Source organism: Hoplias malabaricus, chromosome 16 (genome assembly GCF_029633855.1).
Source record: "Hoplias malabaricus isolate fHopMal1 chromosome 16, fHopMal1.hap1, whole genome shotgun sequence".
In the NCBI taxonomy this organism is placed as follows: Eukaryota; Metazoa; Chordata; class Actinopteri; order Characiformes; family Erythrinidae; genus Hoplias; species Hoplias malabaricus.
Window position 1 is genome coordinate 26170127 of NC_089815.1, and position 72089 is coordinate 26242215.

The following is a 72089-nucleotide window of genomic DNA, read 5'->3' on the forward strand; positions in this document are numbered from 1 at the left end:
CAGGTATACAGATAACCAGAAAACAAGCCCAAGCTGAGGACCAACCACGTGGAATGTGCTTCAGCTCTTTTTCCTGTTCGACAGGATTGACATTGTGCCATTTTTCTGGCCAAACTGAAAAATTCTGCTTACCCCCTGACCTTTTGCACCTTTTGCAGGCCTATACTGAAAGTCAAATTTAAAATGGGCATTTAGTTTTCAAAAATCATACAATTATTCAGTTTCAACATTAGAAATATTATCATTGTAATGTACTAAAGTAAACTCAGGGTTTGACTGATCTGCACATCATCTAAATGATGTTTAAAGAAGACGAGTCAAATTAAACCACTACCATTAAACATAAAGCAGGCATAGAGTTTTTCTTCATTTCAGAACACTTGGTTTGAAAAAGCTTAACTTGAATGAATGTATGCTAGGTTTAATCAATGTTTTGGTTTAGTTAAGTTTTAGTACACCATTGTGACAGCTGTGTGTAGTCGTATGTATTGACATGCATGTCTCTTACTCTGATACGGCTGCTGGCAGATGTTCTCAGATGTTCCACCTCTGATCCAAGAATCGGGTGCATCTCGTTTAGCAGATACAGTGTCGTTGGTGGCGCTCAGTCTCATTTGATAGATGGTAAAAATTGATCCTTCAAAGCAGTTCCATTCTGTCATGGATCCTATAGAGCAGCTTGTGAGGGACAGTGCTTTAGTGGGAATGTCCATGGCCAGACATGCAGATGTTCCCGTGTGTAAAAGACGATGTCCTGCGCCCCACTTCCACAAAGGGGCCGGGGCTGCAGAACAGTTCACCAGAATCAGAGACTTCTGTTGGGCCTGCAAACATTTGCCTGTGCTCTCATGCACAATGGTGAAGGCTTCTTTACCTGTGGAAAAAAAAAGAGATAGTTCTTCAGCGCATTGCAGGATAGCTGCACTGTTTATGGTTCCAAGTAAACAATTTGACATTATGAGAAGCAAGATTTGAAAGGCTCATTACTAACATTCACTATTATTTCTAGCATACACTGGTCAGTATATAAATGTTCGAAAAAATAAGCTAAACTATTCCTGTAATTTCAGTAAATGTAACCTCAAAACGACACTGCAAAGCTGATTCAATTAACGAAAAATCTAATTACACAGCTGCCCTGAATACCTCAGAATGACATGCTCCATAGTTAACACAGTAACACACAAGGACATTTCTTTCTGTCATTGTGAACTCCTTCATTCTGAAACTGGAGGTACAGTTTTGTTTGCACACATTAGAAGTGAGAATTACAGGCCTGTAGTTTTTTTGGGTGGAGCCCAAGAACGATTCCGAGCACAGTTTAAAACAGGGAAGGAGAATTTAAGGATTATATTTCTTCTTTATTTTCTGAGACTTACTTCAGAAAACTTTAAAACCTTTTAATCACGCAATGTACGATCAGTTAAAGTTGTGCAAATATATTTTCGTGATATTTTTACAACGTTGTGCTTGACATTAAAGGTTCAAATGCATATATAGACATAATGCCACAAGTTGAACTTAGAAAATGTTATTATATAATAAACAAAAGACAATAATGTTTACTATGGGGCTCTGGCAATGGATTAATATGAAATCTATTATTAAAGGCCTTCAAAACAAATGTTGACTTAATGTGTGATACCATTTAAAATTCCTTCCTTGGAACATATTGGTCCTTGATAAGTTAAAAATGTGGCACTTAAGGAACAGCTTATTTGAGGATATAAAAATGTGTAGTTCACATTTCGTATTTAAAATTGTTTTTAAAAATAATAACGGTTTGATAACCGTGTGCTTGAAATATTTGAAATCTCCTATTTTGCTTTTGTATGTAATAATTTACGAAAACTGTCAATAAGGACTGTCAAAAACAAACAAACAAACAAACCAATAAACAAAAAGCATCCATTACTAAACTACAAGTACGAAAAGAGGCCAGAGTGTGCTCTCGAGTACAACACCACACACGGAGCTAACGCACACTGCTGCGACGGTTATTGTTGCTGTAATATTACTTTAAACACAGTAAACGAGCGACAGGTAAAGACTTGGACCCTGAGTTTAAAGAGCACAGGAAACAAACGCTACGTGTCTCCAGAGGCAGACTTCTGCCAGTTATAGGTTCAATATGGACTTATAAAAGGCTCCATGAACAAAAAACATAGTCACAAAGTGAGAAGTTCTGGTTAGTTTAGTGAGTAACAGAAATGCGACCTTACCTGTGATCACAGTCGACGCGCAACCTCCAAAAAGCACCTCCAAAAGTAGGCACAGCAAAGGGCATAGCGTCTTCCCGAACCAATCCATGGCTTCGAAACTTAAAACAATTCTGACTTAAGTCATTCGTCTTTTCAAACGACCTCAAAATAGAAAGTAAAGTCGGTAAAGTCCCGTCACTCACGCGAAGACGTTGAGAACCCTCCCAGTGACTTGCAGCTCCTGAACCATTTTCCGTTTCTGTTATTGCTCTCGCAAATAAGCGTTCCTGATTGGTCAGCTGTCAAATACGTAACCGCAATGAAGCCACGCCCTGATCTGACATGGCCTGTCGATTATTCTCGGGCCAGTGTGGGAGACGTTGACTGACGTTCCATGAAACAGAATGGACTTCATAATTTAAATATTTTTGTAATAATTTTATAATTTGTAGATGCTAGTAACGGAGTGTTTGCTGTGAGTTCTCTGGGAAGCCAGAGAAGACTGCACTCAGCCATTACTCAGCTAACATTTGACGTTTGGCATTTTGACCTTAAGTCACTCTAGAACATTCCATTTCTTTCTAAATAGATTACATGCACTTTAAATAACATTTTAGAGACCCTTTTTAACGTTTTTAGAACTCATTATTTGTTAATATTTAAAACATAAATTCTCAAGGAACCACATATACAACATGTTTTAGTAAGGCAAAGAGACTAATCTTGAGTAGTTAGGTATCTTATATTATACATTTTATATATATATATATATATTCACTGTCCAATATATGAGTGGAAATGGTCCACTCAACTAAACATTTTCAGATGTCTTGTGGCAAGGAACAGAGTGAACACTAGTGCAGGACCAAAAGATTACCAAAACCAACTCTGTGGCAAAAGGTGGATCAATAAAGTGTGTCTTGGAAAATAGAAGAGTGGATAATAAGTGGACACAAGACTATAAGCACTGCCTTTTAAGTAGCACAATCCTGTGGGGGTCCGGACCACAAATTATTGGGTAAAGTAATAAATTATTCAGAGGGACAGATGGACTTCAATCTGTGATTACAGCACTATTTATATTGATAGAACTACGAAGAATGGGCCTAAAATGGAAATTAGGGGTGGGGGGTTGATGAGCTCTCGCCCTTCGCTGCCGTTGTATTCTTAGCTGAACCTATGTGTGCTTTTAGGTCCTTTACACCTTTATTTGCTAAACATGGGAATTTTCTTTTTTAATTCATCCGAGGACTTATATTTACGTTTCGGCATAGCTGCTCGAGATGAGAGAGGGTACATGAGCTTTGCCTGACGTAAACAAGGACTACTGACGTGCAGACTGACCAATTAAATGTTTACAGAGAAGGTTGTCGGCCAATAACGGTAGCTCTACAGTCAGACCGTCCAATCAGAAGATTTGAGGCTACTTCACCACGCCCCCTTCTCATTCAGGCGAACCAATCGGAGTAGGGGAGGGCGGGACTAGTTTGTGAACGAAACTTCTCGAAGTTCTATGTAAGCTCTAGAAAAACAAAATCCCGGACGTTTGTGAAACTCCGGCCGGACATTTTTTTAAGTCTAAAAAAGAGGACATATCCGGGTAAAAGAGGACGTCTGGTCACCCTAACTAATAAAAGTTTGAAATGCTCCAAGAAATATGACTTGTCTTATCCTAGTTCAATACGACAGAGCAGCTTTCTACAACTTCCTGATGACTGGGAATTGTACACTGTTTTTTTCCTTCTAAAAGCATACTGTTTTGGACAGTGACAATATAAATTGTGTATATTTTTTTCAGAATTACATGAACAAATACAAGTTACCGAACTAGTGAAGATTAGTCTCTTTGCCTTACTAAAACATTTTTATATGTGGTTCCTGGAGAATTTATGTTTTTGCCTAAAAAATGGGGTCAGAGCAGAAAGAGACCAATTAAGCACATTTACTTTATTTCAGCACATAGTGTATAAGTGGTGTAAATAAAAAAAGATACAAGGATCACACATGGGCTTGGCTTGATCACATATAAAGTGATATCCAAACATCCTATTTAATATAAATGACTCCCCTGAACATGTTTTTCTGGTAAAAAAAAAATACATGAATAATTATATCAAAGCTCCCCTTTATAACATCAACTTGTTCTTCTGAGTTCATTATGTTATGTGTTTTTTTTATTATGTTAGTCTTCACCACTACATGAACAAAAATGCAAAATAAAAGCTATACACTGTAAACGGTTTTACAATACTATACAGAGTTTTCATACCATGTTGCAGGCAAAAATAAGTCACACTTAATACAGAAACACATACAAGAAACACACCGAGGCTTGAGTCTGTTAACACTTTCAGTATATACAGTGCACGCACATTATGGAATGAAAACCATGACTGTCTTGTGCTGGAGGCCAAGGCAAACTTGAGAAAAAGTCTTTAGAACAAAGTGATTTTACCTGCATATCTTGACACAAAAATAAATTTCTTTTCAATCTGTCAACTTCAAAAGACTCTGAACAACAAGTAAAAGCTGAGGATTAAAAAAAAAGTTGATCCAGATCTCAGCACAGCTGAACGTTTCCCTGGAAAATTATTTCAGAAAAACATATCTTTAAAATGTTACCTAGTACAAAACATTCCAAAATAAAGTGCACCCTACCAAGGTCAATTAAACTGATGGAGATGATGTAAATACCCTTCAATATCTTTGTTACTTTATAATGTAAACAGGCTGGTTTTAAACAGCAGTGTTTGTAAATTTGGAACTCATCAGAATCTAGGGCATGGGGCCTAAAGTTGGATTTGGACAGCATCCATGGCTTTTATTCCACTAATGTTGAAACACAATACAGAAGGGTGAAGGGAGATAAAGTGCTGGTCAAATAACAAACATATAATCCCATAATATTACTTCCGATAAAACAGGATTCAGAAAAAAAAAGGAACAAGCTCTCACTGGCAGAGTGTTTAAATACTGATAACGAAAGGCCATGCTCTTTCTCCAAACTGCCTCGACACAGCCTTTACACTGCTTTGGTGTGCTGCAGAAAAGTTTAAAGCTATCATAATGCTGTGAAGTATTTGTTGTTTATTGTTCTAACCTCCGCTAGAGAAACTTCCTGTCAGACAAGACCAGCAAGAAAAAGACGCTCTGAAGGCCTGAAAGCATTGTGCGACCGATCTTCAGACAGACAAAGGACTTCAAAGATATATAAATATCCTTCACCAAGCACATTTTTTTTACAAGTTTTCCCTGTGTTACTTTTCGAGTTTAATTGAGGTGTGTATAATATCTCCCTGAAAAAACATGAAATTATTGATATTCATGACATCCCTTTTTAATTTCCATTATTAAATTCTTGCGACTCATTTAAAACTCGGTAAACCTGTATGTGCACAAACCCAAATGGACCACAGCAAAAAGTGTCATAGCGATGTTACTCACATACAAGAAATATTAAATTCAAACTTAATGCAGTATCCTTGACTGACACACCCATACACACCCACACCCCACACACACACCCACACCCCACACACACACCCACACACACACACACACACACACACAAACACATATATATTTTAGTCCCCTGTTTCCAGGTGTGTGAGTAGAACATTTCCATCCGAGTCTGTAGCCTGGGAGCTGCTCTGTCTGTAGTAGGCACTTCCAAGTGTTGGAAGCCTATGGAAGCGTAACGTGTTTCTCCTGTAAACAATCCACAGACCCCCGACCAGCAATGCAAAGAACAATATGGCCACTAAGATGGCCACAGGAACAATCCCACTGTGTAAAACTGTAAAGGAAATAGGACAACACAGAACAGTTATGGCCTTGCAAATTATGCATTTAATTTTTATCCATTGTGTGTGTTTTTTTTTAAATATGGTTTCCATACTCTCAATAAATAAATAAATAAATAAAAATGTTGTCCTCAGTCAGTCTAAGTACTGTACACTGTACTTAATAGTAGTATTTAGTACTTCCCAGTAAACAAGGAACATCCCTGGACGTTCAAAATGGGTCTAAAAGTAGTCTGTCCGCCAAGGACATATTTTAAACGTCAATAGACGTACAAAATCCATCTTAATAAGTTAGTTAAGTGGTGACCGATCGATAACGTGAGTGGACGTCCAAAACTCGTTTTATACAAGTAATTTATTTCGGGACCAATTAGTAACGCCAATGGACGTCCAAAATACATCTAATAGTCGTATTTTCAACGTCTGTGTTTGGACGTCTTTTCAACTTTCATTTTCAACCTTAAGAGAACGTTGATTATACGGCAGTCATTACGTTATTTCAATGTTGAATCAATGGCTAAATGTTTACTGGATTAGTAGCAACTGTTGCAGTTAAAGGGTGGTCTCTGAGTTTTGCTAAGTACTGCATTTATTTATCCAGCATCACATACAATTTGAGTATTAATATGAAAAAGATTACAGTGTAATCAGTGAAATTACAGAATGAAATGTGACTAATTCCTTTACATAACCAATGTACTATAAATTTACTATAGCACCTACAAACTATACATTTGAGCTGTGTCTAGTTCTAGCCTGGAACAGCTGAATGTAGAGTAGTCTACATTAGGCTTAATCTATAACCAAATAACAGCAATGTCCCACAAACTATTCTTCCAGCATTTTCAGCAAGCATAGAGAGATGTCCCCACAAGAGATCGTATAAAACAAAAATTTATTACCATTTACTGGCTCTACCTTCACCTCCTGGACAACCTCTGTTAAACAACACAGAAAAAGTCATATATTATAAAAAAAGAAACCCAGAAAATGCAACAGAGATTGACTTGCAATGATAAGAACCTCTTGATATTAGCTATTTCATATTCTACATTAATGGAAAAGTATTGGCTTCAGTTAGTCTTGGCTGGATTTTCCAGAAGCAACTTAGCACAGAAATGTTGCTATTATTTGGCTGCAGTAGTCAGTCTATGCTTCCTTCTCTGGATTAAAGAAGAACTTTAAGATATAAACTCTGCCCAGTCTTGTATTGCCAGACACTCTAGGGAGAGTCTGGTGCCTTTCACCACTTAACGTGGCCAAGAGCTGCAAGAAAAAGAAATCTGACTGAGACGCAAAATGACCAATCACAAGTCTGTTATTTTGGCAGGACGTGTAGGAGGCAATCTTTATGATTCACATTGGGCCGGTAAAAGCCAGTACTCGGATGTAGAGAGCCAATCAGGATGCAACTGGCAGAAACCTGAAAGTGAGGCCTAGTTAGTGCTCTGCAAGTATCAGACTCTCTGTCAACGTGTGACTAAGATTAACTCTGCTGTACAAAACCTTTATTAATGATCCAAACAGCATCTTAATATTAAGATCATCACAACCATTCATTCATTATCTGTAAGCGCTTATCCAGTTCAGGGTCGCGGTGGGTCCAGAGCCTACCTGGAATCATTGGGCGCAAGGCGGGAATACACCCTGGAGGGGGCGCCAGTCCTTCACAGGGCAACACACACACACAAACAAATTTGAGTCGCCAATCCACCTACCGACATGTGTTTTTGGACTGTGGGAGCACCCGGAGGAAAGCCACGCAGAACACACCAACTCCTCACGGAGGGTCACCCGGAGCGGGAATCAAACCCACAACCTCCAGGTCCCTGGAGCTGTGTGACTGCGACACTACCTGCTGCACCACCGTGCCACCCACATCACAACCAGCAGAGTTTAAATACTCATTCCACTCATAAAATATTTGTGCTAAGCTGCTTTAGAAACCTGGTTTAGCCTTGCTCTGAACAACTGAGGCAGGTTCTAGACTGCCCTGCACTAAATAGCTATTGATGAGAATGTGAATATTAGAAGATTACAGTGCATACCTGAGCGTGTTTTACATATAAAGCCCAGCCTGGCTGTACAGTTAGTCAGAAACCACTCAGTGTTTGACACCTGCATCGACACACACGTATCCGTCCTCAACACACTCCCATCAGGTGCTTTAAAACGCCAGTTTGTATAACTCAGAGCCGTCCCGTCCATCCAGGTTAAAGCATTCTCTGCACGACACATATGACAGAATATTCAAGTGACCTTCTGTATCCTAATATTATCTGTATATATAACATTTACTCCATGTTTTAGACATGACTCGGCTCGTTATGACTATGTTAAAGGAAACCATAGGAAAATGAACTCAACAATTACAAGAAATATCAAGAAAACAAATGTAGATTTAACTGTTGTCATTGAAGTATATGTCCAGCCAGATCTTCTGAGATGCTTTATAAAAAGTCTTCATCTGCTCCAAGAAGAAGTGGTTCTCCTCCTCGTCTCGGATTGTCAAAACATCCGAGGAATTATCTTAAAAGATACAGACAAAAAACGATTACCAGTATCCGCAAACGTGCAGTGAAGCTGTGACACCTTCCACAGACACTAGAGGGCGCGCTTGTGCTTTACAACATGCAGTGTCGCCGTACCTTTTTTCCTGCAATGTTCTCTGGCCTCCTTTAGCGACAAACTCAGCCCAACAGAGTCAAAATTATAGCAGCTCCCACGAAACTTCAGCCATGTTTTTGGACACACCACGTCATTGGAGAACGCACTGATCTCTGAGGGAGAAGGAGAGAAGATTTTGTAATTATGAGGACTGGATGTGTGTTTGTTTCTGAAGAGAAGAATAAAGGGCAGGGGAGAGGTAGAGAAGAAAAGCAAACGGAAAAGAAGAGAAAGAAAAGAACAATGGGACTCCTACTATTTGTAGGTAGATAGCACAGTGCTCCTTGTAGAGGCCTGTCACAGTTGGCTCTTCTCCAGCCTCCTGTGACGTCCATATACACACAGTTACCCAACACAAAGCCTTCGTCACCATCATCCTCGGCCCAGTGTGTGAACACAGTGTCACTGCTGTCTGACCACTGGTAATTTATCCCATCCTGTAGACACAGGGCTTATTCAGTGATAGACAGTTGTATGTTAAAGTCTTATTATAAAAGAGAGAAGACAGTGAAATATACATATTTATAAATACAAGCTGTTAAATACTGAATAATAATCAATGGCATGAGATCAGACCACACTTTTGAAGTATGAGGATATCTGTATATATTTTATTATACTTTAATCCTATATTATATATCTTCAACTAAAATTAAATAATAACTTAACATAACAAACTTACAAGAACAATTTTACATGTTGGTCTGCAGCAGTTCCACTGCCATAGCCTTAAAAACTCATTCACAATTTTTGAATAGTGACAGAAATATTCTGGTCTGCAGTCTGCTTACGTCTTCACTGTAGAGGCCGATCCAGTGGGGAGCTCCCAGTCTGTTGACCAGCACAGTGAGGTAGGCCTGATGGTAGGGATCTGTAATGCTCACCAGCTCGGCCATCTTCTCCACACAGTGATTCTGAGCCTCATACCAGCTCATGTTGCCGTGAACAACACGATAGTTCTGGTTTCTGTACTGAGAAGAGTCTAGAGACGCAGGGTCATGGTATGTGTGTGATGGACGTTTAGATTTATCTGAGCAATTGATATAAAGAAAGAGAGAGAGAGAGAGAAATGAAAAAGCATTCAGACACATTCACACTTCAATTTATGTCATTTAGTAAATTATCTATTTATCTATCTATCTATATATATATATATATAAATAAAAGGGCGGCACGGTGGTGCAGCAGGTAGGTGTCGCAGTCACACGGCTCCAGGGGCTTGGAGGTTGTGGGTTCAGTTACCGCTCCGGGTGACTGTCTGTGAGGAGTGTGGTGTGTTCTCCCTGTGTCTGCGTGGGTTTTCTCCAGGTGACTGTCTGTGAGGAGTGTGGTGTGTTCTCCCTGTGTCTGCGTGGGTTTCCTCCGGGTGCTCCGGTTTCCTCCCACAGTACAAAAACACACGTTGGTAGGTGGATTGGCGACTCAAAAGTGTCTGTAGGTGTGAATGTGTGTGTGTGTGTTGCCCTGTGAAGGACTGGCGCCCACTCCAGGGTGAATTCCCGCCTTGCACCCAGTGATTTCAGTTAGGCTCTGGACCCACCGCGACCCTGAACTGGATAAGGGTTACAGATAATGAATGAATGAATGAATGAATATATATATATATATATATATATATATATATATATATATATATATATATATATAGAGAGAGAGAGAGAGAGAGAGAGAGAGAGAGAGAGAGTGAGAGAGATACATGCAGTAAATTTAACACTACAAAAAACGATTAGACATGTTTTTGTTCCAACTGTGGAAATTTTCCAAGCAAGGTCTTATACTACAAAACCCTCTGAAACTCCACTTGATGCTATATGAAATCCTGGATTAGGTGTTATCCATTTCTTTGAATCTGATTCCTTTTCTTAGAGTAGTAAGCTAATGAGTCAGACAGATCAAGAGACAATATAAGTACATTTATGTCCCCTCACTGCTTTCTGTGTCTGGTTACTGTAAACACATGAATGAAAAGCACAGACAGACAGGCAGAGAGCCAGGTACGTGGACAGACACACTGCCAGAGAGTCAGCTGAGCTCACCTTGAGGTTTTTGACAAACAAAGCCATAGCCACTCTGTGAGCACTTCTCATCGTACCATTTCCCTGTGAAATGAAAGTTGTGATTGTTGGATAGAACAGTGCAGAGTGGCTCAGCACCAACACTTGCTGTGTCCATCCAGTCATCCTGATGTTGACACACACACATACACACACACACACACACATACACACGGTTAAATTTCAGCAAGTCAAATCCCTGAGACTCTCACATTAACAAATACAAAATGTTGACTCCTAGTAAACACATCTCCACCTACACTCAGTGAGCTCTTGGGCTCTACAGGTGACCAGTTGGTGTATGTGACTGGTTTTCCACTCGTCCACTTCATGGTGTCCGCATCCCTCAACCCAATCCAAACTCCCAGAGACTGGCCATGGAGCAGCATGGTGATGTAAGCTTAACAATGTCAAAATATAATGTCACAACAACTGCAGTGCATGATATGTATCGGCTGAAGGAAAGCTGTAAACCGGTGAACAGGACGGTGCCCTCACCTTGTTCAATCTCATTCTCAATGGCAACGAGTGTTCCGTGAAAGTTGGTGCAGATGGACTGAGCGTCTGTCCAGCTCTTCCCTTCTTCTGGATGAGCAGGAAGGTGCAGCAACAGACACTGGCCAATCAAAAATATTATTTTTAGGAATGGATATGAATAGTGACAACTGCATTAACATGAAAAGATAGATGAAGCAGAAATATTGGTAATAACCAACAGCCTTCACAATGCCTTCACAGGGCAACATTCACTCACACCTACGGACACTTTTGAGTCGCCAATCCACCTACCAGCGTGCGTTTTTGGACTGTGGGAGGAAACCGGAGCACCCGGAGGAAACCCACGCGGACACAGGGAAAACACACCAACATAAATTATAAGCCCTTATATGAAGTTTGTAAGTCAAAAAACATGGGTTAGTTTTATATTTAGGGCCTTTCTTGATGGTGTGGACTGGACTGTGGTGAGTGATGTGATTTTTTTTTTATTATTCTTGTGTTATATATAAAAGTGTTCACCTTGTGACCAAAGTAGAACCAGTTCTCTGGACAGGCGCCGATAAAATAAGGCTCCCGTGGAATCTCCATCACAGAAACAGTTCTACGTTTACACACATAGCCATGCAGATCCGCACAGTGAGCTGTTGACCACTCCCCTGTAGAGACACAGTGGTAAACAGAGTATCATATTTTTTTTTCGACCAGGATTTGATTGTCAATGTTACTTTTTTGAATAAGTGAGAAAACTACAAAAAAAGCATTTATTTACGCAAAACAGCAAAAATTCGACATCACACATGATATATTTATTAAAATATTCCTAGGTGTATGTGTGAGGGGTTCAAAAATAATACTTGCTCACCTGTCAGAGTAGACATTGTGATGCAGTCTTTTCCTGCTCCTCTAAGAGGTCTTCCATTTCTCCAGTTCTCATAGTCTAGAGCAGTTCCATCAGTCCAGCTGTACCAGACAAACACGTAAATGCAGAGGCCACAGTTGAGCAAAGGTGGTGTCAAACTGATTATTTGTGCATTAAAATCAGTTAACTACTGGGCCAACTGACTTTATATGAAATAATTCCTTTATCGCAGGATACACTCTTTATCTTTTTCAAAATGAGCATTTTCAATCTTCAATCATGTTCTTTATTTATCAGTGAAATGAGATTTATCAAATAAACAGAACAGCATGAATCAGCCTTTAAAACATGAATGCACCTAAAGCCCTCGTGCCCACTGACAGATGAGAGACCAATCCACCATTCAGCAGAGATATGAGAAACCTGAAAGTAGAGAGAGTGGGAGAAAAATAGTGAGATGTCACTTTATTGCTCAGCTAGAGTTTTGACAGTTCCTACTTAGAGCAAGCACTGTGCCTGTGTGTGTGGTTCCCTGACTACTGTTTCAGTATGTAAATATCTGACTGTATTTTGTAAATGCTCTATTAGCATCAATATTCATTCATTATCTGTAACCCTTATCCAGTTCAGGGTCGCAGTGGGTCCAGAGCCTACCTGGAATCATTGGGCGCAAGGTGGGAACACACAGGGCAACACACACTCACACATTCACACTTACGGACACTTTTGAGTCGCCAATCCACCTACCAACGTGTGTTTTTAGACTGTGGGAGGAAACCCGTGCGGACACGAGGAGAACACACCAACTCCTCACAGACAGTCACCTGGAGGAAACCCACGCGGACACAGGGAGAACACACCACACTCCTCACAGACAGTTACCCGGAGCAGGAATCGAACCCACAACCTCCAGGCCCCTGGAGCTGTGTGACAGCGACACCTACCTGCTGTGCCACCGTGCCGCCCTATTAGCATCAATAGCACCTTCAAAATGTGGATCAGTTGGTGTCTGAACATTTTCAGTTCACCGGCAACAAGTATATTGTAACATTCTTTGTCTCTGTGTGTGTGTGTGTCTGTATGTCATTCTTTACTCACCTTGTTCATGCGTTCTTTGACAAAATTTAACTCATCTTTGGAATGTAAAGATAGAAGGTCTGCACCCATCATTTTACATGCAAACGACACAGAGTGCCACGGGAAGGTCTGGCTGGCAAAGATGTATTCTGCTCCACGGTAGAACACCCATGGCTCTACACACAAACACACACACACAGGTTTATAAGTATAAATGTACCATTCTAGTTCAAAAACACAAGTAAATCTAATATAAGCCAGAGGTTTACTTACGATCATTATACCAATATGGCTTTGTTAACTCCACACCTGAGGAAAATGGCAGAGTCATTAGCTGAGACAGCTTATCTCTAATAAAGGCTATGAAATCAAAACAATAAAACTCTGATTTTGTTTGTGTGAACACATTACCCCTGGGCACTTTGCAAATCCATTCAAATTTGGCATCACAGGGTTGAGGTGTGAGTGTGTTGGTCTGGTCGCTGTATGCTGCACACTCATGATCAGTTGCCTCATCATTTCTGTCCTCTATGAAAGATGTCACCACCTGCAGACAACCAAAAAAATACATTCAGCACCAAATACCAGCAACAACCAAAATATGGTGAAACATATAAAGCAAAATATGTAATTATCTTTGAGGTTGGTGAATTGACAATTTTATCCTCTGCAAATATTTTTGCTTAAATTTTGTAAGCCTTTAATGCTGAGGGAAAAGAAAACACTTTCTGCATCACATCTTATTAACTGTAATCTTACCACAGATGTGATAGATTATAGTTTCTGTGCTCAGACTTGTAGCTTGGAGTTTAAAAGCCTGTTGTTGACTTAACTCAGTTGAGTGTGTCTTTTGCTTGACTAATGATAAATGGGGAATTCTTAATATTTTAAATATCCTAGGGGGCATTTGTTGTTGTTGTCGTTATTTATGTGTGAGGTGTTGATAATAAGGCGGCACGGTGGCGCAGCAGGTAGTGTCACAGTCTCCCGCTCTGGGTGACTGTCTGTGAGGAGTGTGGAGTGTTCTCCCTGTGTCTGCGTGGGTTTCCTCTGGGTGACTGTCTGTGTGGTGTGTTCTCCCTGTGTCTGCGTGGGTTTCCTCTGGGTGACTGTCTGTGAGGAGTGTGGTGTGTTCTCTCTGTGTCTGCGTGGGTTTCCTCCGGGTGACTGTCTGTGTGGTGTGTTCTCCCTGTGTCTGCGTGGGTTTCCTCTGGGTGACTGTCTGTGAGGAGTGTGATGTGTTCTCCCTGTGTCTGCGTGGGTTTCCTCTGGGTGACTGTCTGTGAGGAGTGTGGTGTGTTCTCTCTGTGTCTGCGTGGGTTTTCTCTGGGTGCTCCCACAGTCCAAAAACACACGTTGGTAGGTGGATTGGCGACTCAAAAGTGTCCGTGAATGTGTGTGTCTGTGTTGCCCTGTGAAGGACTGGCGCCCCCTCCAGGGTGTATTCCTGCCTTGCGCCCAATGATTCCAGGTAGGCTCTGGGCCCACCGTGACCCTGAACTGGATAAGGGTTACAGATAATGAATGATATTGATAATAAATGTAAATCTGAACTATGGTTTTAAAAAGCTAATATAGAAGTTGCAGTGGTAGATCTGTCAAATCTGTCATTGTCCGTACCGGCGTGCCATCTGACCACTCCCAGGCTCCTGCAGACTGGGGGTCTCTCTTGGTAAAGCCAACCCAGAACCAACGTCCCTCTGTACTGGAAGAGTAGAAGAGAGTGAGAAATGATAGAACGAGTGAGAAATTCAACGTGATGGTGGTTGGTTCTAATTTTAAAGCACTGCTGAAATGCTTTGTTATTACTGACTTTGAAAACCCTACAGATCAGACATTTATTTACATTTACATCTATAACTTTAGTGAAGTTTGAAAGCACTGCAGTCATTTTATGACCAACCTGTCGAACATCTTAGTGAGGATCTCTTTGACAAAGACCTGGTCCCTGTAGTGATGGAAGCTGGCCAAGTCAGCACCCAAAGCCCGGCAGAAAAACTCTGCCTCTGACCACGAGCGACTCATCAGGATCTTCTCACTGTGAAACACCTTATTAGACCAAAAACCAAAACACACAGCGAGCGATTAATGTCTCTCATCTTAATCAATCAAAATAAAGTAAACCTTAATGGCACATGTAAGCTAGCAAACTTCAGCTAATCACATTGGACATAGGTGTAAACATAATTACAGTAAGTGATATCTCACTGATTATATATTTAACTATTTAATTTAATTCCACAAAGCCTTTTGGAAACCTAGCCCTGGACCTTATGGACAGAGGTCCTTCATCAGCGGAGGCCATTTGCTTGCACAACTGATGAAGGAGCTTGTTCTGTGTTTTTGAAACTTTGTGTGCTACCTCTACAACTACAACTACATATGAATAAATCACCTTGTAGCAGTGAAGCAGTCCAGTGCTACTCTCCCAGCCATCTTTACAGGGCATTAAGATATCTATGTGAAACCCAGGCGTCAGAACGTCGTGGTAACTGCTCACGCTCTGTTTACACACTGCCAGGGCCTTATGTGAATTACAGTTCTTCACCTCCCAGTGTCCCAGGGAATGACCACCAGTCATCACCACACAGCCTCCTCTGTTCGCTTCACAGACACAAAACACACACTTTGCTACAAAGATGCAACAGAATATTCAACCTGTCGATACAGAATATAAATCCAGTGTAAAGATGTTTAATTAATGTTCATGTCATTTATTATGCAAATATACTTAAATAATTAAGTGATGTATAGTAATAGACATCCATGAGTTAAGTTCCTGTAGTTTTAGTACTAACAGGGCTGGTGCTGGTTCCAGTTGGTGTAAGTGAGTGGTGTTGTAGAGTTGTGGGTTAGCCAACGGTACTCTCCACTTCTGTTCTGGTCCTGAAGAGCGGTCCAATAGAACTGAGTCACAGACCTGTTCTTCACATTGATCAGACTGTTTAGGAATGCCTGCTCAAACCTGTAGGGAACACGAAAAAGAACCGATTAACACTACGACCGCTGGGAACCTGAGAGAGTGTATGAAGCAAGCATCGATACAAATGTGTAAGGCATGGAATTGTTTGACCACTTGTCACTGGCTAGGTTTTGTTTACTTCCTTAGTGACAATAATCACATATCCATTCATCTATTATCTGTAATCCTTATCCAGTTCAGGGTCGCGGTGGGTCCAGAGCCTACCTGGAATCATTGGGCGCAAGGCTGGAATACACCCTGGAGGGGGCGCCAGTCATTCACAGTGCAACACACACACCGACAATTTTGAGTCACCAATCCACCTACAAACTTGCGTTTTTGGACTGTGGGAGGAAACCCATGCAGACACAGGGAGAACACACCACACTCCTCACAGACAGTCACCCGGAGGAAACCCATGCAGACACAGGGAGAACACACCACACTCCTCACAGACAGTCACCCAGAGCTGGAATCGAACCCACAACCTCAAGGTCCCTGCAGCTGTGTGACTGCGACACTACCTGCTGCACCACTGTGCCGCCCTTATCACACATCCTCACATGACATTTTTCTTTAAAGTCAGGAGCTTGATTTATGGTGTACCTGTCTCCAGTCGTAACCAGTGGGGCTTTACAATAATAACCCCTTGCAGCATCCTCGAAGGTCTGTTCCTGGTCAGCAATCATATAACAGAAATGTCCTTTCCTCTTCCACCCCTGCAATTACACACACAACAATGCATCAATGATATACATCATCCATCATCTGTAACCGCTTATCCAATTTTAGGGTCGCGGGGGGTCCAGAGCCTACCTGGAATCATCGGGCGCAAGGCGGGAATACACCCTGGAGGGGACGCCAGTCCTTCACAGGACAACACACACAAACACACACATTCGGACACTTTCGAGTCACCAATCCACCTGCAACGTGTGTTTTTGGACTGTGGGAGGAAACCAGAACACCCGGAGGAAACCCACGCGGACACGGGGAGAACACACCAACTCCTCACAGACAGTCACCCGGAGCGGGAATTGAACCCACAACCTCCAGGCCCCTGGAGCTGTGTGACTGCGACACTACCTGTTGCGCCACCGTGCCGCCCCTGATATACATCAATGATACAAATATAATTGTTTATGTAGAGAATACGTAAATGATTATATTCAGTCATATAAATCATATTTAATTATTACAGCAAAACAACCCATGCAGGGACACACACACACACACACACACACAAAATCCTTATGTAGTAATTCTCTGAATGTCTAAACAAACACACCAGTATAAACAAAAACGGGTCTGACACATTCTCTGACTGAGTCCATTTGAAGACAGGTGGCAAAATGCTGAGGAGAGAGTGATGTGTATGTGTGCTTCTGTGTGTGTATGTGTGCATGTGTGTGTGTGTGTGTGTGTGTGGTTTCCTGGCTGCTAACAATTGCAACAAGTATATTGTAACATTCTTAGTTTTTGTGTGGCTGCCTGTATATCAGCCTTTACTCACTTTGTTCATGCGTTCTTTGACAAAATTTAACTCATCTTTGGAATATAAGTACAGAAGGTCTGGACTCAGTGCCATTGAGACGTGTGTGTGTGTGTGTGTAGAGCGTATGAGTGGCTGTATTTCAGAGGGTTACGAGGGGGGTAGTCAAGGATCAGGGCAAGCCTCATTGTACACCCTCAATTACATTGTTTTCACAAGTGCTCTCCAACTGGCACTATTTTCACTGACCCTATGTCTCTATGAGACACTGCACACAAACACAAACACACACACACATAGAGAGAGTGCAGTCAACCACTTCCGGTTCACATGCTGCCTGTAACCTGAACCAGTCTGACATGGCCTTCAGCCATCAGCTATCATTTACTTACTGTTTTCCCCTCTTGTTAACCTGTTCCAAAAGAGAACATATTAAATATAATCAGCAGCATTTGGTACATTCATGGGTGTGGCCATGTGTAAGTGTATTCAGTGTCTCTATACACGGCCCATCCATTCTGCTTTTAACCAGGAATGATCTGGTTCTGATGAGGATTTTAAATATAGAGAGAATATGTCTGTGTGTAGAAATGGGAATGTCAGAGGGCCAGTGCTCCAGTACTCAATGAATGGACTGATAGTGTACTTGCTTGGATGTGTGTGGGTGTGTGTGTCTGTGCCTCTGTGTTATTTTCTCTCTGGGCATGTTGCTGCCCATGTCAGTTTCTCATTCTCCAGCCATGTGAGTCAAAAGGCCAATTTCCTGTCCAATAAAAGCTCAGGCTGACACACGTCAGTCTCTGAATTAGGCCGTTGTTTTAGCACTGACCCAGACGTCTGTCTGTCCAAGCGTCTATCTATCTGTCAGACTGACTGCACGTTTGTCCCACACAGCTGCGTGCCCAGCCACAGTCTCCACAACAGAACTACTATAAAGACCACTATAAAAATATGATAACTAATATGTAGAATGAGAATAACTAATTAGAGGCATTGCCTTTATTTTTCTATTTGGAAATAATTAATACTACAATAAACTGTAAATACAACATTATATTTATTTATGGTACAACAATAAATTGGATTTAAAAAGTTTATGAACTGATTGGAATATCCCAGTACAAACTTAACTTGCTATCTCTACTTGTCAAACACAAATATAGGTAAATAAGTATAACATAGACCCCCCGACCCAACCCCCCAAAAAACAGTTTTAGAATAATTCTGCTGAAGAAGACTAGAGGAAAAAAAGATATTTACGCAACTGTAGTCAACCAGTCATGACTCGTTTGGTGTCAGAAATTTGATTGTTTAGCTTGGCCCTGAAGCTATGAGGCCAATGTACATGACAAGTAATATACTGCTAAATAGACTTGTTTTTCTGTGTTTCTGGCCTGTTTCTAACCACTGAGATGAGCAAAATATAATGCATAGATAAGTAGTAGAAGCCATTGTAATAACTACATTTTCTCAGCAATTTGTTTCTTTCATTCATTATCTGTAAGCACTGATCCTGTTCAGGGTTACGGTGGGTCCAGAGAACACACCACACTCCTCACAGACAGTCACCCGGAGGAAACCCACACAGACACAGAGAGAACACACCACACTCCTCACAGACAGTCACCCGGAGGAAACCCACGCAGACACAGGGAGAACACACCACACTCCTCACAGACAGTCACCCGGAGGAAACCCACGCAGACACAGGGAGAACACACCACACTCCTCACAGACAGTCACCCGGAGGAAACCCACGCAGACACAGGGAGTACACACCACACAGACAGTCACCCGGAGGAAACCCACGCAGAAACAGGGAGAACACACCCTACTCCTCACAGACAGTCACCCGGAGCAGGACTCAAACCCACTACCTCCAGGTCCCTGGAGCTGTGTGACTGTGACACTACCTGCTGCGCCACCATGCCGCCCCAAATTGTTTCTTTTTTATTTATAAATAACACATTTCAAAACAGTATCAGAGGCCGAAAAAGCATTTGCAATAAGTTGGCAATGATTAGGCAAGCAAATTTCTATTATTTGTTAGCAATATTAACCTCATATTTCCAGGGTAATTCTGGAGAAAAATATGGACTCTAAACAAGTCTCAAGTGTCTTTTTCTTTTTGTATAAATAGCCCATTTTCCTCACCTCAGGGCAGCCTTCATCCCACTCTCCTGTTGGATGTAAGGGTACAAGACCCGACGTCCGGCACACTGCTGGATGCTTCTTCTCACAGTCCTCAAGCTGCCAGTTCCCATCCTACAAATAAAATATAAATGCTGCAAGTTAGTGCTTAACATAAGATTACGGCAATATAAACCTCACCTGGATTATGCATTTCTGTCAGATATTGAATCGGAGTCTGTTGTTCTCACCTTCCTATTGGCTGAGACACAAAGGCGCTTGTCTCCTTGGCGATAAGATGGTTCCTGTCGGTTCCAGGATGTTAAAGTGACCATCGAGTGATCTGACCATTCGACTGCTGGAGAATGAGTCCCAATGGACATACCAATCCACACCTTTGGATCAGAGGCTTGAACATAAACACCAACACACACACACACACACACAAGCATAGGACAAGAAGAGTGATAGGTTAATTAAAGTATTAATGATTATCAAAAACAAATCGATAATGTATTTAATTTAAATCAGTCATTTTAATTTAATTTGTCCCTAATTCTGATAGAAAGTCAACAGTAGAAACGCTTTGTGATACAGTTCTCCAATGTTTTATTTGCAGTAATATTGATTTTATATTGACTTACAATACACTATATAGAGCTGACCAATAAGAATTCAAAACAAAAAGCATCAACAAACCTTAATTTAAGGAATAAATGTACGATATTTTAATAATTACTGCAAATATTAATTAAGCCTGGTGATGTAAGCGAGTGAACAAATATATTCATTCATTCATTCATTATCTGTAACCCTTATCCAGTTCAGGGTCGCGGTGGGTCAAGAGCCTACCTGGAATCATTGGGCGCAAGGCGGGAATACACCCTGGAGGGGGCTGAACAAATATATGGCTTTCTGAATTTAATTTAGTAGATTTAGTAAATTAAATGTTTATCACTTATAGATATTATACTTGGTTTGTAGGCTGACCGTTCATTATAAGGGTTAGCAGCATCTCAAGCTCAGAGAGGGAGCGAATGGAGGTCAGTTGTGCTCCTAGAGAAGTGCAGGTTTTGGAGGAGTTATCCCAGCTACTCCTCTCAGACACAAGCTGGTAACAGAAGCCATTATGATCATCCCAACCATCTGGACACACAGTCTGCTTATACTGCCAGTTATCTAAGAAAGAGAGAGAGAGAGAGAGAGAGAGAGAGAGAGAGAGAGAGAGAGAGAGTGAGAGAGAGAGAGTGAGAGAGAGAGAGTGAGAGAGAAAGTGAGAGAGAGAGAGTGAGAGAGAGAGAGAGAGAGAGTGAGAGAGAGAGAGAGAGAGAGAGAGAGAGAGAGTGTTGGAATAGAAAATGAACTTCAATTCTGTGTAACGGTCATGCCCTTTAAGCCTTATATTACTTGCTTTGGAAGAATTGTTCAAATTGTTTGTTTGTTATCATGGATTATATATGGAGCATGGTAATGTGTTTGTGGTGTTACCAATGGGCTCAGCCCTCCTGCTGTCATTGGGGGTCTTCTTGCAGATGTAAGGCAGGGCAGATTCACAGGACAAACTCTGCCAGTGTCCTTGTTCCAGACCAGAGTTAAAGACCCCACATCGTTGCCCCTGTTGCACTGCCGTCAAAGGCATGTCTGACCCCAGGACAGAAAGAGAACAAGTTTTTCAGGATGCACACAACCACCAGCATGGGTACTCTAGACAATTTAATAAATGTCAAAACATAGCTTGAGACTTCTGTGTGTTCATTGCACCAGCTGATCATAGCTAACAACACCCCAGCTCAACTAAAAAATGTCAGAGGTACAAGGTGTGGAAGGATTCTGACAAAGATGCTGTTCAAGCAGATGACCCATTTTCAGTTAGCAAAGGCCCCCTTATCAAAGTGTGCATGGCATATATGCATGCTAGTGAGCTTCTTACTGGGAGGCTGACATATTAAGAGTAACCACTTGCTGACTGGCCTGTCCACAGTAAGCACAGATTCAACCTACTGCTCTCAACTCTAATAATATAACTCTCTTATATCAAAGATATAACAAAAATACATAGGAAGCTACAAAACAAGCTGAATGAACTGAAATGATATGTAAACTAAACAATCCAAAAATATGCCCTCACTTTAGACATGTGATCGTACATTGATACAACGACACGACTTCAGTTTCTGTACCAAATTTGAACCAGAGGGGGCGCTGTAGCTGCAGAACTTACAATATAAATGTAATTATGATCATTTGTAAAAATGTGATTCAGTTTTAAGCAGGGCTAGTATATATTTGTATTACAGAGCTATTCATTTCAGCTGTAAATGTATAAAATAGGTTTTAGGGTGTAATTACTTGTCCTTCTGCTACAGTAACAGCATACTACTCATTCATTCATTATCTGTAAGCGCTTATCCAGTTCAGGGTCGAGGTGGGTCCAGAGCCTACCTGGAATCATTGGGCACAAGGTGGGGACACACCCTGGACAACAAAGACGCACACATTCACTCACATACTCACACCTATGGACACTTTAAAGTCGCCAATCCACCTACCAATGCGTGTTTTTGGACTGTGGGAGAAAACCGGAGCACCCGGAGGGAACCCATGTAGACACAGAGAAAACACACCACACTACTCACAGACAGTCACCCGGAGGAAACCCACGCAGACACAGGGAGAACACACCACACACCTCACAGACAGTCACCCGGAGGAAACCCACGCAGACACAGAGTAAACACACCACACTCCTCACAGACAGTCACCCAGAGCCGGAATAGAACCCACAACTTCCAGGCCCCTGGAGCTGTGTGCCTGCGCCACCGTGCCGACAGCATACTAGTTACTTTTTAAATGTTTACTAATAAATGTTTTTTTTTGGACTGGGAAAAGCCTGTTTCTCTCACCTGCTATATACTGGATCAGGGCTAGAGGAGATCCATCTGACCACTGCCACCCTCCTGCATCAGCCAGGTGATTTAGTCCTGTCCACACCATCACCCCCATGTCTGAAAGCCTCTCTGTTGAGAAACACGTACTAGTCATTTCTGGACACTTTAGAACATGTCACACATAAACAGACACTGTCAATACAAGCATAGATGTGTGTGTAAATGTGGGTTTGGTGGTGTGTTTGTGAGCACCTTTGATGTAGATCTGCTCTGCTGTGTGTGTGATGGACAGGAGGCTGCCTCCCTGTGCCTGGCAGGAGGTGAGCGCTTGGCTCCAGGTGAGAAGAGAGTTCAAGTTAAACTGATAACAGGCCTTCAGTTCAGCGTTGGTCTCCCACAGTTGACCACAGCCAGACACTGAAAAAATACACAACTTATTCTACAATACGACTCACAGTGCTCATCAGTGCTGAACAATGCAGATGATAACTATATTTTCCGAATATATTTGTCAAAACCGCATCTTCAGTCATGTTTATGTGACTGAAACCAATTCGACACTCACACAAACGTTCCAGAATCTGGTGTAAAGCTTTCTCAGAGGCAGCACAGGGTTGAAACTCCATTATAATCCTTAATTTCAGAGGAAGGAATGGGATGGCAAATGCCACCAAACTTGACCACATAGTGTACAGAAGTGTGTACCTGCAGTCGGGCAGAAGCCCCATTTCCCGTGCTGGTCGTAGCGGCTGGTGGTGGCACACCAAAGATAGAGGTCCTCTCTGCCCTCTGAGGTACAATCCCAGTACCATTTATTGTTGTACTGAAAGGGCAGGGCACATGGCATACCCTGGACATTCCCCAACAGAGTGTGGATTTCTGCCAGCATGCCAACACACACACACACACACACGCACACATACACAAACAAATACACGACTAAAACACAGCTGTTCAGTAGAGCTGCTCTATTTTTGTTTTCTAGTCATTATCACAAAAACCCACAGTTCTGATGGTTGGTTATAATCAGACACAGACTTGCCTTGGTAGGGATATGCACAGGGTGCCTCCCCAGCTGCTCCATAGATCCTCCATTCATGCAGAATGTCCTTCTTCACCACCACCTTAGAGTCCATCACTGAGAGCTTGTTATTGGTGGCTCCATACAATACGTTGCCCCGACAACGCCACCACATGGTGTGAAGATGAACGTCACACTCATACATTCCTGTTTCGGGCTGCTGCTGTTGAGTGGCATTGATGCCCAGGCACAGACTGGTGCCCAGATTGAAGAAGCGATGGCGGGACACCCACTTCCACAACAAAGCGGCAGTGGGGCGATCACAGCTAGTCAGAGAGAGACCAGATGAATCAGCACTGAGACACTTCTTCAGGGACACACTCTCAAGAAGGAACACTCCTTTATCTGAAACATATACAGCAGTCAGTTACTCACAAACAGCACAGCACAGTCAGAGAGGTAATGACTCTCACTAATAGATATTTAATTTCATCCATTTTGTAAATTCCAATCATTACAGCACTATATCATTCATTCATTCATTCATTGACTGTATCCGATTACTCAGTTCAAGTGTATTCTCCGTGTCTATGTGGGTTTCCTCCGGGTGACTGTCTGTGAGGAGTGTGGTGTGTTCTCCCAGTGTCCGCGTGGGTTTCCTCCGGGTGACTGTCTGTGAGGAGTTAGTGTATTCTCTGTGTCTATGTGGGTTTCCTCCGGGTGACTGTCTGTGTAGAGTGTGGTGTGTTCTCTCTGTGTCTGCATGGGTTTCCTCCGGGTGACTGTCTGTGAGGAGTGTGGTGTGTTCTCCCTGTGTCTGCATGGGTTTCCTCCGGGTGACTGTCTGTGAGGAGTGTGGTGTGTTCTCCCTGTGTCTGCGTGGGTTTCCTCCGGGTGCTCCAGTTTCCTCCCACAGTCCAAAAACACATATTGGTAGGTGGTCTGGCTACTCAAAAGTGACTGTAGGTGTGAGTGTGTGAGTGAATGTGTGAGTGTGTGTGTGTTGCCCTGAGAAGGACTTGTGCCCCCTACAGGGTGTATTCCCGCCTTGCGCCCAATGATTCCAGGTAGGCTCTGGACCCACCGTGACCCTGAATTGGATAAGCGCTTATAGATAATGGATGGATGGATGGATAAAACTTGAGAAAGATTTAAATTAGTGATAAAATGAATGCCAAGACAATTTTTTTTAATTTATTGTGAACTATATCCTTTTTTAGTTTATTTTTCAGCAAGATGTCTTCTGTGTTTTGCCTTTGGCCAAGAATTTTTATTTCAGTGCATCACTGATTTCTATGTGTGTTTCCATTGTGTTGATTCCCAGAACACATTAATATTCTGGGATTACACCAAAACCCATGATATTTCTGTTCACTGACATGTTAGGAAATACACATGGCTGATCCACCTGGCCCTGGAAGGTTTTATCTCATCACAGCTTCAAAAATTCATTTCCTAACTTGTCAGTTAAACAGACTGAAGGTCTCATCAAAAGGGTGTTTTCATCTGTAAGCATTCAACTATCCTAAGTGCTGTTGTAAATAAGACTTTAAAATAATTTCCTAAAGACAGGATGTGTCGACCAGGTCATACACACATAAAATGTCTCCCTGTGAAGCAAACAGGCCTGAGAGGGAGGCTGTGGTTCCTCCGACAGTGGGAAAAACCTTACTTTTAAAGTATTCTATGGCCATTTACATGCAGGCCCATGTTAGATGATGAGAGCAAGTGTTATTGGAGAATGGGAGCCATTCAAGAGCAGTGAGGTATCAGACAGGCCTGATAATACAGCTCACAGATAGAATGATAGCATTGCTGGTTCACATTTCACTTTGCCAGAAAGGAGCCTAATATTTCAGAGTTCTCCAAGCCAACAGAGGGTGAAAGCCTTTTGTGGATGATGACATGAAAGAGTAACTAAATACACAGACCAGTGACAAGCACACACTGGCAGGGCTTCAAAGAGGAGGTCTATACATAGGTTAAATTCCAGGCCTGCAAAAAACATATGACACATAAAAGAGCATCTTAAATATAGATGATGTATCCATTATTATTTAAGGAGTCGTGATTATATCAGAATGGGCCTGTCACAATAGCCATTTAGAATATTGTCCTAGAAATAAGTGTGAACAATGAAACTGTTGTCATTTTAAGAACATGATAATGCAATTACAGCCCTCTAAATTGCAATGAGTTATTTAAACTCCGGGTGACTGTCTGTGAGGAGTGTGGTGTGTTCTCCCTGTGTCTGCGTGGGTTTCCTCCAGGTGACTGTCTGTGAGGAGTGTGGTGTGTTCTCCCTGTGTCTGCGTGGGTTTCCTCCAGGTGACTGTCTGTGAGGAGTGTGGTTTGTTCTCCCTGTGTCTGCGTGGGTTTCCTCCGGGTGACTGTCTGTGAGGAGTGTGGTGTGTTCTCCCTGTGTCTGTGTGGGTTTCCTCCAGGTGACTGTCTGTGAGGAGTGTGGTGTGTTCTCCCTGTGTCTGCATGGATTTCCTCAGAGTGACTGTCTGTGAGGAGTGTGGTGTGTTCTCCCTGTGTCTGTGTGGGTTTCCTCCGGGTGACTGTCTGTGAGGAGTGTGGTGTGTTCTCCGTGTCTCCGCATGGGTTTCCTCAGAGTGACTGTCTGTGAGGAGTGTGGTGTGTTCTCCCTGTGTCTGTGTGGGTTTCCTCCGGGTGACTGTCTGTGAGGAGTGTGGTGTGTTCTCCCTGTGTCCGCGTGGGGTTCCTCCGGGTGCTCCGGTTTCCTCCCACGGTCCAAAAACACACGTTGGTAGGTGGATTGGTGACTCAAATGTGTCCATAGGTGTGAGTGTGTGAGTGAATGTGTGTGTGTCTGTGTTGCCCTGTGAAGGACTGGCGCCCCCTCCAGGGTGTACTCCCGCCTTGCGCCCAATGATTCCAGGTAGGCTCTGGACCCACCGCGACCCTGAACTGGATAAGCGGTTACAGATAATGAATGAATGAATGAATGAATAATAATAATGTAATATCCAAACATTGAAAACAGAATAAATAGTTTTCAAATATACTAAATAAATGACACAATTAAAACCACTGTTTTCAAGCAAATCCTCATAAGAGCTTCAAAACAGAGATAAGAAACAGAGAACAGAGTATAGTACAGAACAACTGGCTAAAATATTGATGATGTTCATTCTTATGAACACAAACATGCCAGTAAACATAACTGGGCAATTTGAGGTCAGCAAAAATTACTGAGGAAATATCCATAGCCTCCTGGACCAGAGTTACACATCTTGATCTAGAAAAGAATCTGAGTGAATTTATAATAGGTTTATTACAACCTCGTATATGCAAATATTCTTAGTCTACATTTATGAAACTTACACTTGACAGGGTATAACTCCTTGTAGTTTTGCCTCTGCACTACATAACATTCTTAACATTCTAGGAAGTCTACAGGGGGCAATCAGTTTGGCTTCATCTAAATAGTGCTCTCAAGAAGAAACTCCAAGCTGTGTTTTGAGGTTTTGGCTGACTTGGAAAACAGCTGACTCATGTGAAGTGAAATCACGGACATAACAGAAACCACATAAGTTCAGTGGAACATGCCAAGACCTGTGACACTAACTGTCTGTGTGATGTGTAAGAGAGGCACTATATCCTTCCTCCAATTCCCCTTTATCTTTCAGCCTGTCTCAGCTGGCCCTTTTTGGGTTTCCCTTTGAGTGGGCAGACCACATAAAAAGCAAAAGCGGCCAAGTTCCTGGCCAGAATCCAGATACCCACTGAGCCTTTCAGTCCAGAGTGCAGAGAACACAGTCCAGCATAATTTGATGAGACATTTATGAAGGCAAAGTTCTCTGATGAATTTTCTGGTTTTTGTGACTTGGAGTTTTTGTGGTCATACTTTGTAACTGTGGTGATGTTCATTTAACTTTCAAGGGAATTTCACAAATTTGTTTAAAAAAAAATTAAAGCAGCAGGTAGTGTTGCAGTCAAACAGCTCCACGGACCTTGAGGTTGTGGGTTCGATTCCCGCTCGGGGTGACTGTCTGTTAGGAGTGTGGTGTGTTCTCCCTGTGTCTGCGTGGGTTTCCTCCGGGTGACTGTCTGTGAGGAGCATGGTGTGTTCTCCCTGTGTCCGCGTGGGTTTCCTCCGGGTGACTGTCTGTCAGGAGTGTGGTGTGTTCTCCCTGTGTCTGCGTGGGTTTCCTCCGGGTGACTGTCTGTCAGGAGTGTGGTGTGTTCTCCCTGTGTCTGCGTGGGTTTCCTCGGGTGACTGTCTGTCAGGAGTGTGGTGTGTTCTCCCTGTGTCTGCGTGGGTTTCCTCCGGGTGACTGTCTGTCAGGAGTGTGGTGTGTTCTCCCTGTGTCTGCGTGGGTTTCATCCGGGTGACTGTCTGTGAGGAGCATGGTGTCTGTAATGGGTTCAAACCCCTCAGACATCTTGTCCCTACTGCCACTTTGAACCCTGAGCCTGTATTTCCCATCAGAAGACTCTGAATCACAGTGTTTACACAAGAATGATCTAATTATTAAGAAATCTGTAAAACTACATGATCAAATCTGTTGTATTATGTTATACAATAGTGTCAAAACAATGATACTCCCCTTTAACGGGTTGACTATAAATAGCCTGGGTTTTGCCTGTCTAGATTACAGCTTTTGTAAAGTGAATTTCACACTGGATTACTCTGAATGTAAGCACTTAGTGAGAATATCCATATCTCCCTCTCAGACATGTGGCTATCATGTGATCTGCTGTAGCCTATCAGTGCGTCTATAGACAGGGATCCTTCACTGTTTACTATGTAAAAACAAGTTTTTCGCCCTCATTCCAGTTTTATCTGCGCTATTAAGTTTCAGCCAGAGATAATGGCGTTCCCTAGTGTTTGTTTACCACCAGACAAGTCTGGTTTTACAGGAGAAGCTTTATCTCAAACAGAAACTAGTCATTTTATAGCACTTCTCCAACAAACTGACTGAATGTGTTCTGCAGACCACAGCAGATTCGCTAAAGAGGAACTGACTGACCACAGCGCACTAAAGTTACATGGTAAAGTTAGTCAGCGATGACGGCCGTTAAGATTTAAACCAGAAAGAGAAGTGGAGTCGTCCTGTGTGGTGGCCTTTGTGCAGGACGGACTTACTGTACAGCTCGGCAAGTTGACTTCTATCCAGAACTTCATACTCTGTGGCGGCCTGACCGCAGCGGCTCAGTACCAGCGCCGTAAAGAGGAGAAACACCAGCGGTACTCCTTCGGACCGTGGGCGAACACTTACAACGTGTCCTCGCATTTCCACAGCCGTATGAATAGAGAGAGCATTCCGCACAATTACAGCCAGGCTTCGCTCCACCACTTCTCTCTCTCTCTCTTTCCCTTTCTTGCAATTTTCCGCAAGTTCTGGGATCTCTACGTCACGCAGCTTGCTCTCTGGGGCTAAGAAACTATTTCAGGTTCCTTTGGTTCTGGGCGGGTTTCTACTCACATCATGTGCCATTGGCCCAAAAATAAAGCAAGAGAAATCCCTCATATAAACTTCATTGTTCCACAAATTTCTCCGTTATCACATTTTGCTTCAAGGCTTTTAAATCAAACTCAGTAAAAATTTAGCCGTTGATTCAACGTTGAAATAACGTCATGACTGCCGTCTAATCAACGTTCTCTTAAGGTTAAAATGAAAGTTGAAAAGACGACTGTTAGACGTATTTTAATTGACGTTATTAATTGGTCCCGAAATAAATTACTTGTATAAAACGCATTTTGGACGTCTACTGACGTTTAAAATATGTCATTGACGGACAGACTACTTTTAGACCTATTTTGAACGTTCAGGGACGTTCCTTGTTTACTGGGAAGTCACAAAATTATCCACTGGCAAAAGTGGGCTGTTTGTACTGGACCAAAAACCAAACAGAGAAGGTGTAAACACTGTTTCCGGAGAATTTTGGGACATTTTGTAAAATGCAATAAAACGAATCTGTTATTTCTCTAGAACCTCTAACCCTCATAAAATAAGATTTATAATATTTTTTAATAATCAACTTGATTGTATTTTGTAAAAATACAATACATTCCAAAATAAAGTTGGGATAGACACATTTACCAATGTAGCATCACTTTTTCTTTAAGTTGCACCCCTTTATTCATTTAGAAACACAGTATGCTATCTGATAAACTTTGCAGGTGAAATTAATCTGCTAAACTCTCTAGTTTTGTCTGATCCTTCTCTTGATTTTGTCATATATTTTTAACAGAAGACAGATGTGGACAACAGAAAGGACAGTCAAGCACATGCACTGTTTACAAAGCCAGGTTGTTTTAGCACATACAAAATAGATTAGCATTGTCATGCTGAAATAACCATGGACTCCTCTGTAAAATCCTATTATACACTTCTGTGTCAATTGTAGCTTTTCACATATACAAATAACCCATGCCTTTTGCATCTTTTGCTGATTAGGGCCAGGATAGTCACTTTAATATTTGGCACAGAAGATGTTTCTGAATTGAATTGCTGTATATATTTGTCATTGCATAAAGCATTGGTTGAATTTCTTAACATAGTGTCAAGTAGTTTTAAGTGACAGCTGTTTTCAACAGTCTGAAATATTCCCAAGAGCATATGGCTATTACATTGGGATGCACCGATCCAATATAAGATTAAAGATCCAAATTCGCTGGATCCGGTATCAGTTGTTACACAGATCAATGGGACTGATACAGTGACTTTAATTTGCTAGCTATGTACGCTACACCACATGTCAGCAGCATGTATAGTGTCGATAGTCCATGTTCTTAGCTTGTTTTCAGGAGAAATGGAAGTTCTCTGTGCCAAAGATTAAAGGCGTTATCCTGGCCCTTATCAGCAAAAGCTGCAAAAGCCATCATTCGTGATTATATGGAGGATGAATCGGCATGGGTAATTTGTATTTGTGAAAAGCTACAATTGACACAGAGGTGCAGGTTATGATTATACAGAGAAGTCCATTGTTATTTCAGCTTGACACTGCCAGCCTATTTTGCAATGATACTAAAGTTATTCATGTTAGCAGTATGATTAGGCAAATTTGCCAGATATATTGATTACTGTAAGCCTGCGAAGGACTGGCGCCCCCTCCAGGGTGTGTTCCCGCCTTGCCTAGAATTTACAGACAATAAATGAATGAATATTGATGATTGAACTGCTAATTTCTTGAAAAAAATGTAAGACACATGCTTGATCCAGCAAAAACTTTATTCAGTGTTATAAAATTTATTAAAACACAAAACTCAAGGCTCAGCCTCATTGAGTTCATATATCCACAAAATTACATCACTCAATATAAAAACACATTGAACTACATTAAAACTGAAGCCACTTTTACGTCCAGTGTTTCTCAGTCTTTCAGCGATTACAGTAGCTTGTTTTACTCACAGTCCTCCCTGATTAGATTTATGATACAATGAGCTGTAAATGCTGTAATAGATTTCAAAAGAACTGAACCATAAAACATTGAAACAGTCCAAATGAGTTTAAAGACCTGTGACCTTGAAATTGCTCATCTCAGAATGAAGAAACTCCAAGCGGTAACAGCACTTTTTAAGAAAAAACAAAAACTAACTGCTACAATCAGGAAGCTACAATTTGACTTTAGGCCAGACAACAATTATTTAATAAAAACACAATTCTCTAAAAACAATGCATGTGTTTACCCTGTCTACTTCAGTGTTCTGACTATTTTTCGTTTGCAGGACCTATGGTCAAATGTGAAAGATCATTAAAGGTGTGTGAATTAAAGATCCAAGGTCTCTTATTGGACATTAACAACATAGACTCATTTCAATGCAGCAGTAAAAATGAGTTGGAATTAATTATAAACTTGTTAAAGGCCAGCTCTGTTGAATGAATATTACAACAGATTAACATTAAGATTTCCAAATAATACAATATAATGCGCACTAATCACATTTATATTTAAGGCATAAAATCAGACACTCATCCAGAGCAAGCTACAAAAGTCCACTCTGCCTATGTTGTTTCTATCTGTATTTATGCAGGGTGCCAATAATTCTGCTGCCAGTTCTGGGTCTGACTGCACGGGAAATAGTTTGAAATGTTTAGCAGCACATCAATTTATATAAGATTTCCCAATGCATTTTTTCCAAGATGTAAACATTACTGAAAAATATTACTACCATTGAAAAAGACAAAAAAAAAAAATAATAAAATGTGTACACAAACATGTCTTTCTCTCTCACACACACATACACATACACACACTCCATGAACAGTAGTCTACATTCTGTACATCGGATTAATTTGATTGTTTTCAACTTATATCAACTTTCCGACGACCTGTATTCTTATACGCCACATTCTTAAATGTTGATGTCGAACTCCTGAAAAGAGGGTTTGTGCCCTGTAAAGAAAAATACGCCACACGACATATTGCTTAGAAATTAAAAAAACACAACAGCGTGGATAAACAAATACACATGGCCTGTTATGTGTTTATTACATGGTATCTATTCGTATTCTGAAACTCCCAAGGAGAAAAAGAAAAAGTACTTACTGTCTGCCATTTTGCTTTAGCTCTTTCTGCTTCAAACTTGGCAACCTCTTTTCGGTCATGAACAGAAACTAGGAACTTCCAGCCGAACAAGAGTGTGATGCCAATAGTGAATACAGACATACAAACACCCACAGCAATCATCGCAATTTTGGGGGGCCTAGGGCAGTCTGCAAGGCAATCACACACCGAAGAATAGCCCAATTATAAGTCTGTTGCATACGTTATTGGCAATCAGATCACTTTCATACAGTTGTTAACCACTTTAAACAAAATGTAAATAAAATGTATGCAGTTACGCAAGCAGGAAAGGTAAGTGCTAAGTAACAGGAGATGGTAATAAGGTAGGGGTTGTTATACTAGGGTTACTGGAGTTATGGAAATATGGAAATATAAGTAAGAAGAAGTCCAAGACAGGTGGTCCTGCTAACCGTCACTGGACCAGTTAGTCACCCTCTCTTTCATATTCGACTACACCACTGGATAAATAGTAGTAGGTAAATAGTGTATAGGCTCTTACCATGCTGGGGTATGTAAACAGTGTTGCCCTTATCACTGGCCAATAAAGCAAATGAGATCATACACTCATTCTCACTCTGGAGAGTACAGAATACCGCAGCACTTTCTTCAAAATCTGACAAAAAAAAAAGAGAAAGCTTCAGTGTGTAAGTCTGTTTGTATCTGTGAGCAAACTATGCACAGCAGTCTACAGACTCCATTAATTGAAACTGAAAACTATAGTCTTCACAAGCATGTGAACCATATACCTGGGATGTTAGACCATTCAAAATGGAACAATCAACCTTTTTTTTCCAAGAAAGAAGATACAGGTCTCTTTTGTCAGACTTTCAGTGATGTCCTCATCAAAAGCTGACACTGTTTGGTGTTTATCCATTTTATCTCTCAGTCTGGGGCTAAAGGCACCGTCTAAAATACATCTCATTGTCTTCACAGGACTAGGCCTCCTATAATGTCTTTTTACTTGCCAAGAGATATCAGGGTCTCGTACCCAATGAAGCTCAACCATAGCCTTGTCTGTATATGAAGTGGCAAGTACATCTTTGTTAAGCCCCAAAAGACTCATCCTCTCTCTCTCTTGCTCTCTCTCTTTCTCGCTCTTTCTCTCTCTTGCTCTCTCTCTCTCTCTCTCCCCTTCTCTCCCTCTCTCTCTCTCTCTGTGTGTGTGTGTGTGTGTGAAAGAAGTTTATAAGTACACAGACACAGGACACAAAAGCCATATACACTGACCTGTAGAGTTGCTGACAGTGGTATGAATCGTGTTACACTTATGAAAACACTCTTCTGAGACATCGGTTTTCAGATAACACTCCACACAAGACCTGTGGGACACAACCACACACACAAAACACATACATGAACCATGTCTGGTCCTCAGAGGATTCATCCTTAGAGAAAGCTGGTTTTATTTTCGATGTAAGTAGAAACGTCTGGACACTTTTCTGGGTCCTTTTTCCCATTCTTCCTTCCCCTATCTCTTCATCAAGGTGTTGAATGGCAGACACAGTGACAGGGCCTTTAGAAGTGGGGAATGAGATACTGAAAACCTGTGACATGCTCTCCCCTGGCTTTATATGTGGAAATGACCTGGGCAACTAAAACATACAAACACTTACACACCTGCTGCTTGGCTTTATACGATGTCAGGATAATAGACATTGTACTGATGGCACTATTGGATTATATCTGTCTAACTATAGGTAATAGACATTTTCTAAGCCCTAAAAGAAATGGGTTTTCCTTTTAAGTTCAAGAAAATGTATATGGATTGTGTGAAAGGGTGGGGTGTATGTACCTGCTTCTGCTACAAATATCACCACAGGTTGGGCACTTTTCGCATTTATCCCCTGAAGCTCCAGGACTGGAACATTCACACTTCCCACACACACATTTTCCACGTCCACTGCAGATAGACCCATCCGCAGATTGACACGCCTTTGTGCTGGTGCTGCAGTTGCAATACTCGCCCATCCAGCCATTGTGACACAAACACTCGCCACAGTCACATTCTCCATGACCTGACCACATAGACACAAAACACACATTTACATGTTCGCATGTTGCTTTTATACTGCACAGAGATGAGTGAAATATACCATGCCAGCTAGTCACACAGACCTCTATGCTCACAGAATAGTTTACTGTAGCTATGAATGTAACAATAAAGTAGGAATGATAGTAATATAATGAACGCCATTTATTTAGTTGTGTCAGTTCTGCGACGTTCTGTAAGGCACTTCTTCTATCTATCTATCGTTACACTTATATAGCGCATTTCTAGACACCCAACGACGCTTTACAATCAACGCTGCTCAGAACGCTCAATCCACACACACACTGGCAAGAAGCGGCGGCCAAACGCGCACAGCGTACTCTGGACCAGGAACGACCGTCCACCTGGAGGACTGCATCGGGCACTAGGATTTCACCCAGGACCAATCCATATCTGGGCTCACACACATTCACTCACACATACAGACTTTCATTCACACTCATTCATCAGGACATTTTATTAGAGAAGCCAATTCACCTACCCTCCATGTTTTTGGACTGTGGGAGGAGCCCCCGGAGGAAACCCACGCAGACACAGGGTGAACATGGGAACTCCACCCAGATGGGACTTGAACCCAAGAGCCCAGCGCTGAGAGGTGAACGTGCTCACCACTAGCCACCGTGCCGCCCAAGAGGCTCTTCTAGAGGCACAGTACCCTTTAACAATCATTTCAACTCAGTAATAAGGTTTGTAATGAGCTGCTATGTTTATTAGCTCATGTAGTAGACAAAACAACAAAAACACTAAAGCAGAACACAATTAGGAAATCCCTGCTTTCCCAAAACAGAGTCAGCTTAAATACCTTCACGACAGCATCTTCTCAATGACTCATTCACACCTGTGTTTCCCCAGGGCTAAGTCACTCAAACTCAGGCCTCCAGTAAGTCATCACAAAAAAAAAACACTGATTGAACCAGCTGTTACTGGGGTTTACATTTGTGCTTTGCCGTTGAAAGTGGTAGCTGCAAAGTGGTTAAAGCACCAGGTTTCAAGTTATTAGAGGAGGCTGAAGGTGAAACCCAAACAAATACCAACTTCTCCCTTCCGTGCAGCATCTGGGTGGGTGGTAGGTGTGAAAATGCTAGAAGGAATGTGTTATTTTATACTGTTTAATAACATTGTTTCCTAGCTGATTAAGATATCTTAGTTCTGTGTATTTACTACTCATTCAGCAAACGTTTTTTAAATGTGTTACTTGTAAAACCATGGAAAGACACTTACAGTGGAGACACAAGAGCGTAAATGAACTTTTAAACAGATACAGTGCTGTGAAACTCCTACACTAACAATTATAATAATACTAATGACCTTACTTCCTGTTTTTACTGCAGTTAATCTGCATTTTTTGTTCCACTCTTATTTATACATTAACAATTTTTGTTCTTATGATCAGATTTTAATTAATTTTATAAATATTAACCCTTTATTTTTGCCTTATCCTTGGTTTTACTTTCTTATTTAAATAGCATTTGTTCTCTTTTACGATATATTTTTACGATTTTTTTCGTCAATTTGTTGACATTATTTCTTTTACATTTTAAAGTTCTCACATTAAAATTAATTGTTTTTTTTTTCAATCCCTTTTGTAATTGTAATGTTTGGCTACATTGTAAATGAGGGTCTCCCTCACCCTGTACTTTCGAGTGAAATTAAATCGATTGATTGCTTAATAAACCTAGCAAAGACAAGACTGCTCTAGAAATGTGGCTGTGAAGCTGTGTTTGTTGAGCAAGTTTAGTGAAGAAAACACATCTGTGCAATCTGCTCACAACACTCAGGCTGAATAACTGGTAAAAGTGAGTAACTGTCTTTTCAGTTCATCTGAAAGGCTGATGAAACCTGTTATGTAACCCATATTTTTGACCATGTACTAACATAAAGAATTTTTTAAAACTGTGACTTAAAATTCGCATGAGGTTCAGAAATCCAGTGTCATTTCTCATTAGTGTAAACTGATACTGATCAGAGTTGCACTGTAAAAAAATGCTGTAAATTTACAGTGAGTCTGCTACAGTATTTCCTGTAAATCACAGTATTTACAGTAAATTATTGCATTATTCAATTACAGTAATATGCTGTAAATTTGAAATACAGTAGTGTTCCTGTAAAAATACGGTAAATGGCTGGGAACTCTGCTGCCACTATTTTACTGTAAATCACAGTTTTTACAGTAAATTATTCTATTATTCAATTACAGTAATATGCTGTAAATTTGAAATACAGTAGTGTTCCTGTAAAAATACGGTAAATGGCTGGGAACTCTGCTGCCACTATTTTACTGTAAATCACAGTTTTTACAGTAAATTATTCTATTATTCAATTACAGTAATATGCTGTAAATTTGAAATACAGTAATGTTCCTGTAAAAATACGGTAAATACCTGGGAACTCTGCTGCCAGTATTTTACTGTAAAATTAACAAGAAATTTTGACAGTGTGCTCAATACACTCATAGCTTCTTCTTTCTTAGTACAATTCACTCGCAATCAGTTTCTATCACTTTGCTTACAACCGTACACCCTCCTTAACACATTAATTGTGTGGGTGTTTAGTCACAATGTCGCATAATGACCAGGATGTTATTGTTTCATTAACCTTCTACGAAGGGAGAGATCCAATATCCTCCTCCCCATAGTTAGCAATGTCTGTGTTTGCTGTGAAATCGAACTCCCCTTTCCATCTATCTAGCACTGCTGTAGTAACTTACCTCCACACAGCTTTCCTCTGAATCTGAGGCAAGAGAAATTGTCACACTCGCAGTATTTTCCATAAATGCGCCCAAAACTGGACTGATGACACACACACTGCCCACAAAAACACTCGCCCTCCCCACTGCACATCTCCGCTCCTTCCTCCGCCCTGTAACAGATCACACATACCCACAGAACAGATCAGACAACCATTAAGCAAATGTACGTAATAGAAACATAGGAAATATTCCGCTAGTCACCCCTAAAACTCTAAATAGGCTATAATAGTGTTCAACTACTATAAAGCCACACTTAGTACATACAAAACTATGATGCATACACCTACACACAGTTCCACACATGTGATGGAAAATCTTTCCTGGTTCTCACCTGCAGTCAATTATTTTGTCTTCTATTTCTTCACACTCACACTTGGGTCCCATAAAGCCAGGGTTGCATACACATGAGCCACAGTCCAAAGCCCCTTGTCCATCACTGCAGTATGTGCTATTTAACTCTGCAGTCTGGTGGCAGTCACACTCACACAGCGACTCTAGCTCCACCTCTAGTGTGTCCTGGAAGCCCACTGGCCGCAGGGTGAAATGCCGCGGACCGGTCAGACAACTTCCCAGCTCCACCGTTACGTTAAAGGCCACCTGAGGGACGTATATTTCCCTTCACTTTCACACAAACATCAGTGATAAAAAGTGATGCAGTAATAAACAATAAAAATAATGAACAGTACTCTTCTAAATTTAAAAGTGAGAGCATGGTGCTGCCTTTGAAACACAAATCTATACAATTTAATTTTGTCTTTACAAAGTTATAAACACATTTCACACCACATTATCATTTAGAGAAAACATGGTCATGGAAATATGCATGACATTTAAAAACGACAGAATACTCACCATGTCTCCAACTTTGACATCTGTGCAGCGTTTGAGTCCTTGGTGAACTGTTCCATCCTGACAGAGAGCGGTGAAGGAGATCTGGAGATGTTCAGTGTCACCCAGAACTTCCATTTCAATCTCAGACCTCAGCTCCTGCAAAACAAATATGTCAGAGTCATGATTAGCGCACGTTCTAATGCTCCGGTCCTTTCAGTAGCGTATTCACGCCGGTAAAAGCATGTACAATGCTATTAACCGCTAATAATGAAACGTGTTTTCTATCACGTAGTGGAAATAGTGCAGACAAGGCTGTCTCAATCGGGAAATCTGACTGGCTGTGATGAGCTTACAACGCCAGGTAAACGTCTGACGTACAACACTGCGTCCAGGTAAATGCATTTTTGTAAGGCATGCAGTTACATGATTGATCACAGTGAAATGTGGAATATGTGCTTCTCTCTCTTCCCTTAAAAGGAGAAAAGAGCGAAGGTAATTCCACTCCCTGACTTCTCTCACACAGTTCCTCCGTTTAAAATGCCACAAACAGGAACAGCAGGAAAGATCTTTTCTGTGTCTTTTCCCAGGACTTTCAGAACAAGAACGACTCTTACTCGGACGTTCATGAGACTACAACCCCCAGAGTTCCTCCCCTTTCCTCAGCTTTCAGAGGTCTGTTAACTCCAGGCAAAAACAGTGAAATGGAAAATGAAATGAAAGAATAGCACGCTCTTTGTGGCTCTGACCATTAAACCTTTGCAACATTTAAAACTTCTGACCAAAAGAAGCACTGCTGGACATGTTTAAGCAGATGCACCCTGAAGAGAAGCATGACATATTCCTGCAAAATCACACTTAATAAGAAAGACACACGACTCAGCTAGTGTCTCACTTAGCTCTCATTTTTAAAATAATAACACACCACACACACTCATACGCAGGCACCCCTCAGAGATGTGAGACCTGTGCAGATCAGCTAAGTTCCGGAGGCTTCAGATGAAGCAAGTTATTAGAGAGCGCTGCCAGAGGAAAGAGGGAATGAGTGGGGGATGGAGGAAAAGAGATGGAAAGATCAAATGAGCCAAAGAGGACGAGTGCGGACATGCTCTATGAATACTGGGACGTGAAGCAAAAGAACGACTGAAAAGAGTGATGAGAGAAAAGATCATGTTCACACTCTCTTAAAAAAGCAAACACCTACTTCAGCAGTTGTCGGACAAAAGCTAGGTCTGTATTATTCCCTTTTTAATGTAAAACTCGTTTGACTCGTTTGATTACAGCGAGTATATTCAACCATAACACAATATCCCTACTGTACCTTATATGCGGTCAAGATCAGCTCAAGGATGTTGCGGGAATCATTTTCTAGCACCCCGACTGTGGCACCAGGAATGAGATTTGCATAATTCTGTTCAAAGTAGAAAATAAGAGTGAGCGTAAAACAAAACAAAGTGTGTACAAAAACACTACACAACACAGCATAATGAATAGGGAGTCTCCTAGGAAGCCAAATGCTAGTAATGTTTATACATATTGCTAAGATTTGTTAAGTCCAATAATAGAATCAACAGTGCAGAGTTCAAAGGGGTCACCGTCCACTGAGGTAAAGCCAGAGTGAGTAGAAAGAGCACAGTGATATAAACATTGTTTCATTCCTGGTGCGATAGGAGTCATGTTTGAGCATGCCTTAACTGAACTGAATATGACATACAATCCCACTATCTACCCCGTCTCACTGCTACAAACAAGTATGCATTCTCTAGGGGGTTTCTCAGGTTCCACACACCTACGTACATACCTATTTACATTTCAGTCACTGTGAATCTGAAAAGCCCTGTGTGGGCTTGATCTAACCTCATAGTTCTCTCTCTGAGTGGCTGTCACTGCAAATATGAGGAGGATGTTGTTTTCCACCAGTTTATCTACAAGCTGCCCTAAGGAGGGGTACTCCTAAAAAACAAAATAAGAAATAATGGGTGTTAGATGCTCTGAGTTAATCACGGCGATGTTACACTGAACGCTGATCAGTTCACACTGACAGTTACTGACAGCAGGATTCATATTACCAACTGGTCTGCCATGGAGTACTCATTGTTGCTGTCCAGGTGGCACTGGCCATCATTCGGGATCACGATGCCAGCCATCTTACTGTCCATCCCAAAGTGAGAGTCTGCATCACTCGCAAACACCAACAACCGCATGGAATCGTTCCGCCACCCAATCTTGTCCTAGGGGAGATATTCCAGATGAGTTTCCACAAAAGCAGAGGTTCAGTTTTTTTATATGGAAAGCCGAGACCAAAAAAAGAGTTCCATGAAAATGGCTTCACCCCACACACTGCTGCCTGCATGATTGCATCAAAGCCGCACTCGGGATTGTCGTTGTTGGCCGAGACACGCTGCTTGGATATGATCTCGTTGAACTTTTCTGTGCTGCTGGTCAAGGTGAGGATGTGTCTGAATCCAAATGTGGGCAGACAAACGTAATCTACGCTCCTGGAGAACACAATAAAGACAAAAGAATCAAGAGCCTTCTTTAAAATGGTTATTATTATATTATTAATTGGTTTTAAAACATCCACTTTTCCCTTTAATGAGTTGTGTGATTATATTTCATTTTACCATATGGAATTTTCCAAATTCTTTGACATTAAACCCACTTTATGGTGCTGCGCATAAACAACTGAACCACTCCAGCTTCAGGACGTACTAAAGGCTTTAAATGAAATGCAGGGTATGAACTGCACCTGTTGTCAGAGACAGATTTAGATTGCAGGTTGGCGTGAAATCACAAATGAATGTTTCACCTGCCAGATATTTAGACTCTATTTGGACGACGTGACAAAGCAGCTTTGGAAGACCTTTTTGTTGTGGATTATGAAACACAAACAGGAGCCTTCACATGGCAGTGCTACAGAGAACCAAGCTTTCTCGGCCATAGCCAAACATTTAGGACACAGCTACATTACCGACAGCACTACCTGCAGGGATTGTCCAGCTCCTCCGGAGTGATTTTGATGTAGGGGAGAACTGGCTTCTCCACAAAAGAACCAAACCCCAATCTGAATTTACTGGTGAGATAAGCCATTTCTTTGGAAAGAGTGGAGCCCAGGTGTTTAATCTTCTCCAGATCATCAATCATGGAACCGGAAAGATCCATAAGGTAATACATATCCACTGGATGGTCCTCGGGGTGCATCACTTTTACTTGGAAAGTCACCTGGGTTCCTGGTAGCAGAAGAGCAGAAAAGGCAGCTTTATTAATCAGCGCACAGACACAAAAAGAAATAAAATGAAAGAAAGAGGCAGTCACTTGACTCATCAACCACATAATAAGCCTAAAATACCCTATTACACAGAGCCGACAGGCTTCTAATTCTTTTCTCTCAAGTCTGAGCTTGTTATATTGCATTCTTGAGCAGACAACTATTATAAATCCTCCTACAAATTCTGTACTATACACATGGTCTTATTTTGCAGGGTCCACAAAGAGATGATAATATTGACTTTATTTACAATAAGCCGAAAACTCATTCCTTTCTAATTACCTCATTTACTTCAATAAATTAGTACTGAGTATATAACAAGTCTAATGTCAGTGTGGATCGAACTCTCTGTGCTTTGTAGGTTCCATAAGAGAATAAAAATATTGAAATGATGTTGAAATACAAATATAACACAAAAATTCATTCATTGTTCATAACCGCTTATCCAGTTCAGGGTCACGGTGGGAGGGAATACACCCTGGAGGGGGCCGCCAGTCCTTCACATTGCAACACACACACTCACACATTCACTCACACACTCACACCTACGGACACTTTTGAGTCACCAATCCACCTACCAACGTGTGTTTTTGTACTGTGGGAGGAACCCGGAGCACCCGGAGGAAACCCACACAGACACAGGGAGAACACACCACACTCCTCACAGACAGTCACCCGGAGGAAACCCACGCAGACACAGGGAGAACACACCAACTCCTCACCAACAGTCACCCGGAGGAAACCCACGCGGACACAGGGAGAACACACCACACTCCTGACAGACAGTCACCCGGAGGAAACCCACACGGACACAGGGAGAACACACCAACTCCTCACAGACAGTCACCCGGAGGAATCCCACGCAGACACAGGGAGAACACACCACACTCCTCACAGACAGTCACCGGGAGGAAACCCATGCAGACACAGGGAGAACACACCACACTCCTCACAGACAGTCACCCGGAGGAAACCCACGCAGACACAGGGAGAACACACCACACTCTTCACAGACAGTTACCCAGAGGAAACCCACACGGACACAGGGAGAACACACCTTGAACCACTTTGAACACGCTTCATTTTTGCCTCTAATTATCTTCAATAATATTTGATGACAATAGTTTCTGCAAGATATTTCAATAATAACAGCTTCTAGACCTTAGGAAAATGTTGGAACATAGCTGTGTGGACTTAACTGCATGCGACCACGTGTTGTTAGTGAGCACTCGATAGTGAGAACTGGATCAAAATATCCCAAAGTTGGAGAAGAGTTGTTACAGTAAATGAGCCTCTCAATACGATAAGCACAGGTACGGAACAATACAGTCTTATCACTGACCGTGTTGAGGACATGTGTATTTGAGTGTCCCTTTTTAATGAGAATGCTTTTCAGTGGAGATGACACAAACTGAGTGTATGCAGTTGCCTCTGGCAGTAACGGGTGCACCTAAAAGTATCCGAATTCACAAATTGGGCGTGTCTGAATATTTCTGGACACAGAGGATTAGATCTGTGATGTACCCACCTGGTCTGAGACTGAGCGCTATCCTCTGAGGTGCTATGTGCGAGATGTCGCTCGTCCCTTTTGTGCGCAGCGGCTGGTCCTTGAGCAACTCCACCCGTGTCCTCAGAAACTCCACCGCGTCTCCCGTGCATCCTCGCGTGCGCAGCTCCTCCAGTGTGCCACAGCGTTCACCATCTTCCAATGAACCTGTGAAGTTCTGCAGGCAGGTGGAGAAAGCAAATAAACAAAGGAATGAAGACTTGATGAATGTAACAGAGCCAGAAATCAGTCAAAATATACCATCATCTCTCTGTAAAATGCCATGCGACACGTGATTACATCAACAAGGGCTTGTAGACTTTTCACTGTACAGTCTCATTACGATGGTTATTACTGCTCTTTTTCTTATGTCCTGTTTCACGTCGACGTCAAAGAATCCCTCCAATGAAAATCAATTTCTTTACATTGTTAATTTGTGTGGTACTCTTTATAGTCTATAAAGTGTTTCATGCTCACAGGAAGCAGTCAATGACATGGCTGAACATTTCAGCTTTGAAACAGCAGTGTTCTCTAAGACTTAGATTCCCTAGATTCAGATTACATTCGGTCAGTATGACAATACTGGGTATGTTTGGGGTGGGTGGGTTGGGGATTTGGGTGTAAAATTGGAAATTTAGAAGGAGTAGGGGGGACGCTTTGTGTTGTTCTATAATTTGTTTTGTTTATATTAATTATTCAATAAAAAAAGAAGAAATAAAGTAGGTGGATGTGTTCAGGGTGAAGGACTGAGTGGATATTGAAGGACACAAATAAAACTAGATTTTTCTTAACCTACAATAGCTGACCCAGGAGCATATAAAAGGTTTTCATACAAAGAAAGTTTCATGTATAAGTCTTAAGCTATACATTTAACGTCTGCAGAGGTTCTCCAAATGTTTCCATTAGTTGCCATTTAGACAACTAAATTACGGCTTTGCATGGTGTTGTTTCTACCTCTTTGGCTGTTTGAGCGGAACAAAATTCAACTCCTGCACAAGATTGTTTGTGAACTGAAAAATATATTTTTAAATGTCTAGAGGCTATTACTCTTGCTATATGGACATTTATCTCACATATTTACACGGTCTCTCACCTGCAGCGTGCACCACGCGCACTGCGTCCCCAGTTGCATGCAAGCGTCGCACGTGAGCGCCGAGCACGTCCCTGAAAACAGAGTTTTCATAAAAAGCTCAGGCAGAAAAATGACAGGAAAAGAACAGACAGAAGTGGTTTGTCAATGTGGTTCACCTCAGTCACGAAACAAAGTCTTCACACGACAGTTCAAAAAGGAAGACAAGAAAAAATGATTAATTTTAAAACAATCAAGATTATTGTTAAGATTAACTGAGCTCGGCTTGAGGATGAAGGGCAAAGTGATAAAGAAACGGAAACGGCAAGAAACTCAAGGTAAGGTTTGAACTTGACTGTTTTTTTTAAGTATTTCAACCAAAGACATAAAAATCTTACCTTCGACGGTGCTAAGCCAGTAGTGAAGGAAGAGGCTTATTAAGACAATCCCCATTAGTCCTCAAGGTCGCTGTGTGAGGGAGAAAATATAACCATATTTATGTGGTTTTGTGGAGAGAATTGAGAGCGCGCGAGAGCGAGCGAGCGAGCGTCTGCTCTCACCTGAGAAGATCAAATGAACCTGCCCTGCCTTTTCCACACACTTCCGTACAGGTAAGAGGGAGGAGAGCGGGAAAACGCAACGGAGGGGGCATTTATTATAGTCTTACACTCAATCTGCGTCAGAGAAAGGGGCTAGCATTCACCTAGCGTTGACCTTACCTCAGTAACCGTTATGTGCGGTGTCCGTTGGGCTCCACGAGCTTTACCAACCGTTTAAACACCATTTTGATTAGTTTTCTGCACACAGAATCGTTTGTGACTATTTTATAGCGAATAAAAATGATATTGCTAGTCAGGTTTACTATGACTAGCATTAATAATAAACCGAGGTTGCTTGTTTAAATAACAAAGCTACAGTCCCAGTAAACTGGCTGTTTATTAGAATTATTTTTTTTATTTTGACTCAAAAATAAGTTCTGTGAAGAACCATTTAAAACGAGACAGAATATAATAATTATAGAACATTTTTAAATAGTTCTGATTTGTAAAACTTACCTGCTTTCCTTGTATCTTTGCTTCTGAATGGAATAATCAATCACTTGACTATTTATTCATAGTAAAAGTAAAGCCACTATGAAGATACCTTCTCAGAGATGTCTAGTTTGTTCACAAAAGAAAAATAAGACAACGATATCCTGCAGCAGTTTGTTAAAATGTTTAAATGTTTGTACAAGCCTAATATCTAGTCTACACTGGCCGAAAACCAATGAGGGCATTTGCCTCAGATTCTCACTTCTTCATAGGATTTCAGTTAGAGTGATTTCCATGCATCTTCTCAGTGGCTTTTAAAAAACCATTCAATGTTGTTCCACTTTCAACTGCTCCTGCGAGGGAAAGATTGAACCCCAGACCTACATACTCCAGAGCTGTGTGGAATTGAAATCATCTGCACCCCACTGTGCAACCAATGGAAATCAATGCCTTAAATATCCCACAACTCGGAGACACACAGTAATTATGATATTTAAAAAATCTCCTTTGAGGATTGATGCTTTGGGGATTGTTTTAGCATCACTAAACTCAAATGAACCCTTGGCAATGTGTGAAAAAATGTATCAAACTTCAATTACTTATTCTGGGCAGTTGAAAATTAGAGATTCACTAAATATCCCTACATTTATTGCTAATAATCCTAAGATTACTGCCCATTATCATTTGGCAGTAATATCATTGGCCAAATCAGCTTTGTAGGTGCCTCTTAACCATGTAACTGGTTACTAGTGTTTGTAGAACATAAATCTTTCAAGCTGTCATGCTTTGACCCTTAATGGAGTATTGCATACTTTCAACACTATGAAGGTTAGCTATCTTGCTTTCTTCAAGCCTAATCAGGATACATTCCAATGTGTAAGGATGCAAACAGGTGTGTGTGTGTGTGTGTGTGTGTGAGGGTGTACCACGCCTGCTCAAGCAGCCGTGAGTCAACCTACACGTCTGAGACTATGAACCTCATCGACGAATTATGATAAAGACGTGTTAATATTTAACAAACGAGCTCCCGGGGAATGGGCACGGATCCTTGTTTTCATAATTCAAAAGCATGACAGGAACCTTAATGATTAACATATTGGAGCAAAGAAACACCCGGTTGTAAAGAAGACTGACCAATTGATCCTGGGCATGTTGATAAGGCATCTGTAGACCATTGTTTTCTTATTTCATAGTGTGAAGACTGAGATTGTGAGTTCTTGTGAGCAGAAGTGAGCAAATGTGACAGCCAAGAAAAAAGTGAGTACATGTTTTTCACAACTAAAGATGATATAGGAATTCAGTTTGAGCACCAACATGAGCAGTGAACCTACACGTCTTCTGATTTTATTATGTAATATAGACCAAGGTAAAATAATTGTACGTCCAACCAAAACTGATCTTTGTATCTGTGTGTTTTTCTAAGTACTTATAACTAGCCATGAGCTTCAGATGTGACACAGTGACTTTAGATTGAAATGCCGAAAACACTGGGACTGGACAAGGCAATGCATGTGGCTTAAAAGAGCCTCTCCAACTGCTATTCACTGACCGTCAGTAACTATTAGCTTCCTTCAGAATGTCAGTAGCTATGAGCAATCAAGAACCTGAAGTGCCTGAGTCATGACATGGACTAATAGTGAAACAATGAAGCAACAAATCACTACCTTTCTCTTTGCACTTATTCTAAATATCACAAACATCCCAGTGTTTCACGCTTGTGTATTGTGTTCTTTTTTCACGTACCTCCAGGAACCTCTTCGGTTATCATAGTGTCCACGCCGTTCACGAGATTTCTGACCATGCATCGAAAACACAGAAACTGACACCGGCACGAGAGAAGTAGTGAACGTGTAAGTGTCCATCCAGCAGACAGTATGTGTTGGAGTAACTGTAAACTTGAAGTATCAGAGCAGCTTTATGGAGCATGACGCCTGTTCTTCCCCCCTACTCACAGGCCCGAGCACACAAACACACACACATAACACACACACACGCAGTCTGAATGATGGCAACAACTGCTAAGCTGTGCACACACACTCACACACACACACAGAAGTCAAGCACTCCTTTCATGAGAGTGAGTGAGTGAGTGAGAGAGAGAGAGAGAGAGAGAGAGGGGTTGTCAAGCCCAGTGTATCTACATACATGTAAATGCTCTTGGTACCTGCATGTAGGTTAGTGGTTTAAGTTGTCTGTCACAGAGCGGAAGTGATTCTAATGGAACATAGCTGTCAGGTGCTTTTCTGTTTAATGTCTGGTCTCTCTTTTTAGCACTTGTTTGTGGCTTACTGTGTGGGACTGGTTTCAGTTGTGTGCTGTCTGCTCTCTGTTGAAGGCCTGAACTGATTCTTTTACAAGAAATGATTGACATCATCAGCCAGTACTGATTTACCTGGATAATGGAAAAGTGAAATGAGAGGAGAGGAAGAGGCAGGGGGTGATAGGGAAGAAGAAGAAGCAGAGAGAGAAAGAGGAAAAGTGGAAAGTTTAGAAAGAGCAGGTGAGTGAAGATACAGTGATTAAGTGACACAACACCCACATGCCTAACCACACACACACACACACACACAAAATCACCAGGCGCTTTTTGAAAATAACATGTAAGAAGTTAGTCTAACCACATACTAAACTAAGAACTGGTAGAGGTTTGGGAGATGCATCTATGTGTATATGGTGTCACGTTTTAATAACCTTATCTACAACTGCTAGCACTCAGCCATTGAGGGAGAACTTTGAATGACTAACTCATGTGGTCTTGTGATGTGTGGGTTTAAACGACATTTCGGCTGAAAGGAAAGCTTTTCTGATGCCCCCCCCCCCCCTCCCCTCACCCCACCACTCCAACCGCGCACACAGAAATATATCCCTCATAACCTAACCTTCATACTCCCACAGGGAAATATACCATGTGTCCCTTCAGCTGTGGAGGTTTAGAAAAGGGAGTTGTAGATCTGTAATCAGTGTAGTGTGTGTGATACGTACAGAGGGATAAATCCAAACCTGTTGTAGGTGAAATTTGATAAATAGTTCCTGAAAAATAAAGCCTTGCCTTACCATAAGCCTTACAGTTTTTCAGTGTCTTGAGAACATTGAGAACCACAGTGACGTTCAGTTTGATGTGACATCTTAGTAAAAAAAAACATTTTAATTGTTTGCTTTGCTAAGCATTTTTATATTCTTTTATATTCTGAGCATTTCATTCATTCATTCTTTTTTTCTGTAACCACTAACTTCACGGTTCATCCAGAGCCTTTGTGGAATCACTGAGCACCCTTTTGACTTGGTTTACACTTCAATTAATACATTATGAAGAAATACTGGAAAAATGGGAGAAATTTTTTTTTCAAAAGTGTTCTTAAAATTAAACTTTTAAAAAGATTTAATAAGTAGAAGTTGCACACAGAATTTCATATTTTTATAGCTATCAACACATTAAATATTCATTTATTCATTCATTATCTGTTATCCAGTTCAGGGTCGCGGTGTGTCCAGAGCCTACCTGGAATCATTGGGACACGGAGGGAACACACCACACTCCTCACAGACAGTCACCCGGAGGAAACCCACGCAGTCACAGGGAGAACACACCACACTCCTCACAGACAGTCACCCCGAGGAAACCCACGCAGACACAGGGAGAACACACCACACTCCTCACAGACAGTCACCTGGAGGAAACCCCACACAGACACAGGGAGAACACACCACACTCCTCACAGACAGTCACCCGGAGGAAACCCACGCAGACACAGGGAGAACACACCACACTCCTCACAGACAGTCACCTGGAGGAAACCCATGCAGTCACAGGGAGAACACACCACACTCCTCACAGACAGTCACCTGGAGGAAACCCCACACAGACACAGGGAGAACACACCACACTCCTCACAGACAGTCACCCGGAGGAAACCCACGCAGACACAGGGAGAACACACCACACTCCTCACAGACAGTCACCCGGAGGAAACCCACGCAGACACAGGGAGAACACACCACACTCCTCACAGACAGTCACCCGGAGGAAACCCACACAGACACAGGGAGAACACACCACACTCCTCACAGACAGTCACCCGGAGGAAACCCACGCAGACACAGGGAGAACACACCACACTCCTCACAGACAGTCACCCGGAGGAAACCCACGCAGACACAGAGAGAACACACCACACTCCTCACAGACAGTCACCCGGAGGAAACCCACACAGACACAGGGAGAACACACCACACTCTTCACAGACAGTCACCCGGAGGAAACCCACACAGACACAGGGAGAACATACCACACTCCTCACAGACAGTCACCCGGAGGAAACCCACGCAGACACAGGGAGATCACACCACACTCCTCACAGACAGTCACCCGGAGGAGACCCACGCAGACACAGGGAGAACACACCACACTCCTCACAGACAGTCACCCGGAGGAAACCCACGCAGACACAGGGAGAACACACCACACTCCTCACAGACAGTCACCCGGAGGAAACCCACGCAGACACAGGGAGAACACACCACACTCCTCACAGACAGTCACCCGGAGGAAACCCACGCAGACACAGGGAGATCACACCACACTCCTCACAGACAGTCACCTGGAGGAAACCCATGCAGTCACAGGGAGAACACACCACACTCCTCACAGACAGTCACCCGGAGGAAACCCACGCAGACACAGGGAGATCACACCACACTCCTCACAGACAGTCACCCGGAGGAAACCCATGCGGACACAGGGAGAACACACCACACTCCTCACAGACAGTCACCCCGAGGAAACCCACGCAGACACAGGGAGAACACACCACACTCCTCACAGACAGTCGCCTGGAGGAAACCCACACAGACACAGGGAGAACACACCACACTCCTCACAGACAGTCACCCGAAGGAAACCCACGCAGACACAGGGAGAACACAGCACACTCCTCACAGATAGTCACCTGGCGGAAACCCACACAGACACAGGGAGAACACACCACACTCCTCACAGACAGTCACCCGGAGGAAACCCGCAGAGACACAGGGAGAACACACCACACTCCTCACAGACAGTCACCCGGAGGAAACCCACACAGACACAGAGAGAACACACCACACTCCTCACAGACAGTCACCCGGAGGAAACCCACACAGACACAGGGAGAACACACCACACTCCTCACAGACAGTCACCCGGAGGAAACCCACACAGACACAGAGAGAACACACCACACTCCTCACAGACAGTCACCCGGAGGAAACCCACACAGACACAGGGAGAACACACCACACACCTCACAGACAGTCACCCAGAGGAAACCCACGCAGACACAGAGAGAACACAGCACACTCCTCACAGACAGTCACCCAGAGGAAACCCACGCAGACACAGGGAGAACACACCACACTCCTCATAGACAGTCACCCGGAGCGGGAATCGAACCCACAACCTCCAGGTCCCTGGAGCTGTGTGACTGCGACACTAACCTGCTGCACCACCATACCACCATGCCGCCCTTACATTAAATATTAAATATTTTAGTTGCGTGAATATCGAAGTACAAAGTTAATACCTTTGTGCCACTGCGTCTGAGAAAGATGAGTGATTGGGACACACATGAGAACAAGCCTACATTTCTTACACTATAAATTAGTTACTCTTGAGAGTACCCTCCAACACGGTGCCTGTGAGTCTCTGGCATCAGCTCCGCATAAGCTCTTGGCTTTGTAGATAAGCCCTAGCAGGCTGCTATTACAAAGGCGGCATCAGCAGGCTGAAGATGCGAGAATTCACTCATTAAAAAGACTCTCCCGCACCGTGTGCACATCCTAAAAACAAACACTGCAGCTCGGATCTCAATTACGCGCTTATGGGTAGATTTTGGGGCTGTGGGGGGTGGTGAGGTCTATAACTGTGAGTGACAGGCAGTGAATTAGAGACGACAAGTAGTGTTAATCAAAAAGAGGCATTACAGCGCCACCTACTGGACAAGGTATGATAAGTGTACAAAAGTAAACACTGTGAAATGTTCATAGTCATGATAAAGTCTGGCTTTTAAAAGTAATTAAGATAATGAAGATGATGAGAAGGATAGACAGAGATGAGGAATGTGCAGAGAGGGCTGCTCATGGCCAAGAGGGCAGACACGGGGCAGGGGAATAGCAGCAGCTGTGATGTATTAATGAACCCACCACCCACACACTAACTGTATCCTTATACACTAGCAAGTTTTGGAATTTTCCTAGTGCAGCGCTGCACATTCCTATGTTGCACACACACACACACACACACACAGAGCACTCCAAGGCTTGCTAAGAAATTTGAGAATTCTTGTCTTGATAAATAAACATATTAAAGTATATAACACTATTTTAAAAACGCATATATATATATGTGTGTGTGTGTGTGTAGCCTGTTTAAATAATAAATAATAATCTCATGCGAATAGAACAATAAACCGATGAACTGCTGCCCTGTCTAAGGTGTGTTCTTTCTAAGTATCCAGTATTATTTCTAAGTATCTGGTTAGGCTCTGGACGCACCGTGACCCTAAACACGATGAAGCAGTTACAGAAAAGTAATGAATGTTTGTCCTCCATCAGATCTGAGTCATATTCAAGGTTCCCTTGGTTTGTCCTTTCCTTTTTAATGAATTCATTTCACGACTTTAAATGTATGTTTTGAATCTTTGATCTTGCTATAAAGTGTATTTAGACTTGTCTTGCCCAGTTCCAGTTGACAGTTGAATTCAGGGAATCACCAGGTATTTACTTTAATTGTATGATAAAGGCTTTTTTTCTTACACTAAATTAGACGTTAGATTTCTCATATTCTGATTGTTCAGTTAATTCATTACAGACATTCTTTGCAGCTTACTTTTAACTTTATGGTGTCAGAAAGACACCAATGTCATAGGTATAGGCATAGGTTTTGGGGGAGTGTGTGTGTGTGCATGCATGCGCATGCATGGAGTTGTTGTGTGCCCCTCCCCTAATCACAAGCAGTTATTGCTGATTCATGCAGGAACTTCCTAGCCTCCAAGCCACACGAGAGATGTCAGAAAGACAGTTAAAAAGATGGGTTTAATGCACTGTTTAAATAAAGCACTTTGGGTTTGAGTTGTGTCTTTAATTCAAAACTTTTTCACAGAGGAAATCATAGAAATAAAACATAAAAAGCATTTAAATAAAATCATTTTGACAGGTTGAAAATAAAAATAGAAACAAAATACGGGTAGGTTTTTGTTATTTCTGTCGTTGTTGGACGTACAATTAACCACTGTCAAAATGGTGGCATGTGTACAATAAAGAAATAAAAAATATATATAATCACAATTCCTGTGAAACCTGTGTATTTTCTTTACTTTTCATTCTCTCTGGCTGTTACACTCTGACACGAGTTTGCGTTTCCTGTCCCGCAAAACTGAAACATGTCCCCCCTTCGATGTACACCAGTCGTCATGAAAAGATGTTACTTTGGTTACACAAATGAAGCCTCTACACTGGAGGAGGCTGCCACAATCCTGTGAGGACGTAAAAAGCAGAGCACGTAGCCTGTCTGGATATAAAATACAAAATAGTCCGTTATTTTCCTTTCCGTAATTTTCTATTTTTTTGTTGCAGTCATGTAGGCTTCTCCAACTACTGCAGCTAATGTGAAGAAAGAGGGCAAGAACTGTTTTCAGTGATCCTCCAGATGATGGAACTCAGAACATAATACAAAAAATAACAAACGAAAAGACACATGGATAAAAACACAAAATGTTTCCTTGAAGTGGACGAAGAGACGAGTTAAAGGTGAAGTCCTGTATGATTCCAGCTCCAGAGCTGGGGTTTTTACTCCTGATTGGACAGGATAGACCTGCAAACCCAACCAATCAGACGACAGATACAACTCTGAGGTAGATCGACGGCCAAGCTGACCTGGACATCAAAAGAAAACAGACACACGACAGACACACATAAATCTGTTCAACTATCTGCGTTAAAAATCAAAGCCTCTTTTGAATCTGCACGAGCCTTTGATTCATTTATCTGTCCAATCTTTCTGCGCATTTTCCTTATTCTCAAACAAGTCATGTCTGATTACACAATTGAATAAAAACTTGATTAAAACTGAGTGCCAGTGTTGGCAAAAAGGCACAGTTTCCAAACGTACATCTTTATAGCACACACCTGCACCTCAACGACAGCCCATACCAATAGTAAGAATCGTAATTTGAACGTCTTTGGTGGAAAGTGTCTTAATTTCCTTGATTCACGTTTTTATTGCCTTGTCTTTATTCGGTATCTCTGCAGGACCCTATTTCAATTTCAATAGGCTTTTCTTTACCGTCCTATCTGTAGTCGCTTTTTAAGAGATTAAAATTTCGATGAAAAGCTACTGCTCCTTTTATTTTCTGATTGACAGCTGCAGCCCTTAATATTGCCATGAACTGGAGGGGTTACTGCTCAATGAAATTGCAGAAAAAAAAAACCTGGGATTTATTTCTCACGTGATTGATTTACTTATAAAAAGTTTTGCATTTCTTACTTGTTTGTACAGCTCTCATTTTCTATCTAAAGAAACATTGCACTTCTGCCTCTCGGTACGAGAAATCTCTACATACTGTGTTAAAACAAGTTTAAAAACAACAAAAAAAGGAAAAACTGCCATAGAAAACACATCATAATCTGCTCTGAAAACTATCAATAACGGCATCTGTCTCTCTAGCATCAATCCCTCACCACTCCTGTCCCCGGCCCATACCTATATCCCACCCCCACCCACCATCCCACCCACTTCTGACCCAAATATTCATGCCCCCCCCCCCCCCCCAGGCCACCACAACCCGCCCCCTACCCCTTCCCCAAAAACAACAGCTTCACCTACATCTACCACATCAAGTTTGATTGAAAAGGCAAGAAGACTTTGAATGGGTTCATTCGGAAGAGAGCAGAACCAGACAATTCTGCCAAACACACTTTACATTACTCTGATACGCCAAAGCTGCTCTGATTCAGGGGGAAAAACAAACAAAACAAAAAAAACCCAAAGGAAAGCATTTTACTTGCATGTGAAACATTTGCTTTGACAGACAGGAAGGAAGACCAATACCCAGCAAGCATTTCATCAGCTCATTCTAAACCCCGCTCTACAGTATTTACAAGGCAAATTTCTTTAACTACGGACCAAAAAGGCAAAGTGCGGAAGACAAAAGCAAAAAGAAACGTCTCCATTGCTACTACCACAGCAAATAGGATTTTTTTTGTTGTTTTTGCGTGTGTATGTGTGTCTGAGAAACAAACAGTCAGTAAAAACACACTAAAAACCATACTAAAAAGTCCTTTCATGCATCTAAAGATACTAGCACACTGCGTTTGTGTCCTGTATGCACAGACTTTCTGTGCCTTAGTTCTTGGTAAAAAATAAGCGTTTTGTCTTCGTCTTCTTTTCCTTTAATTAGCAAAATAAAACTCTGCTTCGCTCCTGTGTCTGCCGTCTCGGATGAGTTGCATTGTTTTGGTTGCTGAAGCCGTGTTTCACCTGTAGAGGGCCTCTGAGGTTTGTGTTTGGTTGATTACACCATGGATTTTTTCTTTTCTTTTTTGGAACCTGTGCAAAAGTGTTGTTTCCTCTGTGATATCACTTCCTGTCCAATCAAGCTAAGCCTGTAGTTGTAGCAGCCCTTCTCCAAATCAGCCTCCAACTGCTCACCTTTAATAAAAGAACAGACATTTCATCTGTTTATGTAGAAGAAAGTCAGAGCCCGCAAAGTTAAGGTTGATATGCTGAGAATTACATTACCACTGCTGTGTTTTAGAGAATGTAAAAATAAACTTCATCCTCTATAGTACTGCTTATAAAACAAAAATAAATTACCCTCTTATTGCTTGCTAGGCTGGAACGTGTAAGTGGAGGGGTCACTGGAGGTCACATCCTGGGGCTGCACATTGGGATCCTATAAAAGTATAAAAAAAAAGATAACTATATTTAATATACTAGGTATTACATGTAGTAATAAACACATAGTTGCAATGAAACATCTGTTATTGCTCAAATTCTGCTAATGCTCATGTCTTAATAGCATTCTCCAGTTTATAAGGAGTCAGTACCATAGTAGAGATAAACATACCTCAGTTGCTATGGCGGTAGGTTGGATATGGGCATACTGAGGAATATATGCTCCTTGCATAGCTGTGTTCGCAGGAATAAACTGTGGGGAGGGGGGGTAGAAACAGAGATGATTACATGACTGTGAAAACACAAAGATGAACAGATTAACGCTTGTCGTAGGAGCCATAACGCTCCAGGTGTTTCTGTGGCCCTTACAGTTGCAGTGCCGCCGAGAGAGAGGTGGCTCATCTGCTGGGTCAGAGGAGCCAACATGGAGGACGGCTGTAGTGGCATGGGATGCTCCATAGAGGGCGACAGTACAGCTCCCTTAAAGGAAGGAGGGAGAGAAAATTACAAAAGGAGTTAGACTTGCTTTATAATTCCTACAAAAGAGAAAGAGTGAGAACGAAAATAAAAGGTGTGGAGAAGTCAGATAGCAGTAAAGATCTGATGGAAAACGTTTCCTTTGCCCTTCACATTAAGTCATTGCTGGAGGTGTCTCATTCACAGCCTTGACCACGGCTTGCACATACAATTTTAGATGCACGATGTGGAAGTTGTGCAACACCACTTGTGATTTCAGAGCGGAGAAATAGAACAAGGAAGAGAACAGTTACATGTTCCTTTTTCTCTTACCGGGTGCTGCATAATGTAAGGCTGATGTGTCATCCAAGAGGGATTCTGGACCTGCAAGTGCACAAATAAACACACAGATGAGTGAAAAGCACAGTCAGCAGGCGTTGTTTTAAAGCTAAACAGAGAAGTACTAGAAAAGTTGAATGCTTGGGGGATGAAAGGTTAAGAAAGAGGACCGTACCGGGTAGGTGGAGACGGGCGAGATATATGGAGTCACAGCCGTCTGGGCCATTAATCTATTTCCCATGCTGTAGGGGGGGGCGTAGTACCTGAAGGTGTAATAGGTGGATATCATCATCATCATCATTTCAGCTTAATCCATTTCAGAGTCGTGGTATAGACTGATATGTTAAGCTCAAATAGGTGTAGCAATAGCAGGTGTATCATTAAAACCCTGTTCTTTAAATAGTAGTACACACAGGAGAAATACATGTATAACATTTTTACAGAAAGTTTAATGAAGTTTAGCCTTTGGACTATTATGACTGTGACTAATTAGATTCACTGAAATCTGGTTGAAATTTATGGCAAGTTATAAGAAAGTGGTTTAAATGACATTTTGTGAAACTTACCCATTCTGGAGGGCAGTCGCATTGGGATCATAAGTCAATGTTATTCCACTCTGGAGGTGAAAACAAATAAAATTAAATTCCTTTATGATACTTTATACAGGCCTATTGCATTTAATCTCATCATAATTGGCTGGTTGCATAAACAACGATAAATAAATTGTATAATTCTTTTTTAAAAATAAATAAATCAACTGGGCTTAATCCCAAACACAAACACACATTCAAAATTTGCACACACAAAAAGCACAGGAGACGGACTTACTAGTCTCACCTCGGCGTCCCGTGTCCAGGTTCGTCCATTGGGGACATATTTAGTCTGACTCAGTCGTTTCTTCTGGCCACCATCAGCAAACTTACAGAGCAGTGGCTCTGAGGCACCTACAAACATACAGTTCATTCATTTATTATCTGTAACTGCTTATCCAGTTCAGGGTCGCGGTGGGTCTGGAGCCTACCCAGAATCACTGGGCACTAGGCGGGAGCACACACTGGAGCGGGCGCCAGTCCTTCACAGGGTGACTCACACACACTGACACCTATGTACACTTTTGAGTCGCCAATCCACCTACCAACATAGGTGTGTTTTTGAATCGTGGGAGGCAACCGAAGCCAGTTCAGATATTATTGTAAAAATTGGTAAAACTAGACATGACAACTCATTTTAACTTTGAAAAAAACAAAGACAAAATGTAACATTTATTTACCCAGCATTCCTGATGAGGACTTAATGAACTTCCCATTAAAGTGAGAGATCACAGCATCACACTTCTCTGTAGATTCCATCCTGAGGGAGAGAGAGAGAGAGAGGGGCAAACATGAAAAAAGAGCATTGCTTCGCTTGTATGCATTCATGCAGAACTGACCATTAAAACTGTCCAGCCTACGCTCAGTCAGACAACACACACACACACACACACTGACCTGGCAAAGCCCACACCTCGACTAATGCCGTGTGCATCTCTGAGGATGCGGGTGGAGATGACCTGTCCGAAGGGTTTGAGAAGGTTCTCCAGCTCCTGCTCATCCATTGACACTGGCAGGTTGGACAGATACAGGTTGGTTGGGTCCTGTTCTTGTTGCTGTAACAAAAAAAAACCCAGACAATTACGTAGACAGTTTTGTAAACCAAATGAAGCCTACACAATGCTGTGGTGGGCCATTTGTAGATTTGGGAAATCTTTTGACATCCAAGATTTATCCTTCACAAAAACACTTTGGCCTATATGGGTGAGTGACCCACAGAGAATCACAGTTTTCATTATTATTCCCCACATCTCTAACCCATATCTGTTTCACTGAAGGGAAAAATGGCAGCTTCTGCATTCTTAGAGCAGAGCGTCAGGCTTAATTTGAGCTGCAGTAAGCCTGAGGCAAATCTGACATTCTTTCTCCATGAAGCAATTTGGTTTATAAGGGCACCCTGGATTTATGATCCTCAATAACCCTCTAGTTAACAAGGGGTCGTAGCCATGGCAATGAGCACGGATTAACATACGGCCTTTGGCTGACTGCGGAAGGCTCCTCGTTTGGCCGCTCTAGAGGCATCTGCAGAAACTAAGGGGACCAGGTGAAAAAAAATTGCCATTCCGTGCCAACCGCACCGACTCCAACACTCACCAGTGTGTGCACATGCAACCATTAGCGTGGAAAATGAAAGCAGCAGGGCGGTGTGCTATAATAGAGAGGAAGAGCTGAAAAAGCAGAGCTGATGAATAATTGAGGGTGAATGCAGACGCGCTAGGAGAAAGCTAGGGAGGAGGTCAATGCAGTAAAAAAAAAAAGGCTTTTGCAGTTGGATTATCACACACACACACACACACACACACACACACACACACACACACACACACACACACACACACACACACACACACACACACACACACAATTTGAATGTGCTCTGTGTAACAGTGGGAGAGATCAAGGCAACTGGAGAGATAAAGGGGTGAACGAAAGGACATGCACACATTCGAGAGACCTGCTTACAGACAAAACTCTTAGCGTTAACAAATGAGGCACATGTAATAATTGCAAGTCACCTTAAAAGAAGGGAGTGATGCCATGGGTTGTGGTCTCACCTTGGCCATCTGAGCCTGAACTCCAGTGCTCTTCAGTGCTGCCACAGCTTTCTGTGCTGACACTGGGCTGTCAAAATCCACAAAGCCATAACCTGAAGGACAGGACATTCTCCGTTATTGTACATGAAAACATTATAATTAATCACAAGGCACTGTAAACACTGTACCCTACAGCATTCATCAGTAGCACTCTATTTAATCACACATGACAGTTGAGCATTTACTTAAGTAATTAAGTAATTATGGTTGCTTTTAAATATAAGGTCTGCAGAGTATATCAATATTTTCATCACAGTATGGATTTAAATATCCTGAAATTTCAAACTTCAATTAAAAGTTGTTTTTTTTCCTGGGTGTTTTGATGAATCTCTATGGGTCATGTAATTGAACCCAGGTAAATTAATATGAAGAAAACGTGATATAATTAAAGTCTGGAAGGGATATTACACATTCACATTTCACATCTAAATGTCAGTGTTAATCATAGTACAGGTATGTTGTACATATTTTGCTGCAGCTTCAGCATATTAATATATTTTTGACTGATTTGGTACTGAAGAAATTAAACCCATTAACCTTTGCATTTGTTTGTGGTCTTGTCCAGGATGGCTTTTGTGGACACAATCTTTCCATACCTGCAGAAAGAGAGAGAGGGAGAGAGAGAGAGAGCAGGGGAAGAATTAATCCTCTGACAGAATGCTGACAGAAGAAGGCTTTTTTTATATGTCACATGTCAAATGGCATAAAAGAATAGGAATGCGTGACCTAAGCTAAAAGGCACATCACACAGGAACTGCAGCAGTGTTTGAACAGGGACCAAAAAAAGTCACTTAACTTCAAGTTTAAAGGTGTACAATTCAGACACAAAGGAGCCTTTGTAAGAGTAAAGTGGGGAGCCCTGTATGACTGCAATCCAGGTGCTTCTGAGGTCAATGAATGTGTCAAACGTGGGCTGGAACTGGGATGATGGCACGTCCGAGTGAAGTCTGTTATTACCGCACAGTGCTTTTAGAGTTCAAAGGAAGTCCTTCTACATTCATACTATAGGCCATGAGGAAAAACAGCCCACAGGCCTCTGTGTGTGTGTGTGTGTGTGTGTGTGGCTCTACAACGAGGCATTGAGTAAATGATGACGAACGAGTGAGAGGCATGACAGAGTGTCTCCAAAGAAAAAAAAAATAAGGGCAAAAATGCCTGCAGCTGGGATGTGCAGAGAAGTGATGCGTTTTCTGTTCACCTCTGGAACATGTGATTTATATCTAGTCTTTCCAGTTTTGGACCTAATAACCTAGCTGTGACAGAAATGCTGACTATAAAATCAGCATCTGCATTTGCCTTTAACGCATTTCTTCATTTGTCATTTGGAGGGGTTCATATTCAGCATCACGTTTTTTACTATGTGTTTTTTCTTATAAAACATACAGTAGGTCAATGTCAGTAGAGACACATAATATTGGGATGACATCCGTGTTGGCGGACTCTTTAAAAAAAATTCTTGACATCAGACTTTGGATTGGACTAACGTTTCCAGCCATCGCTATCATATTTTTGATGACTCTGGAAAATGGAATGTTTAGATGAAGCCAAACAGCTGTGGCGAAACTTCTGCATTTTTGCATATTTATTTTACTGTATTTTTAGCCCTCTTCAAATAACGCTAACATGATTCTGAAATGCTACTCTGATCAAACTTTGTGCTGAATATACAATACAAATAATATACAAGTATTATGGTGGAGCAGCAGGTTAGTGTCGCAGTCATACAGCTCTAGGGACCTGGAGGTTGTAGGTTCGATTCCGGCTCTGGGTGACTGTCTGTGAGGAGTGTGGTGTGTTCTCTGTGTCCGCGTGGGTTTCCTCCGAGTGCTCCGGTTTCCTCCCACAGTCCAAAAACACGCGTTGGTAGGTGGATGGGCGACTCAAAAGTGTCCGTAGCTGTGAGTGTGTGAGTGAATGTGTGTGCCCTGTGAAGGACTGGCGCCCCCTCCAGGGTGTATTCCCGCCTTGCGCCCAATGATTCCAGGTAGGCTCAGGACCCACTGCGACCCTGAACTGGATAAGGGTTACAGATAATGAATGAATGAAAGGTATGAATGAATTAATAAGTATTAACATGGGGAGATATGTGAAAATATAGAGTATCAGCATCATTTGTAGGTCACCCATAGATGCTGGAATTAACGTCTTTTGAAAGTAAAATACCCATTTACTTTAGGGAGTGGTGGAATAAGTTTGTTCTCCAGGGGGAATAAAAAGTGTGTAAAAATGATTCTGGTCATTCAAAGGTTTGCTTCTTTTCTCAAAAAGCTAGGTGCTCAGCTCCCCTCCATTGCGCTGAACTACACAGTGGATTAAATTTGTGCGGTTAAATTGAATAAAAATGGTCTGATTTTATATTGTGCATAATGTAATTACATGAGCACTCTTACCCTTCCTCTACAAACATAAACAACATTCTTCGGCAAGACCCATGAAGCGAGACTCGGGGAAAGAAGAGGAGGAAGCCAATGGGCTTTCAAGCTTGGATCACATGACTCTCCACCACGGAGGCCCACATGACCTTGGCCATGACCCCTTCACTCTGGGGGGAGGCCCCGCTTCCTGGCCCTGCCACAGAATTCCGTTCAGCTATTCCCACTGCAACGGCATGTGTCTGCCTGCAGCATATCAAGGCAAATCTGCTGCTTGAGTCGAAAACATTTCATCATGCTACACCTCATACTCGCTGCTGTACCACCATTTGAAGCATCATCCAAGTTAACTGGAACTAAAGATTCACGACACAACAACAAACGGAAACTGCTGATGTAAAAAACCTTCTAAAAATGACGACTTAATGGAGGTGAAAAATGAGACAAATCTACAAATGCCAAGTAAAAACGCATACAACTAGATCTATCAGGCTTTTTCTATTTGTAACAATGACGCATACCTGAAACCTAATCATCAACGTCATCGTGTAAATTGTAAAATATATAGAATTTTTTTTTTTTGGTAATAGATCAAGAAATCATGACAGCCCCTAGTACTGAGGAATACCCAGAGTAATTCATAGTGCAGCATTTAAACTTTAAAAGCATATTTGACCTTAGCAAACCCCTAAAACCAGTACACAGACCAAGAGGATTATGGCCCCTCCCTACCTCACTCCAAGGAATCAATTTCAGGAATTACCATGGTGACTGCTGGACTCCCCAGAGCAGCCCAAGATAAATTAACTTGCGATGGGAATGACCGGATTTCACACACACATACACTAGCTCATCTCCCTCTTGCTCTCTCTCTCTCTCTCACACACACACACACACACACACACACACACACACACACACACACACACTCTCTCTCTCTAGAAAGGACATGTTGTGTCACAAAAGGATTTATGGGGTAAAAAGGTCAACAAGAACACATGAAATACTGAATATCGATACTAAACATCAATCTGGCCTAAATGCAGCCACCACCTTTCCCAGAAAGTCCCATCTATAAAGCTCTCAGTGTGCACAGAATGCTGGAATCAGTGGTTGGTGGTGCTAGACAGAATTTAGATGGGGTTACGGCGCCACAATTCATATGCGTGAACTGTACAGAATGTACATGCTCCACCGAGGACAATGAGTCTCCAAAGCAAAAGCATATCAAATCTCATCAGAGACATAATGTACTCAAGCGGACATACTCAGAAGCCGCCCCTTGGTAATTGGAGATAAGCCCCCACCCCCGAATAAAAATATCAGCTGAAATATCCTTTAATTTATCAGCATACAAAACTGACAAATTAAAAAAATAATAATAATAAAAATACAAAAGCAGAACTGTGACTGACACAGTTTAAGGGAAAGTACTAGTGTTTAAATAGAGTCAAAAAAGACATTGCTGATGAATTAAAAAAAAAAAAAAAAAATCTGGGGGACTTTTAGGGGAATCTCACAGTTGCACATTTTTGCCAACAGTAAAAAGTCTATAAAGGAAACAGGGCCTCGTACTACAGCAGCACTGCCTTTTAAACAGGCTTTATTGACACAGACCCTGATGTCCACAACCAAACCCCTTTCTTTCCTTTTTTTTGTGTAACATTTGCTGAATCATGCCAGCTATATTCACATAGGCCTGTTTTCACAAGGGCCGCTGTTTTTAACCAGTCGAACACAAATAGATGCTGTTGCTGTGGGTTACATGCTTCAGTGACTACCCACGTGAGGTGCTCGTGCGGAGCAGCCGAGGGCAAAGGGAGGAAGAGAGAGAGAGATGGACAATGAGAGAGATGTCTGGACTGAATATACAACTTTTCACACAAGACTCTGTCCTAAATACCATGTCGTTTCGGTCAAAACAGCAGTTTCTAAGATATGAGTTAAGCCTAAACATGCTTCAAGGAAAAAAGCTGGGGATACATTGGTTGGGAGGGAGAAAAGGGTGTTTATAAGGAATTAAGACAGTTTAATTCCAATAGCCTCACTGATTCAAATTGTTTAAAACCGGAAACATCTTTGTTGTACCAGTATAAATATTCTTTGTAATCAAAGCTTCCTTTGTAAAACTATTCATACGTTAGAGGAAATAACCCAGTCAGTGATTAATAAACCACGATCAGCACCACTCCACGGTGACAGGTGTTTGTGTACACTTACGGCTGGCAGAGCTTCACAAGGTCATGGTCGGTGGTGGAGGGGGGCAGCCCACGTATGTAGAGATTGGTTTTGCTCAGTTGTTCCCATCCGGTGGTACTGCTGTTGCTGCTGTTATTGGTGCTGCTATTGGTGCTTGGGCTGGGCGGAGCCATCGGGAGAGTGGGTGGAGCAACTGGAGGCTGTAGGTTGATGGAAAAAATGACTGTATTAATAATTAAAATATTTAACTTGAATGGGTGCTGAATGAAAAAGAAAGAACTGCACTGAAACTGTGCATAACAGGCCACAGCATAACAAGCCAGTTAAAGTTTATATTTAATTTATATGAGATTACAATGTATTTGTACTCATAAAATCACATCAAATCATCTCCCCATGAATGATCTCATCTGCTGTGTGTACTTTCCTGAACAAAGTGTACCCAGAACGTATGGAAACATGGACCAAATGCACTATCCCAGAGGACCCCCATCCCACAGCCCTGCTCTTGTACGCTGACACAAGCACATTTTTTAACCTTAAAAAGGTATTTATCACTTCTCTGTGGTTACCATGCTGGCATTTTGAGCCCAGAGTACAGGATAGGCCAGCAGCACTGCATGAGTTAACCCGCATCTATACCTCCTTTCAGTCTAATCAGCTCGAACCACAGATCTTCCATTCAGCTCCACACCAGCAGACCTGCAAGCCTGAGCCAGCCCATCAGCTCTCATATCTGTCCAATCTACCAGTGTACCATGGCAGGGAGCTGGATGATTATTTCACCAAGCAAAGCTTCACTGAACTGTGAAAAATGAACTGTATAAATTCCATTCCACAAACCACAGAGAGGTTATTCTAGCTGATTATCTCCTATGATGCTTTTGAGAGAGTGCAGCGAGTTTAAGAAATCTTTATAGTGCTCTTAAGGTAACACTATACTAAGCTTATTCCCAAAGCTGGAAAGCGTCAATACCTTTTCCAAAGATTTTGGAGCACTCTATAAATCATTATTTTCAAGCCTGCCATTTCTGTCTATCGAATATTACTGAATTTACTGCAGGGTTAGAAACTCCATCAATGAGTAAGACGCCCAACGCTGTCATTTAGTACTGTCTGTCCCGTTCCTTTTACATGACTTCACCACATCCACAAATATTCAGAAGGGGACTTCAAATATCTTGGTGGTGAATACCTAGAAAAATGTAAATCATTTGACCAATAGTGCTATTTCAGGTACATTTATTGCTATATATATAATTTTTTTTTTAATTTGTCATCGTGGTGCATCCCTGTTTAGAGGATTTCTACACATTTAAAAGAATGGGTCCGGCTGAACTGACAGTGCTCTACATCATAGTGAGTAAAGGGTTGGTCATTCCAGGTAACTAACAGGTGTGGCATAAATTAGAGCCCAAAAATAACATAATGATATTTTCACAAACTTCTCAGAATCAAGCTGCGGGAAGTGAATCATTTTTTCACCAGGATGTGTCTGTCTATTCTTACCTAAACCGCTGGGCCAAATATTTGGATTACAATGAGCCTATTTCAGTCAGACTTCACGGCAGCGACTAGTCATACCACGGTATCCGTCAAACTGAGGAAACCTCCCCCATGACCACCAAACTTATTTACACCAGGGTCTAGCCAGAGTGACTAATGCAGAATTGAGATCTGGTGTGAACGAAGGCTTTGGCTGGAAAAGAGGGAAAGGAATGTTCCTGTGGAAAGGTCACATGGCGCTGCAGTGCGCCGGGACACAGGAAGAGACATCCTCCCGCCCACCGCAAACTGCAGCCACCATGACCCACATCACTGACTCACTTCCTGTTTCTGACTCATTCATTAAAACAGCTCCCATTCCACTCGCCCCTCTCAGCTCACACACAAAATGGCTGCCTATAAAACATCCAGTCAGGAATTAGAACGTAATAAAAAAACTATAAAACAGCTTAATGTCATGAAATAAACCAGCAATGCTTTCACAGCAATACAAGACCCTGTCGTATCTGTCCTATGCTCAGAAAAACAGCTGTTCCCAGAGGACAATTTGAGTGAGCTCAAGTTGTTTGTGCTCAGCTGTATGTGCGGTTGCATGTGTATGCGTACATGTACCAAAACACTAATAAAACACCACTCCACAACAGTTCTGCAGTGGTGAGTGTCCTCCTGCTCCCTGACACACTGACCCATTTCTGCTCGAGTGATTCGTGCACCCACATTTGCTCGCACTTGCGCAATCAGGTGAATCTGGACACTGTGCCCTAAGCTCATTAGCGCCTGTCAATTAATCAACTGAAGCATGCTAGCAGAGCCATGTGTTTCAGCAGAGCTTGAAAAGGAAACAGAACCAAGTGCTGAAGAATACATGGAGCTTCAAAGCCACAGTTGCTGTGGAACACAATGAAAGGTACTAAGCAGAGGCCAACAGATGATCACTGCAAGATAACCACAGGGACCGAAATTACTTTAACAACAGATCTTAGAAGCCTTCCACTAGCTGAACGCTTTCATGCTTTAATGTGCCAGAAAAGTTGTGTCACTAAACTGGCTTCTCTTGTTAACCACAGGCAATCAATGGCATTTTTCCCTGTAGAATGAGAACACTGGCAATTTATGAGTAAAGGCAGTGAAAGACAGAGAAAGAGCAAGAGGGAGAAAAAAAAGATGACAGGATTGGGAGCCGGCGCAAGGCAAAAAGGGGGAGATCGGATTCAATTTCCGGGCCATCTTTCAAGCGTTGGCGTGTCCCCTGGGTCCCATGCTATGTGCTGCAGTCATCCTGCACCATATGGTTCCTATAAACTGTGAAATCCTGGAGTCCTTCTATTACACCATGCACGCTAAAAAAAAACGTGCAAGTGGACGCAAACGTAAATTAACGTAGTTATGAATATACAATGTACACATAAAGCTTCATAACAGATGCATAGTCTGAGAGACATTTCTGCTTTTCCAGTTCTGTACGAGCTGATCTTGGAACAGAACAGAACCAATGAACCAAAATTAAGAGAGGAAAAAAAAAAAAGAAAAGAAAAGATCAGTCTTGACTTACTGCCCTCTTCTGACCTTCTCTACATCAGGCCACACCCAGCAATTCCCTAACCCTGCCAACTGCTGTAAGATACTGTAGAGGTTCATGAATATTCATGACCCAGAGGTTTACTGCACACACCCAAGTCTCTCTTGACAGAAGTTGCCATGGGAAACTCTGCTCACATCTTTCCCTTTCACTTCTCATTATGTGGATTCTGACAAATCAGATTTTGAAAATGACCACCAGTCGTGTTAATTGGGCACTTAAGAGAAATATTATTACAAATGGACTCCAACTGGGCTTGGGGGCATTCTTCTCATTTACGAAAAAGCCCCCTAGTTACATCTGCAAATTAATTATGCATAAAGCAGCTGGCCTATGGATTAAAGAAATACGGCTGAGCGTACAAAGGACTGTTCCTCCAAAAAATATAAACCACACGTTCAGTTATTTTACAAAAACAGATTCTTGTGTGCCCAAAAAATCAGATAACAAAGTATATTAGCAATTCATGAATGTCAAATTAACACAGCAGTCCTCAGGTCTGACATTAACGGTCGTCTTCAACGGTTCAACCGTCCAAAGTCGACGTATTTCTATTCGTCGATAATTTGTCACAATAAAAAAAAAAAAGCAATACTTGCTGGACCTTGAGAGAAAGGAGGCTGAATACATTTAGCGTTAGCGGTTTGTCATGTAGATAACTCTATGGCATTGTGGACAATAGCGTACGTATCTACGAAGCTAAAGTTGGCTTCTTGTTCTTATTCGAAATTTTTCGTTCCACCTTAAACGGTGCAGCAGTTAGCGTTACGTTCTTGCGCCCTCCAGCATTTAAGGTGGACCGGGAAAAGTCAAATTAAAAAGGCAGGTAAAAAAAGACGTGAGAAACTAAATCAAGCCTTTTTAATAGCCTACATTAACGCTGAATGTATCTACTAACCTGCTTCCTGTAAGGTGGCCTCACAGGGTTAGCGGTGTTCGCAAAGATCATCCTTAATCCCCTTGTCCTCGACTCAACGCTGGAACTGACGAATATCTCCGTGACAATATACGACAGTGTATTAGGCTACAGTAGAAGTGTAAATTTTCCACATTGCACTCTTCTGGCGTCGACTTTCAGTCACCTACAGGAGAATTTTTTATTCGGGGAGAACCGACGTTTGCTCCGCTGGCTCTTTTCGGATGAAAATGACCGTCTCCACGGCTTTATTCCCACCTCGGCTCGTCCAACCAGTTTCTTCTGTAAAAACCGCCCGCTTTCATTGATCTTCGCTCCGTCGCCCGCAGCAAAGACCCACCTACTGTGGCGTTCTGCTCGGTCTGCGGGAGGGGTGTACGGCACAGGTCACAAACAGTTAATCATTTATCTACTAAACAATAACACGTTTCGATGCATGTACGTGCTGTTGAAATATTGTATATGTATTTTAACTAAAGATGCAACGTCGAACGAACGTAGTAAATCCGTTTTAAAAAGGGCATGTACAAAATCACCCCTACAACGCGCTCTTGGTCGCGTCCAAAACGCATACCACACATTCCACAACCTAACCATCAGATCCCATCTACAATACAGCCATAGAAATGAGCCAGAGGCCGCCAGAACGGTTCCATCCCGTCGTGTAACATCGCTTATTATATTTAAACAGAGCTAAAATACACTTATTATATTAAACCTCTCTTAATAGCACAGCCTTTTTATACCATTAACAGGCTTACACTCTCCCTGCCGGTTGACTGACCAATAAAAGAAGGCAAAATAATAATGGCGTCAGATGTCTGTGAGCAAGCCTTTATGATTTAAAACCTTTACAAACAAAGCAAACCCAAACAGAACGAGCTAAAGCCAATTCGTGCCAGATTGCTGTGGGTCAGAAATAATTAGTCTGCACCCAAATGCCACCTCCCAGGGACTGCCCAAGGCCTGTCTTATCTGTCTTTTCATATGGAAATGTGCTGCTGTAATCATGTTTCACACCTACCCCTACAAACTGAATGGTGGTTTAACACCCCAGACTTTTCTGCTGTATTTTCAGTTGCTTCTTGAAAGGCCCCAAAAGCACCTCCCTGTTGTTGAATTGGAATTACACCGACTATTTACATAATTTAATTATTAAGATGTAAGCAAGTCATTTAAAGCAATTGGGTGTGAAATGTGCCACTCTAGAGGAACTTACAAAATGAGAATAAAACACAATAGTGGTACCCACAGTCATGCTACAAATGCTTAGCCTACGTATAAAACTCTGTACACATTCATGGATTCACTGGTAGTTCAGAAGAGCACATAAAATGCAACTGCAGACAATAACCTTGGTAGTTATCACCACAACTGTATAGTAAATGCAACCAATCAAATATATCTCCGAGGGTCACTGAGCTGGCTAAGTGATTTTGCAGGGTGGTAGGTGGGGGTGGTGGGAATAGAAGGTGAAAGGTGATATTGGTTTATTGCTTGCCCTGCCGTCTGGTGATGATGTTGCCAAAAATGAGATACGGATTTAGAGGAAGACTTAGAAGGAATTGAATCATTAGACTTGTCTTTAAATTAAACAATAAGATGGTTTATTTCAGTACTACAACCATGTATATGAATTAACATGTTAAAAAGAGTATCAGTTTCATTTCTGGTTTGTGCTATTCTAGTAAACTTGCAGGAACACACACACACACACACGCACACGCACACATCTATATATACTTGCCTGCTTACATACATCATTTACAGCCCTGTCAATGTGATTACTACATTACAACACGCAGGATGCCAGTGATGGTCCCAGTGGTGCAGCATATGTTGCTCTCTTTATGTGAAAGAGAGTTTAGTGGGGCATTCTCAGGTCCAGGGTGACAGTGAGGTAGGAAAGGCTGTGAGTCAGAGCCGTAGCTTTACTGACCTTGTTTGTGTAACAGGAGAATGGACATATGCATGTATTTTTGTATATGTCTGTGTATGTGTGTAAGTGCACCACGCATTTCTCTGCATTGTGCTTTTGAAAGCAGCTTTTCTGTAGTCTATAGTGTGCCTTTATGTGCTCTAACAATATGTCAGAAGCACATCAAAGCCAGAGAAGTTTCAAAGGAATATGGCACAGTCAAAAGGAGAAAAGTGAAAAGCGCACACTGTTTTTGGGGGCAACCACAATTACAACTACCTCCAACCACGTTCACCACAGATCTGTTTTTAAAAAAAGACTCAAAAACATATAAGGTATTTAATGCTTACTGATTCGCTGACGGTAAACAGGTCTAATCTACAGACTACAGCAACACAAATGTAGAAATAAACAGGCAAAATGCTGAATCTCCAAGGAGAACATATGCTAAAGATAGTTGCAGCAGTGATAATGCAGATATTCAAGCGAATGAATTTTCAACAGTGAAAAAAAAGCAAACCAATTATTTTCTTAGAGCCATCACCTATTATAATTCATATAACATCTTTTTTTTTTAACCAGAAATCGACACTATGCTTTTAAAACATTACAATAGAACATTTTCTCACTTCTCGCTCTGGTAGCAGTTCGCCAGAAATCTTGACAAAATGAGCCCCATGACTGACTGTTATGAAATAATGAACACCATTAAATACTTCAGTGTTACATTTAAAAAGATGATTTTTGAGACACTTAGAGAATATTCAGGGAATACGTATCTTCATTTAAAGTTCATTTTCATAAACCATTTGCTAAAGTGAATATACCACACAGGGAAGTCATTATTTTGAGATATGAATTAATTCATTTGAGACACTAGGTCAATCTTTTGAGAAAAAAGACCATTAAAAACCTACTTGAGCCAAATATAACTTGCACTAGATTCTAAAATATAACCTTTTATTTAAGGCTTTCAGCACCGACCCTGTTTTATGTGAATGCCACTGTGGAGGGTCTTTATTGAGTGAGCTCGACACAAGAGGTCAAACAAATATGAAGACACACAGTCTATCTGGAGAAAGGTGCAAAAGTCAATAGGTCAACGGAGAGGAGTGAAAGACACAGAGGAAGAAAGGGATAGGGAGGACAGGGGAGGAAGAGGTCCTGGTGGAGGAGAGGGAGAGAGTGTGAGAGAGAGGGGGAGAGAGAGAGAGAGAGATGTCTGATTCAGCAGAGTGGGAGGTCATGGGGTGAAAGGCGTGCCACAGGGACAGGGAGAATCGTGCACTTCTCTTTGTGAGGGCTTGAATGAGGTTGTGTCAGAAAGGCTGCTGGCTTTGCATTTATGGCCCAATGCTTACTTGCAGTATCTCTTCTGCTTGCCAGTGTCCAAAGATAATGTACATCGCAGTTCTCCAAAATATAACATGTATCTTTAAAACTATGTTTTTACAAACGGCAAAATTGCCTTAATATTTCATGCAGTTTATTGTAAAGAAATAGTATTCAGTGTCATTTAATGGTATTTTTTTTGGAATTGACTTGAAAAGTAAAGGCAAATTTATCTGTTTATAGGTACATTGTTTTCTATGATCGATTCCCGCTCCGGGTGACTGTCTGTGAGGAGTGTGGTGTGTTCTCCCTGTGTCTGTGTGGGTTTCCTCCGGGTGACTGTCTGTGAGGAGTGTGGTGTTCTCTCTGTGTCTGCGTGGGTTTCCTCTGGGTGACTGTCTGTGAGGACTTGGTGTTTTCTCCCTGTGTCTGCGTGGGTTTCCTCCGGGTGACTGTCTGTGAGGAGTGTGGTGTGTTCTCCCTGTGTCTGCGTGGGTTTCCTCCAGGTGACTGTCTTTGAGGAGTGTGGTGTGTTCTCCCTGTGTCTGCGTGGGTTTCCTCCGGGTGACTGTCTGTGAGGAGTGTGGTGTGTTCTCCCTGTGTCTGCGTGGGTTTCCTCTGGGTGACTGTCTGTGAGGGTTGTGGTGTGTTCTCCCTGTGTCTGCGTGGGTTTCCTCCGGGTGACTGTCTGTGTCTGCGTGGGTTTCCTCCGGGTGACTGTGAGGGGTGTGGTGTGTTCTTCCTGTGTCTGCTTGGGTTTCCTCCCGGTGTCTGTGAGGAGTTTGGTGTGTTCTCCCTGTGTCTGCGTGGGTTTCCTCCAGGTGACTGTCTTTGAGGAGTGTGGTGTGTTCTCCATGTGTCTGCGTGGGTTTCCTCCAGGTGACTGTCTTTGAGGAGTGTGGTGTGTTCTCCATGTGTCTGTGTGGGTTTCCTCCGGGTGACTGTCTGTGAGGAGTGTGGTGTGTTCTCCCTGTGTCTGCGTGGGTTTCCTCCGGGTGACTGTCTGTGAGGGGTGTGGTGTGTTCTCCCTGTGTCTGCGTGGGTTTCCTCCGGGTGTCTGTGAGGAGTGGGGTGTGTTCTCCCTGTGTCTGCGTGGGTTTCCTCCAGGTGACTGTCTGTGAGGAGTTGGTGTTTTCTCCCTGTGTCTGTGTGGGTTTCCTCCGGGTGCTCCGGTTTCCTCCCACAGTCCAAAAACACACGTTGATAGGTTGATTGGCGACTCAAAAAGTTTCCGTAGGTGTGAGTGTGTGAGTGAATGTGTGTGTGTGTGTTGCCCTGTGAAGGACTGGCGCCCCCTCCAGTGTGTGTCCCCGCCTTGCGCCCAATGATTCCAGGTAGGCTCTGGACCCACCGTGAACCTGAACTGGATAAGTGGTTACAGATAATGAATTATCATTTTCTATGAACCGAGATGAAATTTGCTTTGCTGAGGCCACCATCATATATCACTGATCATATTCATTAATGTTTCACAGGAATCACTCTTAACAGGTAATTTTGGGTGTTGGACCGTATTATATTTAGTATATTTCCAGCATCTTCAATCTGGTAAAGAGCATGCCGGTGGTCTACAACTGAGCAATGAGAAACAGACTATCTCTGAGTGTGTGCAGGGACACAGCTTTTAAAAGTTCCTCCTCGTTGTTTTATGAAATTTTCATAATGTTTAGCCTGTGTTTTACATTGAGGTTTGCCTATAACATTTGTGTGGCCTACCATGCCAGAATAGTGAGGAACATGATGTTCCATAATGAGGGCCCTTTAAAAAAATTCAAAATTTTTATTAGAATGCTTTCAGTGGTTGAAGAAAAGTACGGCTGAGCCATTTTTGCCTCAATTCCAACTCCCCTTTATTCTTTCCAAATCCTATGATGGATTTCTGGTCTGTTTTTACTGTTTCACTCTCAGTGCCTCCTATTGCATTAACTCAGCTTTGTCTGAAAAACCCACCTGCATTCTAAAATGCAGGAGCCAAAAGAAATCCAAGCATCATTTCATACATCATTCACCATCACTGGCCAAGCGAAAACACACCCACCGCCCCATGGGTGTTCGGTCACTTCCTGCCCAAAGGTCATGGCTTTTAGCAGGCAATATAGCATCCCTTCACAGCACACACACTTTCTC

At 42.1% G+C, this 72089-nt stretch overlaps 4 protein-coding genes and 1 long non-coding RNA gene across 9 annotated transcripts in view; 1 reads left to right on the plus strand and 4 right to left on the minus strand.

The window, feature by feature from the left end:
- The window catches only part of ly75 (lymphocyte antigen 75), a 21068-nt gene extending 18621 nt beyond the window's left edge, over positions 1–2447 (minus strand). For both annotated transcript variants that reach the window (XM_066646962.1, XM_066646961.1), the window contains exons 1-2: positions 2223–2447; positions 509–874 (exon numbers count right to left, since the gene is read on the minus strand). In XM_066646962.1, coding sequence (XP_066503059.1) covers positions 509–874; positions 2223–2310 — 454 coding nt within the window. In that variant the 5' untranslated portion in view covers positions 2311–2447. The remainder of the gene's footprint in view (positions 1–508; positions 875–2222) is intronic.
- Positions 2448–5738: 3291 nt separating this feature from the next.
- Positions 5739–28987, minus strand: pla2r1 (phospholipase A2 receptor 1). Its single transcript, XM_066646963.1, has 30 exons — positions 28769–28987; positions 23674–24057; positions 23337–23510; positions 22884–23048; positions 22647–22760; positions 21232–21384; positions 20734–20922; positions 19995–20152; positions 19768–19878; positions 16728–16840; positions 15958–16124; positions 15555–15763; positions 15063–15208; positions 14780–14864; positions 13571–13706; positions 13433–13468; positions 13181–13335; positions 12441–12505; positions 12086–12183; positions 11743–11879; positions 11224–11341; positions 10986–11125; positions 10708–10852; positions 9463–9701; positions 8928–9108; positions 8653–8784; positions 8411–8533; positions 8053–8229; positions 6907–6942; positions 5739–5997 (listed from the first exon to the last, which is right to left on the minus strand). The coding sequence occupies exons 1-30, from the start codon at positions 28914–28916 to the stop codon at positions 5786–5788; spliced, it is 4446 nt and encodes a 1481-aa protein (XP_066503060.1). The 5' UTR covers positions 28917–28987; the 3' UTR covers positions 5739–5785.
- Positions 28988–30849: 1862 nt separating this feature from the next.
- itgb6 (integrin, beta 6) lies at positions 30850–44253 on the minus strand. Its single transcript, XM_066647153.1, has 16 exons — positions 44102–44253; positions 43728–43798; positions 42617–42812; positions 40804–41050; positions 40153–40318; positions 39890–40051; positions 39678–39773; positions 39142–39231; positions 37845–37979; positions 37324–37589; positions 36951–37102; positions 33986–34208; positions 33421–33512; positions 32693–32806; positions 32176–32342; positions 30850–32022 (listed from the first exon to the last, which is right to left on the minus strand). The coding sequence occupies exons 1-16, from the start codon at positions 44154–44156 to the stop codon at positions 31933–31935; spliced, it is 2322 nt and encodes a 773-aa protein (XP_066503250.1). The 5' UTR covers positions 44157–44253; the 3' UTR covers positions 30850–31932.
- LOC136671475 (uncharacterized) lies at positions 44207–47362 on the plus strand. Its single transcript, XR_010795716.1, has 4 exons — positions 44207–44314; positions 45928–45991; positions 46484–46584; positions 47070–47362. It is a non-coding gene; the product is annotated as an uncharacterized lncRNA (long non-coding RNA).
- A 6210-nt stretch (positions 47363–53572) lies between these two features.
- On the minus strand, positions 53573–66999 carry rbms1a (RNA binding motif, single stranded interacting protein 1a). Of its 4 annotated transcripts, none has more exons than XM_066647235.1 (14): positions 66695–66999; positions 62733–62911; positions 58678–58736; positions 58063–58193; positions 56945–57102; positions 56728–56807; positions 56295–56401; positions 56024–56073; positions 55633–55720; positions 55452–55502; positions 55032–55142; positions 54835–54915; positions 54582–54660; positions 53573–54416 (listed from the first exon to the last, which is right to left on the minus strand). In XM_066647235.1, exons 1-13 carry the CDS (start codon positions 66743–66745, stop codon positions 54586–54588), a joined length of 1221 nt encoding a protein of 406 aa, XP_066503332.1. In that variant the 5' UTR covers positions 66746–66999; the 3' UTR covers positions 53573–54416; positions 54582–54585. The 4 variants fall into 4 exon arrangements, with proteins under 4 accessions (XP_066503332.1, XP_066503334.1, XP_066503333.1 ...); XM_066647237.1 differs by having other exon boundaries at positions 58102–58193; positions 66695–66998; XM_066647236.1 differs by having other exon boundaries at positions 56286–56401; positions 58102–58193; positions 66695–66998.
- Between the last annotated feature and the right edge of the window lie 5090 nt (positions 67000–72089).

Coding starts and splice junctions, on each gene's coding strand:
- pla2r1 (XM_066646963.1), bottom strand. CDS start 28,916: ATGCGAGGACACGTTGTAAGTGTTCGCCCACGGTCCGAAGGAGTACCG. Junction 23,511..23,673: donor CTGTGCATATCCCTACCAAG/GCAAGTCTGTGT, acceptor GCATGCTGGCAG/AAATCCACACTCTGTTGGGG. Junction 20,923..21,231: donor CAGGAGGGCTGAGCCCATTG/GTAACACCACAA, acceptor TCTCTTTCTTAG/ATAACTGGCAGTATAAGCAG.
- itgb6 (XM_066647153.1), bottom strand. CDS start 44,156: ATGGGGATTGTCTTAATAAGCCTCTTCCTTCACTACTGGCTTAGCACC. Junction 32,343..32,692: donor TGTTTACATACCCCAGCATG/GTAAGAGCCTAT, acceptor ATTGCCTTGCAG/ACTGCCCTAGGCCCCCCAAA. Junction 32,023..32,175: donor CTAAAGCAAAATGGCAGACA/GTAAGTACTTTT, acceptor TTTTCTTTACAG/GGCACAAACCCTCTTTTCAG.
- rbms1a (XM_066647234.1), bottom strand. CDS start 66,745: ATGATCTTTGCGAACACCGCTAACCCTGTGAGGCCACCTTACAGGAAG. Junction 58,737..62,732: donor CTTGTGAAGCTCTGCCAGCC/GTAAGTGTACAC, acceptor CTCTTTCTGCAG/GTATGGAAAGATTGTGTCCA. Junction 54,661..54,834: donor CTACCGCCATAGCAACTGAG/GTATGTTTATCT, acceptor ATACTTTTATAG/GATCCCAATGTGCAGCCCCA.